This window comes from Ceratotherium simum, chromosome 33 (assembly GCF_057802395.1).
Source record: "Ceratotherium simum simum isolate JZ-2026a chromosome 33, ASM5780239v1, whole genome shotgun sequence".
In the NCBI taxonomy this organism is placed as follows: Eukaryota; Metazoa; Chordata; class Mammalia; order Perissodactyla; family Rhinocerotidae; genus Ceratotherium; species Ceratotherium simum.
Window position 1 is genome coordinate 31,836,568 of NC_141932.1, and position 69,040 is coordinate 31,905,607.

Sequence of the window (69,040 nt, forward strand, 5' to 3'; positions counted from 1 at the left end):
CCTGCCGCCTGGAGGACCCGTGTGGGTCAGCAGCACAGGTGCCGTCAGCAGGGCAGCCCTTCTCTCCACTGTAGACTGCAGGGGCTGCTCTCCAGGTCTGGGTGGGGCTCACTCCCCCCTACCTCCCTCTCCCACTCCCCCCACCCTCTTGCTCAGCATCCAGATGGGGTGGAGTTCGCCCTGCCATGGCTTCCCTCCTCTCCCTTCTGCCTCCTCACTCTCATTTGGGTGTTAGTTGCAATGCTGACCCACAGTTCCACAGTCCCTACAAGCCCACCAAGTGTTCCTCACAGCCTGGGACCAGAGCTCCCGAACCACCCACAGTGTGCTTTTCTCAAATTGAAATATTCGTCTTTGTCCTTGGACCCCAGGCCCTGTCTGTCCTGGGCTGGAACCAAAATCCAAAAAAAGGTTGGTTTTTGGGTGGTAAGTCCAATCCCACGGTTTCCATTTTTGGTAGGTGCTTTGGTAGGTGCTCCTGGTTTGTATGCATCCCATGCCATTCAGTGCAGGCCGCCCATTCTTTGTCCTCATGCTGGACCCCAGAGAGCACGCGCCCAGATCCCCATCGGTCTACTTCGTGGATCCACGGGTGCACACTTCACTCCACCTTCGAATCCGGGGCATGGAACCAGCAGGGATGCTGGCCCATGGGCGTCCCAGGGTCTCACTCCTCCTGTGAGTCCGGGGCACGGAACCTGCAGGGATGCTGGCCCGCAGGCATCCCAGGGTCAGAGGGATCTGCTTTTGCTCCTGTGGACCCCAATTCCTTCTTAGCCTCAGTCTGATTTCCATTTGCTTCTGTTGGGGGGTGGCCATTTAGCCCAGCCTCATCCACGACTTCCTTCCCTGAAGTCCTTGGTCCCTGAGGGGAGGCCTAAGGGCTTGATTCTCTGTGGGTGAGGTGCTGCCTCTCTGTGCAGAACAAGGGCAGCACCGGAGAGCAGCTCCCCAAGCACACCTGCCCTCTCTCCCCGGTGCGCATCACACAGGGGCCAGCTGCTTCCGGCAGGAAGCCGCCTGGTCGCACGGAGACAGAGGGTGTCTGGTTTCGGTGATGGGAAACGGCACCCAGCTCCCGGTCCCTGGAGTGATCTGGCACCGTGTCAGCCCATCCCTGACACATCGTTTCCATTCAGCCTGGCGTCTGGGAAGTGCCTTTCTCTTTTCAAGCCAGAGGGCCCGTATTTAACATGACATTAGCCCGATGCAGTATTGAGTTACCTATAAAAAGAGATGATCCTTCTGGATAGAATCACTATTCACCGGACAAAATGATCAAATTTACAGCTCACTTGTTGCTGATCAATATAAATGAAATGTGAAACAACTTAATGTATCCACTGGAAACAGCAGGCCGAGACTGTATTCTCACAGTCACCCAGGACTCAGCTCCACACATGGGGTTGTCCAAATGCACTCTTCTCTTTCCCCTCAAATAAATATGGCAGTATCTTGCTGAATCAGTCGGATAGGCTAGATTACGCTGCAGTAACAGACAACCCCAGAGCTCAGTGGCTTGAAACAGCAAAAGTAGTCCTCATCGGTGCCGCACTTCCAGTGCTGGCCAGCGGGGAGGCTCTGCCCATCGTAGAAACTCCAGGACCTAGGCTGTCAGAGTATTTATGGTCTTGAACGTTGCCAGTTATCATACCAGAGGAAAAGAGGGCTTTTAAGGGTCTTGCACGAGCAACTAGACGCCTGGGACGGGAAGTCATGCACGCCCCTTCCGTTCACAACACGCTGGCCAGAGCTGGTCACATGGCCCCACCTGCCGCAGGAGGCCAGGAGGCGCAGTCCTCACCACATGCCAGCCAGCGGAGGGATGGAGGTATTTGATGAGCAACATCAATGACAAGTACACTTGTGTAAAAATTGGCTGGACTTGAACTGAATCCATGGGATCTGGCCATCTAATGCAATCCTGTCACAGAAGGAAGAAGAACCTGCAAGACACGTCTATTTCTTTAAGACTTGTGGAACCTGCCCATTTCAGAGGCTCAGAGCAATCTCTAGATGCACAAAGAAAGAGTGTGGAGTGCCCCGTCTTCTCCCCAAATTCCCTCCTCAGATTAGCGGTTAATTCCAAGAACAGTAAATACACTTCAAGGTCTGATCTCCAGTGGGCAAACGCATTGCACGATTAGTTTAAACCAAAAGGGGAAAGAGTGGTTCTTGACTTATATCACATCTCTTCCCAGTGGCCTCCTTTTCTTCAGGACCCAGGTTGGGGGCTCGCCTCACTCCTGGCTCCAGGAAGTCCCCCGTCCCTAGAGGAGGCTGGGCAAGTGTCCGTGTGCTCAGGGTGGCCTCCGCCAGTGCCCTGGGGTGTCCACTCTGCTGGGCTGCCCCAGCCAAAGGTGGAGGTGGCCTCAGAGAATAGGACGCCATGGCATTCGGGCTACACTGGGCACAAGGCTTAACATTCACACATGCCTGTAGAAAGATTATGTCAAAGTTGTCTTTTATTCAACTGTTATTCAGCAATATACAATCCAGTTTATAAACAAGTGTCTGACTTTGTTTTCAATCTTTATTTAAAAATAAATATTATTGACAGTGAATTTTAATTATGATAAGATGTATCTTTTTTTAATCAAAATGTCTCAAAAGAAATAATTTACTTGAATTAAAAAAAAAAAGCCCCCAAAGAAAAAAGTAAATAAAAAAAATTCCTAAACACAATAATCTACTAAAAATATTTCGCTTTGTCAGAAAGGCTTTGACCAGACATTTTTACAGAGTCTCCTAAAGACAATTGCTCAACAGTTCGTGCAAAATGAAGACCTGGAGGAAAAGTTTAGAAAAGAAAAAGACATTGAAGTAGAGAGATCACTGATCCCATGCACACTGCAGGGTCCAGACTCCAGCTTATTTGGAAACTAGATGCATTATTTTAGGTGTTCTACGTTTGTGTAACTTCCCCAAAAATAGGATTTATTTATTTTTCACGTGGACTTTCTCATGCTTCTCTCAGTCTGTCTGTGTCCATCTGGCGACGCAGTCCTCAGCGGGGTCGGGGCAGGCCGGCGCTGCTGAGTCCGTCAGTGCCCCACCAGCAGGCCGAGGAACTTATGCAGGGCTAGCAGGAGCAGCGACAGGAGGGGGTCTGTGGCGGAGCTGGGGCCGGTGCCTGCAGGGGACAAGAAACCGGCACGGTCAACGCCTCATTCACGAGAACCCCGCAGCCCTCCAGCAGCCAGGAGGGGAGCCTTCCCATGGCCCGGGCCTCTCGACCCCAGCACCCAGCTGGTGCATCCCTGTAATGATAAAGAATTTTGCTGCTGCTCTTTGTCATTTACAGCACGTTTTATTGTTTTCTTCGCTATTTGTTATTTGTAATTTGTTATTTACACACGCTGTAGGAGCTTACCGTGATCAAACACAAGGTGCCCCTGGCCCAGAGAGGACTGTGCTAGATTGTAGATCTAAAGTCCAAATGATTATTTTATTTGAATAAAAAGAGAGTATGCTCCCTCTCCACACCTCCCTGCCCCCAATACCATGCTGCAAAGCGCCCACAGCATTTAAGGCCCAGCTTCTCCCCTCCTCCAGGAAGACTCCATGATTGCACATGACTCCAACCCCTCCAACTCCGGCCTGCACCGCACAGCTTAGCATTCACAAACGCCCGTCTTAGGCATCCCGATGTTTCTTGCGAGTCTTCTTTCCACCCACTGTCAGTCCAGCCCGCGGGGAAAGTGGGGAGCTCAGAAATCCCTGGTTGGTGGAGGTGGGTGGGCTAGGATCCCTGAGGAGTGACCCGAGCACTGTTCTGGTGGGAGGTCACTACCACCTGCTTCTCCAGTGTGGCCCTAACTCGGGCCCCTGGCCTGCCACTAGGACGGTCACACTCGTGCCTCCATCCTGCCTCACCTGGGCTGCCCGCCCAGAGCCCCATCTGTCTGTCATCAGGGTCTCCATCTGTTGGAAGGCCTCCTGTGCAGCTGGGGGGAAAGCGCACCCATGAACCCCAGGCTTCTCCCTGGGAAGGTGGCATGCTCCCTCCAGGGTTATTGAGAGGAGGCAGTGCAGAAGGGCTGCACACGCCCCATGGTGCTGTTCAAATCCTGGGGTCAGGGTCACTGCTAACTTGCTCAGAATCCGGCTGCGTTCATGGAAAGTTTCCAGCCCCTCCCTGCTCACCTGCGCCACCTGGAGGCCCCTCTCGTTCTTCACCCCACCCAGCTGGCTAGGCCGGAGCTCCGCCCTGGGAGGAGAGACGCAGGGGCCCTCCCTGTGCCAAGCAGATGGTTCAGAGACAGCGGCCGCCTCCACTTAGCTGCCCTCGGGAGCCGCTGCCAGGCCAGCCGGATCTGTGGCTTTCCTTACAGGGCCAGGACCGAACCCATGACCCCCTCCTCTCTCCAGGTGGGAGAGCCATCAGTCTCTTCTATGCAGTCATTTCCCCCAATCTCGAATCATTTTCCCTCTGGCGATAACTGTCTGTGTCACGGAGTTCACCTCCCGGGCCCCAGGCTCTCCTCTGTGAAAGGAGTTGGGGGACAAATGATCCAGGGGCCATTCCGGCCTGAGACGCCAGGATTCCATCTGTCCGTTTTGGGAAACACGGGCTGTGTTCAAACACCCGAATGGAAAGGGGAGGGAGGCCGTCCGCTGTGCACTCGGTTCTGAGCCCCGTGGTGAAGCGGGAGGACAGGGCCAATCCCGACAGGCTAACCCTCCCCTCTGGATATTAACTTCTCACACAGCCGTCACTCCTGGCCTCCTGCAGCCTGGCCCAGCTGACAGCTCGCCTCTTGCCATCCGTCGGCGGGAAGGACCAGGGTGTGGTGGTCACTCCAAAGACCCGGGTCCTCCCTTGCTGCTCCTCGCTGTCACGCATCCCTGGGAAGGACGAGGGTGGACGCGCTGACAGACGAGCTGGTGGATGGCCAGGTGCCTGGGCGGAATTCACCAAGGCTCTGGGGCACGGAAAACAGGGATGCGCTGCCTCCGGGCGCACAGGGCTCATGTGGCCAGACCCGGCCCATTGGTCTTCCCGGCTCCCGGCTCGGATCTTGATGCTCCTGCAAACCCCGACACTCAGGCAGGTTTGGGCGAGACAGAAACAGCGGCCCAAGCGTTTAGAAGTGGAGGTAAGTGTGCAAGAGAACTGCCGACCTTGAAGGTACGCAGGGCAGGAGGGACGGCAGATGGGCCGGTGAGCCAGCCACGGTGGACACAGTGGCACCGTGGGCGGAGGAGACTGAGGAGAAAGTTTAATTTGCCTCCAAATGCTGCTGACTGGTCTTTTCCACGGTTACAGTCTTACCTACTCACATTTAAAAGTTTTAAAATTGCACAAGACTTTCAAAAGTCCTTGGATTGAAACAACCAGACTGCCACTCTGTGCTGGGCCGGAGTGGGGGTAGCAGGGGCTGGAGGGCTGGAGCGGTGGCTCCCGGAGGCCAATGCCTGGGGGGTGGGCACCAGGACCTGTGGTGTCTTTGCTGGTGGAAGTCTACAGGGGGTAGCCAGGGTTTGGCTGCTGGGTGGCACCTCATCCTGTCCCTGGCTGAGCATTGCCATAGAGGGGACCCAGGGAGGCAGTGTGGGGCAGCAGGCTGGCACCCAGAAGATGGGTTAAGGCCCAGCCCTGCTGCCAGCTTGCTGTATGACTCCGGGCAACACTCTTCCCCTCGCTGGGTCTTGAGTCACCATGCTCCATAAAATGGGGATGTGCATATGCTCGGCTTCATAAAATTAATTTTTTTTTTTCACTTAAGGAAGATTAGCCCTGAGCTAACACCTGTGCCAATCTTCATCTTTTTTTTCTTTGTGAGGAAGATCAGCCCTGAGCTAACACGCGTGCCAATCCTCCTCTGTTTTTTTGCTGGGGAAGACCGGCCCTGGGCTAACATCTGTGCCCATTTTCCTCCACTTTATATGGGACGCTGCCACAGCATGGCCTGACAAGCTGTGTCGGTGCGCGCCCGGGATCTGAACCCCGGGGCTGCCAGTAGCAGAGCGCACACACTTAACTGCTACACCACAGGGCTGGGCCCTCCATAAAATTAATGTGCATGGCATGTCTCATAGGGTTGGGGTCCAGATTAAGCAAGATCATAGTGGCAGATTGTAAAAATGGCCACACATCCCCCTCCCCCATCTCCTGCCCCAGCCTCCACACCCCGTGACAGTGCCCTCCTACACTGACTCAGGGCTTGGCCACGTGACTTGCTTCGGCCAATGAAGATCATCGAATGGGAAGCAAGCAGAGGCTTGGAAGGTGCTTGTGCGTTGAGGTTTGCCCTTTCTCCATGGCTCTTGGAACCCACTGCCGTGTGACCAAGACTGGACAGCCCGCCACAGGACCAGCCATGCAACGCCCTTGAGGTCTCTCTCAAGCAACCAGCCCCCACTGAGCGGGCAGCTGACACAGATGGAGGCCTGAGCCTACCCAGAGACCAGCAGAAGAGCTGCCCGGCTGACCCAGAGAATCACGAGCTACATGAAAGGCCATGGTGTCACCAGGGCCACTGAGTTTTGGGCCCCTTGTCACACAGCAAGGCCAGTTGATACAATCAGGTACACAAAAGTGCCTCGGAGGCCAGTGCCACGCACACAGACATTACAGGAAAGGGCAACACAGAGACTTTCCTGAAGACGATGGAGAAGAACGACTTTTGGGGATTGTCCTTCTCTCCAGAGGAACATTCTCCACCTAGAACAGGCAAGGCAAACTCTCTCCAACCATTTGTCTCAAGGCAGACAGACATCCCCGGATCTTCGGGGAAAGAGAACCAGGTTTTGGAACTTCCTGGGGCATCACTCATCGGATATCCAAACATTCTTGCGGTTTCCCAAATGAACTGGCAGAGCAAGGAAGACGGGCTTCCAGGCTGGCCTGGAGAAAGGGGGTCCTCACACCAGCATGGCGTAGAACTCAGGAGTCTGGCAGCCTGGTCCCCCTCCCCACGTGCTGTCTCCTTGTGGGGAGACTGTGCCTGTGCCTATCTAGCACGGGCTGCTGGGCCCCCCAGCATCTGCCACCCCCTCCCTGTCCTCACTGTTTACTGGCTCGAGCAGGACTGCCCACTGCTGTCTGGGATCACCCTGACCCTCCAGGGCAGGGCCGAGAGGGGGCCTTTGGCTCAGCTGGGGTAGGACCTCCTATCTGGCCTCTGACCTCCTTTATTGCAGGCCGTGGAGACGCCTGTGTCCCTGGGACATGGAGGCTGCCGTGTCAACAACGCTGAGACCCCCACTCTTTATGGACTTCCTCCTTTCCTAAGGAGGCCCAGGAAATGCACTGGAACACGCAGAAGCTCATTTGTCACGGTGAAAATCAGGCTGCTGGCAAGGTGAGGGAAGCCCTCCGACAGAACAGTAGCTAACTCACTCTTTATATTAAAGTCTCACCACTTTGCTCATGACTCCTAAAGAAATCAAAGCTGCCTTGGCCCTGAGAGTACTAACGTGTGTCATTTAGAGGGTGAGACATGCCACAGCCACGTAACAGGCTCCCACAGACCCAGTGGGCACCCACCCGTGGGCACCGCAGAGGTGTCCGCCCATGTGGCTTCTGCCTGGGGAATCCCGCTTCTCCATTTCCCAGCAGTAGCAGAATCCCGAAGGCCCCGTCAGAAAGCAACACAGAACCTCTGAGGCCACTCAACGCTCGTGGTGAAAGTGAGGGAGGGGGCGTCGCTCGGGCCATCCTCTGGGACGCTCGCTCTGTCCACTCTGTGAGCCAGGCTCCTGGGGGAGGCGGGGTGTCGGCTGGTCACCCCGCTCCGGCCTGGACTCCGGCCTGGACTCCCACAGGCGTGGGAGTACGGAGAGCACTGCTCCCACTCTGCGGGCATTAGCATCACGGTGAGCCACTCCTCAGCTGACCGGCGGGGACAGCTAGCCAGGGCAGCCACTGCCCTCCCATCCCCTGTCTGCCCGCCCTCTAGGATCACGGATGGTTCCCTGGGCCTCGGGGGTCCCTGCTGGGGTCTGCAGCATGTGTCCTGTCAGCCGTGGACAAGAGAGAGCCGCAGCCCCGCCCTGTTGAGGGCTGAGGGGCTGCAGACCTGGCCAGCCCCATCGCCACGGCAGGCCTGCTGAGGGCCTGGGAGCTGCAGCTGAGGGGCGGCCTGGGCCAGGGGTTTGCAAACAGTGCCCCTCAGGGTCCGGGGCGATCTGTGGGGTTGCTCAGAGGCTGCTTTTTTGTTTTTCTATAGCTTAAAAATTAAAATTTATTTCCGGTTTGAGAAGAGTGAGTAAAATTCAGATACATTTGAGGCCTGGCTCTATCCGTAAAAACAGATCACAGGCCAGTTGTGGCTCGTGTGGCTGGGTGAAGTTGAAGGGTCACTGTGCCAGTGACGCCGCGATGCTTGGCCTCACCCCCCCAGCTGCACCGGAACATTCACATGTCGAGCACAGGTAGCCAGAGAAGTAGCCCCATCTCAGTGGACAGAGCCATGGCACCAGCAGGCGAGGATGTCCCAACGTAAGGACTCTGAGGAGGGTCTGGAGGATGGGCCCCTCCTCCGTGTCAAGCACAGCAAGGCCACTTGCATGTGTTCTGGATTTTGTGCTGTTCTAACACGTCTTTTAAATAAAGGCTTCTTGGCTAGAAAAGTTAGAAAACCGAGGGAGAGCCCTGGCGGAGGCCCTTTCAGCACTGATGTCAGTGCTATTCCTTCTCCCTGTGGCTGAGTCTGAGAACGAGAGAAGAGGGCCAGCCCCAAGTGACGGCCACCTGTGCTTGGCTGGCCTTTATGGGCTGGACCTGGAGATCCATTTAGCTGTGGGGATGGAGGCCTGTCCGCCTGGGGTAGCTGGGAATGGCCTGACTCTCACCCCTGGTCCCCATCGCTGGCCGGGCCCCTGCCGTGTCCAGCTCCATCCTGGGCCCACGCTGTGAGTACAGCAGATGACCAAGCCCTGGCTGAAGGGGAAGGCTGCCTGTTGAGCATCCTGGGGCTGTGTGCAAGGAGTTTCTCTCTGGGTTGGCAGGGGCTTGTGGAGTTGAGCAGAGCGGACACTTAGGAGTCCTCCTGGCCACAGTCAAGCACCATGCCTCTGTCCGTGGGGGAGACGCGCACTATCCAGGCCTCTGTCCGCGGGGGAGACGCGCACTATCCAGGCCTCTGTCCGCGGGGGAGACGCGCACTATCCAGGCCTCTGTCCGCGGGGGAGACGCGCACTATCCAGGCCTCTCTCTGCGGGGGAGACGCGCACTATCCAGGCCTCTCTCCGCGGGGGAGACACGCACGATCCAGAAGCACCAGGCCAGAGCCAAGGGCTGCGCCAGGGGCACTCCTGGAGGCTGGCTCTCACTCTTCTGCACCATTTCCCCACCTTCTCCATCCCTGCCTCATGGACACAAAACACCATCCCCTACAGTGCCCAGAGGCAAGGTAAAGGCACGAAGGGGCCACTCGAGGACTCAGTCTACTCTGCGAAAGGGTCTGGCTTGGTGCACGCAGAGTCTTAAAAATTGTAAACTCCAATCTCACACGTAAAACTTAGGAGACTCGTACATAAAAGCACAGAGTTGAGTGTCTACCTTGTGCCTGCTCTTCCACCAAGCTACACGACCAGCAGCTGCTCTTCTCAGCAGGAATCTCCCGCCCTCAGCTCCCACCAGACCCCCAACCCAGGCCCGGGGTGGCTCTAGTTACCTCCCGGGCCCCTGGCGCAGTCGGGTCTCCCTTCGTCCAGCCCGCCTCGTTCATCTCCACCACCCAACCTGGCCCTTCGTGGCTGAGTCTGCAACCTCTGAGCCTGCCCTGGTGTAGGATCCAGGAGGCCAGGCTTTCGTCCCACTGTTGACCCTGTGCTGCCATGTGACGACGGGTGACTGCCCGTCACTCTGACATTCCTGGTTTCCTGATGGCCACCGTGCCTGCCCCACCCTGGTCTCTGCCCTCCCCTGGACGCTGCACCAGCCACAGCTGAGTGGAAAGATGTAACCTTGCAAGGAGGCTGCTTCCCTTGTTGACATGTTAATTAAAGCCTCTTCACGGATATTTATTCAAAGGGAGTTGGCGAGGAATAACTGAGCACTAACAGAATTGGGTAGAATTAATTTCTGCCATAAAATTAATGTGTGTTGGTAACTAGGGCAAAAGCTAGGAGCACTCATTGCGGTTGGGTTTGAAAGGAAATAGAGATATTTGAAAGAAAAGTTGAGAGGGGACGCGGAGGTGCGGTGGGGCAGATGAGATGTGGGTCCCTCAGTCCTGTGTTGATCCCGCTGGCCCGTCCTGCCTGGCCCTGGGCAGCTGGCCCCTGGGTCTGAAAACAAGCTGTCCCCCTGGCAGGGACAGCACATCCACCGGGGGCGAGGCCCACACGGCAGCCTCAGTGTCAGGCAGTGGAGAAGTCCGAGCGCTCCCCCGGGGCGAATGGGGTCAGAGGCAGGTGTCGCACGGCCATTGTAGCCATTCCTTGCAGCGCCCTCTCTCCCCCGCCATGCCCGGGTTCAGGCTCTGCTCTGTCCGGTCACAGCAGTGACCTCCTGGAGCGTTCTCCTGCCTCCCTCTGCGCTCACCTCCCTCCACACTCACCCGGAGAGCTCTCCCCAAGGTGCGGATCCTCTGATGGGCCCTCTGCGCACAGGAGGAAGAGGCACCATCTCAGAGCCACAAGGCAGCCTTCTCCATTATCCTCCCCACAATCTCCCCCTTGCTGCTCCCCTGCCAGAAGCTCTGCGCCCCAGTCCCCATCCACCGTGCCCTGCGAGCACCTCAAGCTCACCCGACAGAACACTAACCCCTCCTTTTCCTTTGTCTGGGTCTGACCTGTGCCTTGAGCCTGGAACAACTGCTGCCTCCCCCAGGAAGCCCTCCCTGAGCACACAGGCTCAGAGCGCTTGGCACAAATGTCTATGCTGTTCCTGTGGCCCTTTGCCTCTGCCCCTTCTCCCTCCGTCCCATGAACACCTTTCTCACCACATGTCCTACCTCTCCAGCCACCACGGTGGAAGCCCAGGCGCCAGAGGGCTGGCCGCAGGCCTCCTCTCCACTGACCCCAGTAAGCGGCGCCCCCCCCACAGCCAGGAATGGTGGTCTGGTGTTGGAGCTGATGACCCCAGCCCGGCTCAGACAGACAGAGCCAAACACCGTTAGGATAACAACAGCAAAGCTCGCTGGCTCTCGTAGGATGAGGCACTGTCACAAGTAGGTTACAGGAAATCCAGTCCTTGTAACTGTAGGAGTTACTATTTTCATCCCTATTTCACAGATGGGGAGACAGATCCAGAGAGGTGAAGTGACCTGCCCAAGGCCTAGGGTTGCCAGGTAACATACAGGACACTGGTGAAATCTGAACTTCAGAGAAACAGTGGATAATTTAAGTACACGTAGATCCCAAATATCGCACAGGACACACTTACACTAAAATGTTGTTGGTGGTCTACCTGAAATTCAAATTTAACCAGGTGTCCTCTATATTTATTTGCTAAATCTGACAGACCCACCAAGGCCACACTAAGATAAACGGCAGATCGAGCCTTGAACCCAGACAGTCTGGCTTCTGTCCTCACCCCTGCCCACCATGCATACCACCTCTCAGGGCCGAAGAACAGGAGCTCTCCTTCCCCAAGGGCCTCGGCCTGACCCTGGCCCCAGGCTGCTTCCAAGGGAGAGGGCACGGGGTGAGAGTTTTTTCTGTATCTGAACATTCATAATGGCTTGCTTTGTTGCTAGCTTCTTTCCAGCTTCCCATTTCTTTTGAAATGAGATCCTGCCCCAAGCGATCCGTTAATGGTGTCACTTAATGAAAATGGTAAACGGGCCTTTCCCTGTGGTCAGGCGGCTGGTGCTGGCAGGGCCGGGGCAGCCCCGACCACACTGAGCATTCAGGTGCCCCTAGGTGGGGGTGGTGGGGGGCCTCCTCAGAGCCAGGCCCAGTCCTCATGGGGGGGTCCAGCACTGCCTGTCCAGACTCTAAGCTTTGAGGCTGCTGGGTGCTAAAGGCATGTGGTTCTCAGTTCTTAGAACCAAGAGAATTCTCTCCTTAACTGTCTCAGTGGCTTCAGGAGGTAGGAGCTGTTTTCCCCTGTCACACGTGAGACCCAGCGAGGTTAAGCGACTTGCCTAAGGCTGCACAGCGGGCAGGCAGTAGAGAAGTCATCTCCAGTGACTCCTTGGTACCTGTGACTTGAGTCCAGGCTCCTTAGCCTCCTGGAAGCTCTTTCTGACCCCAGCCCGTGGACAGTTCTGCCTCGCCTGCCGCCACACTGCTTCAAGTTCCCCCAGCTCCAGGCGAGCTGGGCTGCGCAGGGAGGCAGCGCGTGCCCACGCTGTCCCGCCACCAGGCCTTTGCTCATGCTGTCCCCTTTGATAGACAGCACTTCGCTGTGCTCTCTGGCTGCCCAGAGCCCACCTCTCCAGCCCAGCCCAGAGACCCCCGGAAGGTGCCCTCCAAGACAGCTCCAGTCTGTCTGCTTCTGCCACACCCCCCCGGCCAGCAATTGCCCCAGCTCCCCCGTCTGGTCCTTTAACCTCCTTCCCACACGTCAGCTCTCACCTGACGGGCTCCCATGGCCACCGACCCCAAACAGCCAGAGGCCAGAGTGCCCTTTGCAGAGGCAGAGCACACATCACCCCCTCCCCGTACCACTTCATCTCTGGTGAAGACGTGCCTCCTCACCTGCCCCCGCCCCACCTTGTACCCCCAACCCTTCCTCCATCCACACTGCTCACCCCGTGCCCTCCCACTCCCCGCGGGGTCCCAGGGCTCCCTTCGCCCTACAGGCTCCAGGGCGAGTTCCATCTCCTCTGGGCTGTGTTAGGCCGTGGGGAGTTACCTCCTGATCCTGTCTCCTCTGCCAGGGCGGGGTGGGGGGAGGCCCCGTCACCCAGCACCCTGCCCGCACCCCGTGACGCTCACCCAGTATTTGCGGAAGGACTGAACGGACGTCTTTCTTAGGTGTCCCCAGCTGTCTAAGCATCCACAGTGCACCAGACAGGGGCCGGATGCTTCACACTGGAATCTCATCTTTAATCTCAAATACAAGCCGGAGGCCGGTCCTTCCACAGGGACCTGGCCTCTCACCTGCCCAGGACCCTGTGCACACGTCTCTTTTTCTCAATTTCACCATTTTACCTTCACTTTCTCTTTACTCCAATTGCTTCATTAAAACTTTTTGTTCTATTATGTCATGTGCAGCTTTATAAGTCACTTCAAATTCTTCTCTTAGAAAGAGGCATATATGTATATATTTTATATAAAATATATATTCGTATACTTTATATAATTTGCATATCTATATATCTGTATATTATATAAATATTTGGACTATATCAGTTGCTTTTAAATCTTTTAAAGCAGTAGAACCCCTTTATCAAGCTAAATGCTGCACGGAACCCCGATATTCCAAACCATTAGAAGCAGAACTGCTCGAGTTGAAACTGGGGGTAGGGCCGGAGGCCCACAGTTCCAAGGAACCCAGTTTGGGAACCACTCACTGGAGGGTCTGTAGGGCCCTTCCAGATCTAACACTCATGGACTGATGCTGAGTGCTGGTGTGCCCATTACACAGGTAGGGGCTTCAAATGAGTGGACCCTGCCCCTCCTTGGGGCATCCTAGCCCCCTTTAAATACCACTTGTCCCCTCCATAGCTTTTGTATCCCATGAGGCAGTGTGTGTCCCAGACCCCCTGGGTCAGGCGCGCAGTGGGCACTCAACGCCCACTCAATGAAGGCTGTTCAGTGTGCGGGTCCAGGCCCCAGTCTCCTCGTCCTGCTCAGCGGAATGTGGCCTGGCCAGGAAGAAGCAGGCAGGACAGACCTGAGGCCCGAGGGCCTGGGGGAAGGCTGCAGGTCCCTGGGGCCAGCGCAGCCGAGACACAACAGCAGTTCTCTCCTCTTGATTCCTCCTCGACAGTGCCGGGATATTTCTGTCTGTTTCACACCAAGGACTTTTCCTTAGAAATACAATTTTACTGAAAAGGTTAACACATTTTAATTGCCCAGGGATAGTGCTCTGAAAATTCTATAACACGTGCTCATTAAATAAAATTAGCACAGAGGAGCTGCCCAGGATATGTCACACATTAAAATATGACTCTGTGGACTAGAATAGTCATAAATTACTGCCTTGTGTATTTTTTGATACATTAGTCTTTAATGAGAACACAGTTATTCATTTCTCTACCGGGAGATTTGATTTTTTAAATGTTTAAAAAAATATATCTACATTAACTTTTATATGGACAATAGTTATCAAGTCTTGGCCTGGCTGCACCCACTAGACTTCCCAGCGTCCAGCAGATGGAGAGGTCTCCTACTCTCGCCCCTCACCAGAGAGTGTGGGAGGTGCCATCTGAAGGCTGAGTTAGGGAGCTGGGCAGGCTGGGGAATGGCTGTGTCCACTCGCCTGCCTGTTCCCTCCTGTTGTCTGGGGAGTGAAGGCAGAAGTGTGCCCCAGCATGGAATGCTGGGCCTAGCCAGTCTGTACCAAGCCACTGCCCGGGACCTTTCTCCTGTGGCCTCTTTCCTGGAAGATGTGGACTGAGTGTGCCGTGTTCAGGTGTGGGGAATGCCAACCCTAGGCACGCCTGCAGCCCCAAACCCACTCATCCTGCAAGGCCCAACTTGCATCCCGCATGCACCCATTTTCCCATCCACGTTTCATCCACATATCCACTCATCCTTCCTTCTGTCCCCCATTCATTCATCCATCCACCCATTCACATCCTGCCTTCCACCCACACACCAGCTACTTGTTTTTCCACAGATTCCCAACTCACTCATCCTTCCATCCATCCACTCATCTGCATGTCCACTCAACCTTCCATCCATCCACAATTCACACGTCCATACTCATCCTTCCATCCATCCACCCATCCATCCATCCATCCATCCACCCACCCACATATCCACTCACCCTTCCATCCATCCACCATCCACACATCCATATTCATCCTTTCATCCATCCACCCACCGATATGTGCACTCATCCTTCCATCCACCCACCCATCTACTCATCCTTCCATCCATCCACCCACCCATCCATCCACTCATCTTTCCATCCATCCATCCACCCACCCATCCACTCATCCTTCCATCCATCCATCCACCCACCCATCCACTCATCCTTCCATCCATCCATCCACCCACCCATCATCCCCTTATCCTTCCATCCATCCACCCACCCACACATCCACTCATCCTTCCATCCACCCACCCACACATCCACTCATCCTTCCATCCATCCATCTACCCTACCCACACATCCACTCATCCTTCCATCCATCCATCTACCCACACATCCACTCATCCTTCCATCCACCATCCACATGTCCACACCTCCTTCCATCCATCCACCCACCCAATTACATGTCCACTCATCCTTCCTTCCACCCATTCCCTATATCCTCATTCATCCAGTCACATGTCCTTCCCTTCACTCACCCGTTAGATACTTGTTTTTCCACCCATCTGTCCATCACACCACCCATCCATCCAAACAGTCCAAGCTCCACCATCTCTTGGCTGGATTACTGCTTCTAAAGTGGTCTCTCCATGTCCACTCTGCCCCGACCTCTCCAATCTCCACAAGGCAACCAGAGTGTCATTTCCAAAAGCATCATGCCCCACCACCCACTCGCTCCCTATCCCATTGCCCTTAGGACAGAGCAAAGCTCCCATCCTTGTCATAGGGCCTTACAAGGTTTGACCCCTGAACTCCTCTTGACTTAATTTCCCCTGGTCCCTTGCTTGCTTTCTCTGCCCCAGCCATAGTAACTCTTTGTCACGCCTTCACACTCCCCTGCTCCTTCCTGCCACAGGATCTTTGCACATACTGTCCCCTCTTCCTGGAAGGCCCTACCCTCTCTCTTTACAGAGCCAACTCTTAACTATCTTCCAGATTATGGCTCAAGTGTCACTCCCTCAGGAACCCTTCCTTGACCAGGTCAAATCCCCTATTTTTAACTCCCATAGCCCATGGGTCTCTCCTTTACAGCACCAGCCACGGCTGCAGATTTCCATTCACCACGTGATATTTGATCAATGTTTGTCTCTCCCTCTGTCAGACTCTTGGGATCTCATCGGTCTCATTTACATTGCGTCCTCAGTGCCTAGCACAGTTCCCGCACGTAACAGATGTTCCACAGACATTTGTGAATGAATGAACGAACGAACTAGTGCCAGGCCCAGTGAATGTGGGGTAGTGGGGATACGGACAAGAATCGGGCCTGCCTTCCTGGGTGCCCAGCCAGACACCCACTCCAGGACAAGGAGGGAAATACTGGGGACCCCGAGACAGCAGTGGGGCACTTTTGGGGGCTCAGGATGGATGAGACCCCTTTGGCTGCAGGGTCAGAGAAGCCTTCCTCACTCTGTGAAGCGATCCCCCACTACCAGCGCACCCCGGCCCCACCTTTCTGAGCCCTGAGTTCATTCTCAGAGCACCCCTGCTTGGTCTGGCCACAGAGCCAGACCGGCAGCTCCTCCCTGTGGCTGGGTCTACCTGACGCTCCGGGCAGCCCTGTCCCTTGGCCCTGGCCCGACCAGAGAAAGTTGGCCAGGAACCCCCTCCAGCTCAGGATGAGCCGTGACGTCAGCTCCCTCTCCCCTGGGTTTATTCAAGATCCTTCCTCTGCACCTGGAGGCATTTGTGTGACAATCGACTGTAATAAAAGTCGTATAAGGAGACTGACATGGCAGCGGTCTTTCCTGGCTTAAAGAAAACTGTGACTTCCTCCCCAGAAGAGCTGATGGGCAGGGCGCCGGGGTCAGCACAGGGAGAGGCTCTCTGTCTTTGGAGATATGCATTAAAGGTGGGTGGACCTCCTTCTCAGAAAGCCTGAAGTGGGCTCTCTGTGCTGGGTGGGTAGCAGGCTCACGTGGGGTGTGGAGATGTGTGGTTGGGCGGAGGGGTCCTGGCTCTAGGCCCTGCATGCAGCCGCTCATGCTCCCAGCCCCTCCCCACGGCGGTCTTAGTCCCACCTTCTCCCCACTGGTTTCTGGGGGCCAAGCAGCACTTTTACTGGCAGTCATCAGGCACAGTGAGCCACAGCGAGGGCATCTGGGCAGGGTGTGAACACAAAAAGCAAGGCACAGGAGCATACGTGCAAGGGCCAGTGCATGCCCCAGCTCCACACTGCCTGTGCCCATCCCTGCGGGGCACCAGGCTTCCCCACACAAGCGGCTCCATCTCGTGGGCTAAGAGTCCCCGTGAGCGGACACCAGACACCTCCTCTCCAGTCCAGGCCTGTCCTGGAGGCTCTTTGGCTACTTGACCATCACCGAGGGGCTTGTTCTTTCTGCTCCCTTCTCGCATGGAGACGCCCTTGTCTAGTGCTGCGAACTCCAGCCTCTCCTCAGAACCCGGCTTCCTTGCCAGCTGAAGGGCCCACCTCCTCCCAACACAACGACCTCCCCGCTGAGGGCGGCCTGTACAACCGGGAAGTGAGGCCAGGCACGACCCAGGGGCACAGCCGGGCCCACGGGCAGGTGCACAGGTGTGGTGGTGTATCCTGTGGGTGGAGCACGAGAACCACAATCAGCTTGTCCTTGCTCACCAGGGAGCTCCTGACGCATGAACATAGCCACAACCAGGCAAGGACGAGGACGCGGCACCATCCCCATTTCCTACCCCCTCGAAATGGCACGGAGAGAGAGCACGACAGCAGCAAGTGGCCGAGCCATTGCAGTCCAACAGCACTTTCTGTGCTGAGGCTCCCCCAGCTTCCTTCCGCCCCCTTGAGCTCCATGACGCTCACATCATATGCAGAGGGAGACTGCCTCAGCATGAAGCCTCAGATAGGAGCACACTGTCCAGCCACTGGGCCTCATGGAACGATCCTGGACAGTCAGCCAACACCCACGATAGGGAGCAGGGAGCGACGGAGCAGGATTCGAGTCCCAGCAGTCGGACTCACGTGGAGAATGAGAAGTGCAGTAATGACAGAGGGTAAGAAGAAGAAGGCACGCACGGTGAGTCCCGAGCGGCCTAGAAATAGGGAGGATTTGTTGGCATTCCAACCCTGGCTTGCCTACAAGCCAGCCGCCCGAACAGAGAGGAAGACTGAAAAAGTCAGGAGGAAGAACGAGATGGCTGGAAGAGGCAGTGAGCATTGTAACCTCCTCCTGAACTATTCTCAGCCTCTCTCCGGTTTCTGCTTCCAGATCGGGCAGCTCCAACGAGGACCGGCCTTGCCTAGGTCACTTCCTGGCCTCGCCCCTTAACGGGCACCAGGTGTCCCGCTGGGTGACTCAGGAGGTGCTCTCTTTACAGAGTGGTCTGTCCCCCATGGCAGCCGTTCTGGTCTGGCAAGGTGGTCACTTCTGAGCTGGACGGAGCAGAGCCCAGGGGCATGGGTGAGTAGGTGGGTGGTGGCTGGGGACAAAGCTTCTGAAGTGTGCACGTTGGCTCTTTTTGTGCAGACACAGGTGCCCCAAACACTCGCCTTGAACCACAGAAGCTAGTCTGAAGTGGTTTTGGTATTTCAGCCCACAGAGCAGTAGTGATGGAACAGAACAACCAATAACTCCCAGAAATGGCTCACCTGGGAAAGCGAGCTCAGGGATCAGGCTCCACGCGGCCCGCTGCTCAACAGTCCTCTCACGGGGGCCACGGGCCGGAGAGCAGGCTGCTAGGGGCCGGCTGCTGAGCACCTACTGCAGCTGCTCTGTGGCTCGCTCCTTGAGAACAGCTAAACCCTGAGCAGAGGCGGCCAACCCAGCTGATCCATCTTGGTGTCTATAGCACACCTTCCCCAGGAGCACCGAAGCCACCAACAAGCGGGTTCATTGCCCCAGAAGCCCCACCCCAGGAAGGAGGTTTGTCATCCTTCACGGGAACAGGTAGGGACCGGGGAACAGGGGCTGGGCCTGTTAGCTTGCAGCCTTACGCTTCCCTACAGCCCTGACATGGCGGAGTGGACCTTCCCTCTGCTCTGGATACGTGTTTCCAAGAGATGCCTGGAAATAGTCAGCAAAGCACTGGGGAATAACAAAGATACTTTTTTCTCTGTGCCGCAAAGGTGTCTTAACACTATGCTGGCATCTCCCATAAAGCTCAGGGGCTTAGACCACAGCTGAGCCCTCGCCACTGTCCACATGGGACAGAAATAATCAATACCGTATTACAAAAGCACTTGACCTCGTTCATCCCCACGACGCTTGGGGAATTCTTAATATTCAGAGCTTTAAAAATGTGCGCGTAGTGATTTAATGAGAAGCTCCTTGGTGGTTTGGCTTCCGGTGACATTTAGAAAGGCTGGCTCTCTGCTCTTCTCGTGCGGCTGCCCCCCTAGCTGGGCAAAGGGTCTGGGCGCCAGGGAGGGACTCTGACGAAGTGAGGCAGGAGGAGTTACAGAGAACTGCAGAGAGGAGGGAGACCCGTGAGATGTGCCCGTGACACACAGTGAGTACTCAGGAAAAGGCAAGTGTTATTATTGGTCATATTACAACCCATAGTGCAGCTGTTTTATCCTTAATTTGGGGTCTCCCTGAAGCTGAGAGAATGGCTGTGCAGTAAGCAGACTGACCACTCAGTGACGGACAAAGGCCATTCCACTTGGTGTGACTTGCTCAATCCACAGGGCACGGGGTGGGGAGGGAAGACAAGGCCTCCAGAAGCTTTCCCAGGATTGATCTAAGCAGGAGGACAAAGCCCCAGGTGCCTCTTTCAAGCCTGAAATCACACACCGCCTACAGGAAGCCTCCTCTGACTGCCTCAGCTGGATTAGGGCTACCCTCCCTTGGGACACGTGCTCACACAAACAGCTTTGTCCTGGAGTCACATGGGTGCCCTTGACGCCCCTGAGCTGGGACCCTGGCTGCCATTGCTGGTCCTGCTCATGGCAGGCATGTGACTGGCTGATGAGGGAGAGGATGCCTTGTAGCTGACAATCACACACGGGTGTGCTGCTGTTGGTGATGACGAGGGCGTCTCCTGCCAGGTGTGAGGCTCAGCCACTTCCTTCATGAGATCCTTTCATTTTCTCTTCAGCATGCTGAGAGCCTCGCCCTCTCTTCTCTGGGGCAACTTTTGCCAGATTTGTTTCCTCCTTAATTATGATCCTCAGGTCACATCAGAGCTAGAGGGAAGAGTGGATTACTTAACGCGATTGGTGTTTGCGTCCTTGTGGATCTAGGGACATGGGGAGACCAGGTGACGTCTGCCTGGCCCTGCTGGCCTGGGTGGAGACTCTCCCCGCTGCACGGAGATTCTCTCGGGTCACGCTGGCACCATCTCCACCAGCTTCGTCATCCACCGGGGGCATGGGTCAAGAGCGAGTGCCTTCACCCTGCCCACAGCCCCCTTCCATCACCATTTACGGTTGCCATGGTGACACCCAAGGTTGCTCCCCTTGATGGCTTCCAGCAGTAAGAGCCTCTCTAAAGCCGCCACACCCACGGCCTTGGCTGTGGTTCTTTCATTATTAATTGAAATATTGAGAGTCAGGGCTCCGTGTGGGCACAGGCAGCAGTTTGCCACATACAGCGGCTCTCTGTAGGGGCCAGGGAGCCTCTCCTGGGAGCCGGAGCCTGAGGCTAATTAGAGGCTCACCTGCCATGGATCTCATCCCCAGGGCCCTGCAGAGGGGACTGTCTTGCCAACATACAAGGCACTCAGTTGCAAACTGTATTCTTTTGAGGCTGCACTCATCTTTACCATGGCGCGTTTCTTGCTTAGAAGTGTTTGTCTGGAAGATATTCTGTTTTGTTTTCTCTCTTTTTTTTTCTAGAAATGGCAACCAGCAACAAAGTGTTCATGAAAAATAGGTCAGTGTTCAGATTAATTAGGAGCCAGATTTACGAACGTGGCTAAGAAGGGGCCAGTCTCCTGTGTCTGCTCTGCTGGGCTAATCTGGCCCATGTTATTTTTAAGCACAAATACCAAAATGTCTCAGGACAAATGAGATATGAAATGAATGAGTTTTTGCACATAGACTTTTAGTGCCAATATGCGTTTGGCAAATGTGCATTGAGCAAGTACGGGGCACAGGAAGGGCCTTCTGGCCTGGCTGCGCAGTAGCTAGAGGATGATGATTCGAGTAAGCCCCCCTCTTTCCTGGCATTACCAACGTAGCTCCCTTAAAAACCAGAGCACCGCGGCGTTGTCCGGACTTCTCTGACTTTCTTCCAGGAGCAAGCGCTTCAGGTTGACAGTCTGGGGAGGTGGGCTGGGCCATCTCTGAAGTTGCCAGCCTGAAATAGTCAGTGTCCTCTCGACCCAGGCCTGGGATGACCCTCTTTAATTAGAAGCTCAGCTCTGGGTTTTTCCTGGACTTGGGGTGGAATCCAGCTTCCTCCTTCTGGGAGCTGGGCTATTCCCTCGTCCCCCAGACCCCCATCTACCTTTCTCCACTCTGCTCTGAGCCCCTGGAGGCTGGCCTCTATAGGCCACATCACCTGGGTGCCCTTGCCCTCGGCTCCCAGGAGGGTTTGGCTAATGGGAGGCCCTAATAGGAGACTGGAGGGCAGGGGGAGAGTGAGGCCCTTGCTGGGCCACTGTGGGTCGGCTGTGTCCCTCTACCAAGGCCACAGCTCCTGTCAGGCAGGCCTCTCCACCCAGCTCGCCTCCCTGGGTTCTGTAACTGCCCCTCCTCTTGTCCCTCCAGGCCAGGGGTGCCGATGGCTCCCACTGCAGCTAGCCCTGGGGGCTGGCACTCATCTTTGCTGGCTGCCCTAACCTTGTCCACGCCTTTAAAAGTACTCCCCATCGCCTCCCCTCCATGACCCTGTTTGACTGTCCCATCCGCTTTGCCACCATCCTGATGGATACACTCTGCAAACACGCTTGACTGTTAACCAAGTGGCAGCAGTCCTTCCTGGTCCCCTCCCCCTCAGCTGCCAAGAACAGTGAGCCGGAGAGGCCAAGTCTGAGGCTGCCACCTCCAGCCCCTTCTTGGGCTCACGCTGTTGGCAGCTCTGAGCCATCAGCTGGCCGGATGCATTACAGGGAGGCTCTGCAGGACGGAGTACTGCTCAGCGACACAGCCCTACAGAAAGGTTATTAATGCCTGCCACCCAAAGCACATTCTGCAGGCTCCACCCCACCGACAGCCCACAGCCTGGGTGGCCTTGGGTGGTGGGGCGAGATGGGACTCTTAAGACGGCATGGGGCCCTCCTTGGGATCAAGGCCATTTGGGTACGTTTGTGGATTGGTGGTCATCCAACCCACTTCATGCCCAGAGTGGGACACAGAGGCGTCCAGAGCACAGTGACACTCCCAAGAGCTTCACCTGGAGAGCGAAGGACAGGCTATCTGGTCTTCCAGCTGAAGGCCCATCTTCCCGGCCTCCCAAAGGGGAACTGGAGAGAAACTTGGGGTTCTTTCTGAGATGTGTCTGCATGCTTCCTGGCCTGTTCTGTAGCTAGCAAGGGTTTTGGGGTGACAGAGACCTTAGGGGCCACCATACCCCTTAGTGGCACTGCCCTGGCAGCCCTGGTGGGAGCCCAGTTGGCTGTGCCTTCTGGAGGGAAATGAACACCACCTCCCACCCCAGGCAGGGCAGAGGAGCCCCCTGCCTGGGCTGCTGCCCTGATCTGTGTGGGCATTAATCTGCTGCCCTGTGGCTGGCAGGTGCCTAAGGCCCCACCCACTGGGAGGTCCCGGGCACTGTGCCATCAGAACTGAACTGACCTGAGGACCTCCAGATCTTCCAGAAAGAAGGGCACTGCCCATGCCACCTTCTGCAGATGGGTCCCCTTCTGGGGGGACGAGCAGCCCTGGAGCCCCTTGTGGCCAGCCCAGAGACTGGACCCGACCAGTCACGCCAGCCTCAGTTGGGCTCAGGGGCCAGGCTCTGGCCAGGTGGAGAGGGAAATTCAAGCAGGAATGAGCTCGTGATCTTGGCCTCATCAACATTTTTGTGAGCACTACCATGTTCACGCTCAAAGATCTCTTTCACTCGGCACTTCCTTGACCAAAGCCTTTAACAGTCCCTCTGGGTTTCACTAGGCATTCAAGTCCCTCCTCAGCTTGGCCTCCAACTGCCAACCACTCAGCTTTATCTCTCCCACCCCTCCTCTCTGGCCACAGCACGTAATGGCCATGGTGATAATAAGGAACATTTACACAGCAATTTCCATCCTGAGGTCCCTCTGAGGTCAGAGATTACCATGTCTATTTTACAGATGAAGAAATACGTTCAGAGACGTTAAGCCACTTGCCTAAAGTCACACAGCCAGTAAGTGGTGGAGGCATAGCTCACATCTGGGCTTCTGCCTTCCAAGTCCTCTGCTTTACTGCTTTCCTCACGGTCTGTGGAACACCCCAGAGGGCTGTTCCAGCCTGAGACACAAATGCGGACTTGCTGGGGTCCAAAGGGTTGGGGCAGAGGGTCTTCTCTTCATCAGCCAGCATCACCTAAGCCACTCACCACAAGTCAACCAGCACTTTTGCAGCACACCCACTGTGAGCTACACAGAGATGGCCAGCTCCCCCCTGGATTCACACTCCCCTCCACCGTGAAGTGACAGGCTGGAGCACAGCTGCTAGGCCGAGGACCACAGTTTTCAGCCTGCCTTGCTTCTATGTTGGACCATGTGAGTGAGTCCTGGCCCATGGATGAGGGTGGAAGTAATATTTACCACTTGTAGGCCTGGCCCTTAAAAACTTCCCTGGCCATTCTCTACACGGGTTTTTCTCTGAGGGAATTAAACCCTACCAACATGATTTGAGTGGCTACTTTCTCAATCTTCCAAGAGTGATACATACTCAGAAGCATTCTAAACGTGTTAGAAAGAAGCTGCTTCATTACATACACCATATGCCTCAGAGCACTAGGGCTCGGCTCTCTCAAGGAACCGAGGTGAGGGGAGCTTCTGTCCTCTCTCCCCTTGTCTGCTGGCTGTGTCGATGCCCAGAGCGACCTGGGGAGCCACTTGTTGAAGATGGTGGAGTCTCTGTCAGCCCGGACCCTGAATGACTACATGGAACAGAGACCCCCCCACTGCTTCAGAGCAGGACCTGATGTGAACCAGAAACAACACATTTGAATAGCGTAAGCCACTGGCATTTGGGGGTGTGTGAGCGCAGCTCGTGGGACCCTAAACTAACGCGGGGACAGAGGGCTCCAAGTCAGGTGGGGAGCTAGGAGCTGTGTGGGGAGAGACCCAGCTGACCCACCTTCCCCCACAGCCTTCGGGAAGTCTCGTGGGTCACTGCATGGAGCCCAAGAGGGACGAGGCCTCCAGACGCAGCCAGCAGCCGGGGCCACATGGAGGCGGCCCCACAGAGGGCGTAACTGCGTGAGAAACAACGGCCCTGACGTGGAAGACAGGGAATCTGGATGCCTGTCACCTCGGATTCCGCAGGGGAGCCCAGGAGCCTGCTTCCTTGACCAGCTGCTGGTGGCAGGTGGACTGCACTTCGAGAACCATGAGAACAGGACAGGACAGTGTGCCCTGTCCCACCGGGGAGGTGTATATGTCACCGTCCCAGAACCTACCTCCCATGCTGCAAGGCCAACATGCTCTCTGTGGGACTGCACCTCAAACAAGACAGGGCGAGGTTCAGAGAAGGAGTGACTTGCCTAAAACCAGACACAGGGAGTGAGCACTAGAGCTGAGCCCATCTCTAAGGCCCATTTTTGAGCAGGCAGGAGAAGGCGGGTACCTTGGGAGGAGGCACACACCTTCCACCCTCCAGAAACCCCAACTACTGCTAAGCAGCCCCTCCTGCCCCTGAGCTGCCTGCCCTGGCGGTCAGTCATTTTCACGACCTTCTGCTCTCTGACTCCCCTCTGTCCCTACCCCTCCAAGCCCTCCTGGACTCAGCCAAAGAGAACCAAGGCTACACAGTCAGCCCCCCACTCCAGCTTAGACAGAGGCTGTCTGGTCCACTAAGTCAGGCGATATCCAGACTTACACGGCCTGAGTTGGAACCACCTCCTCCCACTCTTGGCTGGTGCTAATGCCCACCCTCCAGGCGCTAAGGGCTCCAGGAGAAAAGCAAGCCAGCCACTGTTGGAGCACAGCTCCCAGTATCCAGTTTTCCAAGCTCAAGAGAGGGCTCCCCACACTCCAGCCTCATGTATACCCGGAGGTCGCCGGCAGGGCAGCCTCTCCTTCCTAAATACATGTCGTGAACGCTTCAAAAGGCCAACAATAAAAACAGGAAGACAGCAGGAAGAGAGCCCAAGTGAGGCTGCGGTAACGCGCCCTGGGCGCACCCGATTTAACCATGAGCGACTATGCGTACGCAGTGACCTGAGCGGGGCCGCCCCCCAGCGAAAGCCAGCAGGGCGTCCTCCCGCGGCCCCGCTAGCGCGCCCCTTCCGGCGCCCGCACTTACCCGAGCCGTGCCTCTGGCGCAGGAGGACCGCCTGGCTGGGTGGCCGCGAGGCTGACGAAGCTGCGGCTGCGGCCGCGACGGTGGTGGCGGCTGCGTGCGCCGCGGAGGCGGCATTGGCCTCGGGGACTCCGGGACCCGGGGCGGCGGGAGGGCTCCCAGGAGGCGGGCTCTTGTCGCCACGGCCGGGCTCGGAGGTGGCGCGGCCCGCGGCGTCGGTGGCGCCCACATTGTTGGCGCTGGCGGCGCTGGCGGGGCCGTGGCGACGCGGACCGCTGCTCTGAATGTGGGACACGGCCTCGGCGGCCTGCATGTTGGGCGGCGCGAAGCGCGAGAGCACGCGCAGCAGCGCCTGGGCCCTGTGCTCCTGCGTGTCGTCGTCGCTGTAGTCCGACACGCGGCACTCGTACACGCCCTCGTCCTGCCGCCGCACGGCCGACAGCCGCAGCCGGTGCGAGATGTCATTGCCCTGGACACGCACGGTCTGCAAGAGAGCGGGGGCTGGGGTCAGAGGCCGGATGGGCAGGCACGCAACCCGCTGTCCGGGCCAGCGCGATGCAGCCGCGCCCACCCCTGCCATTGCGCCCCCATGCCACAGCACCCCAAAACTTCTCGGACCCGGGTTTGACCATTATCAAGATCCAATTTTCCTTTCACCCCGTGTTTCCCCAGTGGCACGGGGATCCCAACTCTGACTGGACCCTGAGTCACCCTGCCCATTGCATTGTGCACCCAGTTCCCCATCATCTTAACCGAATGTCTCATGTTGCATCCCCCTGCCCACACAAACATACGCTTGGCATCTTCCCATAGCTTTCCCTTCGGAGCCGCAGAACCCGCCACACCGTCCTCCTGCCTGCTCCTTGGAGAAACCTCAGGCTCGGCTGGCCTCCTGTCACTAACGCTCTCGCCTCTTTCCCGAAGCACCGAGCTACAACTGACCGCACTGGCTCTGAGGCATGGCCTTAGGTCCGGCCCTCCACCTCTACTCGCACCAGCGTTCCTTTATTCTAGAAGCCGGAGGGCCTGGGTGGTGTCTGAAAGAAAGCCGTCCTGCCTTCAGAGTTCACATGCATACCTGCTCCCGGGGCCCCGCCCTTCGCAGCTAACCCCTCAGCCTCCCAAGGAGGCAGGCGGCGCTGCAGCCGCTGCCAGAGCCCCTGGCTCCTTGCTACATATGAACCGGCCTGAAGCTGCCGACGAAGCGCTCCTCCCCCGAGGCCTAGCGGAGACGCGGGGTAGCAACAGGCTTGTGGCCCTCAACAAGCACCCAGGGAACCCTCACCTCTCAACCGAAGCACGAGGAGGCCCTGGTCGTCTCTGGACCCTGATACCTCCACGCTCCAGCTGGGAAAGCCTGAGCGCATCTCCTCCCTGAGTTACCAACCTCACCACCCTGGCCCTGCAGGACTGCCCCCCTTCCGTCTCAGCGAGCCCACAACCCAGGCCGAGGAGAGGCGCCAGCGGAGGGCGCCGCCTGGTCCCCAGGAGTGTGTGGGGCGGGGGTGGGGCCCACACTCCGGAGCCCCGGTGGCGGCCAGGGCGAGAAGCCGCGCGCTCGGGCTGCTGGGAGACATGCCAGCAGAGCAGAGGCGAGCCGGCGCGCAGCGGCCTGAACGCGCCGTCCGGACGAAGGAGAGCTTTACAGGTGAGCGCAGAGCAGAGAAAGGAAATTCAGGGCTGCGACCCATGATTTACACAAAAGAGAACCCGATCCTGCTACCGGCGGCAGATGGCGCCCCGACACGCCAAGCAGCCACAATGCAAGGCTGCGAGCAGGGCCCTACACCGCAGGGCCGATGAGCCTTTCTAAAAGGGAGGAAGCTGCCGGGCGCGAAGCGGCCAGAAGGGGTCTCCCGCGGCCCGCGCTGGGCTCCACACTTACGCTGATTTTAGTTGCATCCTTATTTGTTACCTAAAATGCAAAGAGGGAGAGAGAGACAGAGACATTAGGATCTCGGCCTTCAAGCTCTTCAAGCTTGGGGAACTCAGATGCGCCTCCGGCAAGGGGACCCTCCGCGGGCGGGCTGGGACTCGAAACCGCTCAAGATGTGGCTGGGGCTGAGGGCACGAAGGACATCAGGATTTCCAGGAGTTTTACCCGGAAAGAAGCAGGGCTTGGAGCTAGCAAGGTGCCTGGCCAAGACGGGGCTGCCTTAGAACACGTGCCGGCCAAAGAGGGGAGGCTGGATTGCCACCGGGGTGGGAAGGAAGGCCCATCTCCCTCCCGCAGAGCATCCTCATTCCCTGCTGTGTTTCGCTAAACCCTGTGAAACGCTGGATGGAGAGACCGGTGGACAGAACACAGTGGGAGTCGTGAGCAGTAACTCCGGGTGGGACCCTGGGTTGAGGGGAGGTAGGTGTGTGTGCCTGTGTTATTGTGTATGTAAGAGACTGTGCCTTAAGGGGCAGAGGGGCAGTGGGGGCCCTCCCTCTGTGGGGGCTGGAGGTGACCTGCTGGCTTCTCTGTACACGGTGCTCTGCCAGCCTCTGGAACCCAGCCCAGAGGAGCTTAATTCCTTGGCCCTGTGCCCTGGGGATCTCAGAGTTGCAGAGGGCAGGGAAAGCCCGGCCTGACCAAGTGGTCTTCCTGCACCACCCAGCACCCGTCAGACTCTGGGCCTGCAGCCAGCAAGAGCAGGGGAACTGGATGAGGTGTGGCTTTTTGGGGGCTAGGCGTGGAGTTCGGGAAGGTTTCAGGAGAAGGGAATGAATTAACAGGATTTGAGAGTAGCAACTGCTGTTGGAGATGCTGTGGGGATGCGGAGCGTGGGAGATGGGGTGCTCCCCAGGGCAGCGCCCTGCCTCCTCGCAGGGGCTACCCCAGCCGCCCCGGCCTGAGCCAGCTGAGCGGCGGCGCGGCGTGGGCGGCAGGTTACCTTGCTCCGGGCGCCGGGCAAGCTGAGCGCCAGCTCGTGCAGCAGCTCCCGGGGCGGCTCCTTGAGGTACCACCACTGAATCTCCAGCGAATACGAGGTGGCTCCGCTAGCCCGGAAAGCGCAGGGCATTTCGATGTCGTCTCCCTCCCGTACTGTCACATCTTTGGGGACTTCGGTAAATGTAGCTGGGGGCGGGGGAAGAGAGAGGCGTGACTAGCTGTGGGGCGGGGGCCTGGGGTAACCCAAGGCGAGACGGTCTGTCCCTGGCTCGCTGGCCTTGTGCTTCCCACCCGCCAGCTACACGCGTCGCCCAGGCGCCAGCAAAGTTCGGTCGAGCAGCTGCCGGGCCGCAGCAGAGACTGGCCGCCGCTGCAAGCTGCTTCCCTCTGGATCGGGCGGGGCAGCAGGGACGGCTTACGCTTCTCCCCCGCGCCGGGCCGCACTACCAGAGCCAGGCTGCAGCGCGCCAGCTCCCGGGCCCCGCAAGCCGCCTCTCCGGAGCCGGACCGGGCTCCAGCTCCGAATGAGCCGGGCGCGGGCGCCGCTGCTGCGGCGACGCTTCGCTGCTTTCCTCCCCCTACCCCTCTGACCCGGGCTGCACACCGGGATTGCTGGAGACCGTGAAGCCTTCCCCTTCTCTTCCTGCTCCTTCTCCGCGGCAACCGGGCAGGCTCGTTCTGGCGGCCTTGACAAGGACCCCCCCGAGACCCCCGCAGCAGCAAAGTTCCCGCGCTCACCGTCGGCCACGAAGAGCAGCAGGGCGTGCAGCAGCAGCGGCGGCAGGTATCCGAGGGCACCGAGCCGGTTCCGCTGTTCCATCTCCCGCGGGGGGCGCGGCGGCGGCGGGGGCCTGGGCGCGGAGAGGCGGCGGTGGCGGCAGCGTGGGCTCAGATCCGGCTCGGGCTCGGGCTAGGACGCCTCCGAGCCTGCCATGGCCCCGCGCGGCGCCCCCTCCCCCGGCTGCCGGCGGCCGCCAATCAGCCCCGCTCCCTCGCCGGCTCGCCCAGCGCGGCTCCGGCGGGGGGCGCTGCGCCGGGTGCGCAGAACGCGAGGTCCCGCCGGGAGGCTACTGGCGATCGGTCCGTGCCTCTCTCTATCCGGCCGTCCACGGGACGATGGGGAACAGCAGATCAGTCTCTGCCAGGCGGGCCAAGCAGGGGCTGGGCCGCGCCGGGACCCATCCCTGGCCTAGGGAGTGCGCGTCCCGGAGCCACGAGCTTCTGCCTCCCGGTCTCTTTCTGGTTTGGTTCCCGATTGCCACCTCCTCCAGCACCCGCCGAGCTCTCCTGCCGCCGCCCCCGCGGGTGCCTCCGCGGTTCTTTTCCGCAAGGCGAGTGGGAGCTCAGCCGCGGCGCACAGACCTGGCGTCCGACCCAGCGCAGCGCGGGGAGAGTAGGTCCGGCGCGGCGGACCCAGAGCCAGAGAGAGGCGGGGAGAGGGGGAGGGGAAGGGGAAAGGGAGGGAGCGGTCAGTGGCTGGGCGCCGAGCCGCCTCCACCGCTGCATCACCCCCGCCCTCTCCTCCTCTCCTCTCCTCTCCCCTCCCCTCCCCTCCCCTCCCCACCCCTCCCCTCCACTCCCCTTCCACAGCCGGCACCATCCCCGCCCGGGAGCGCGCCCCCCCGCGGGGGGTCGCTGGAGAGACCATCGTCTCTCTGGCTGGAGCGCAGCCCCGCCCCGTACCCGCTTTGGCTGAGGGTCCTCCCACCCAAACTCTCTCTGGCTTCTTCCCAATCCATCGCCTAAGACGGCCGCTCGTCCCTGCACCCGGAGTGTCCCGCAGCCCTCTCCGCAGACCCTCACCCTCAACTCCTTACCCCGGTTTGGGCAAAGAGCTGCACCGCTCTTTGTCCCAGGCCCAGGCCATGGCGGGTGGATGGGCACCGGGGGCCCGAGAGAAGGGCAGAGCGCTGTGCCGGGCTGGGGACGAGGCCCGGTGACGGCGGCGACGCCGGGAGTCTGCAGTGTGCGAGCGAGAAGTGAGCGCAGAGCGCCCGGCGAGCAGGTGCCTGTGGCGGGGAGAGCGCACGAGCGAGCGAGCCAGCGAGCAGCAGCCGTGAGTGACGGCAGAGGCGGCGAGGGTGGGGTGGGGAGCGCCCGGCACGACTCAGGGCCCCGGAGGTTTCCGGGCGGGGGTGGGGTTCCTGCACCTCGATCGCTGGCCTCTGAGTCCCCACTCATTCTTCACCGGTCGCGTCCCTCGCTTTACCGGGTGCAAGGGGTATCCTGAGGCCGCGGGAGGCAAAGGTCGGGTACACAGCTGCGATCTGGAGCCCATCCCCCACCCGCACATTCCCTGCGTCCTCCACCCAGTATCTCCCCCAGCCTTCGCCCGGAGTCTGCCCGCTCCCCAGCCCTCCCCAAGAGTGAGGTCTGGTCCACAAAGGGAAACGTGGGGCCGGCCTGTGGTTCATACAGGCACACAGTTGTAGGAGCGAGGCCCACGGCTTGGCTTGGGTCTCGCTTGCTTCCCTTACCCATGGGAGTTCCCAGTCGGTGGATTTAGTATCTCTGTCCCTATCCACCTGCCCTTAACTTCTCAGCTCCGACCTGAGATTAGGGTGAGGGCACCCCCGTGTCTGCTTTCCCTGCTCACCAGCCTCCTGGAGGCGCCACCGGAGGGTTCCAGGAGAGCCAAGGAGAAGGAAACAGAGAGGGCGAATACTTCCCAGCAATGGGACAGCCTCAGAGGGGAAGAAGCTGCAGGCCCGTTCTAAGCTCTGCTCTTACCAGCCGGGGGAGGGGGGTTGGGGGGGGGGTAGGGCCTGGACAGCACCCTCTGCCCTTCCTGGACCTGGGCTCCAGTATCCTCCTCTGGGGTCCAGGAGTCGTTCCCACCCCCTCAGTACTGAGCCGGCGTTTGCCGAGGTCTCTGGCCAGGCAGGAAGGAATGTCTTGGGCCTTCTTCCTCTGCCTGCAGTTTCTCTCCAGGGGCCCCAAGGGGCAGCTGCCAGTTGTCTTCCATCATTTCAACCCCTAGACCAGGAGCTTTCCCTTAGAAACGCCACCTTCCTTTAGAAACGGCCTTGGATAGCTGACTGGAGGACCCTGCAGAGCCCCACTGCTGTCCTCAGCTCGGAAGGGAGGGGGCAGACCTGCGCTATGCTACAGATGCAGGTGGGTTCTAGGAGAGCAGATTCATTTGGGGACTGATTCCAGGCGGGGTTCTGATGGCAGGAGCTAGCCCGCTCTGCGGTGGCCTGCCCGAGAGACAGCTGTCCCCTGTCCTGATGTGGGATGCAAGCAGTGATGGGGGCCCGTGATCAGGGCTGCGCAGGGAGAAGAGAGTTACGCCTCAGTTACCTCTAAGGTTTGTGAGTCTTCTAACCCTGTGCCGCCTTGTGGGGTAGGGTGTGTCTTGCCTAGTGCAGGTGCTGGTGTTATTATTAGTAAGAACAATAGCTGTACTTTTCCACGTGCTTTTCCTGTACCGGGCCCTGACTACACACTTTCCATGCATTAGTTCTCAGCTCAACAGCCAAGCGAACCTTCTCACACTCTTCCTCTGCTCACAACCGTGCAGCGGCTCCCTTTCACTCCACATAAACGCCAGTGGCCTTGCAGTGGCTGGCAAGGTCAAACTGCCCACCTTACCCCTCTCCCCACTCTGTCCTCATCTCGTGTTTCTGTCCTTGTGCTGAGCACACTCCTCTAGCCACACTGGCCTCCTTCCTACAATGCCTCACACCAGGTGTGCTCTCACCCAAGGGCCTTTGCACCAGCTCTGTCACCTGGCTGGGGTGCTCCTCCCCCAGGTACCTGGCTCACTAACTCGCTCACGTTATTCTGATTTTTGCTGAGAAAATCCCAGGGGGATCACTGTGTTAACACTGCACTCTGCACTCCCCCAGCACGCCCAGGCCCTTACCGTGCTCCCCCTCTTCTCCTTTCCCTCCAACATATGGTACGGTGTCCCTGTCTATGTGTGCCTTGTTTGTGGCCTGTAGACTCTACTCGGGTGGGGCTTCCTGACTGCTTTGTTTGCTGGTGTGTCTCTGGAACCTGGAGCAGGGTCTGGCATACAGTAGGAGCTCAGTAAATATTTGTGGAGGGGCTGGATGAGCTCATCTAACCCCTGTAACAGAGCTGTGGGGTGGACGCTGTCATTGCCCCCATTTTAGAGATGAGGAGGCTCAAGCTCAGAGAGCTTGAGGAACTGGCCCGAGGTCACAAAGCTAGGAAGTGGCTGAGTATGGCTTCAACCCAGGTCCGTCTCCCTCTGGGGTCCTAATTCCTAACCCAGACACCCAGATTTCCCTACTCCAGGTGAGAGTCTGCTCCCTGTGCCTGGAGTTGGTGTCAAGAGCGGGGCCCCTCTGCCCGTGGCTGACGGTGGCCTGGTGCAGGCTGAGCTGACCTGGCAGCTTCTACCTGCTGGGTCCATGGTGCATGGCCCCTCTGTATTGAAAGGGTCTGTCTGCTCTCCTGTCCCCTTTCGTGGACCGTGAGGACAGTGGCTGCACCTCTCTTTTCTGTGGCTTTGACCCCCAGCCGGGTCTGACCGTGCTTAGGGCTGCGTGAACGCTGGGGCTGGCACCGTTAGGAGGTCGGGAAGGAGCATTGCGTTTCTCCTTTGCGGGAGCTTCCCCGGTGCACGGCGCAGGGGCTACTGCCTCTGCGACCTGGCCCTTTGGCCAGTGGGAGGATGGGTGAGCCGAAAGCAGGCTGCAGCCCCCGGTCCTTGCCAGTGCCTGGCTGGCCCCTCCTGCAGGGAAGCCGGTTCCTTCCTGCTGGGTTGTGGTGGGACGTAGTCTCGCTCGGAGGCTCTAAAGAAGGCGTCTGTGATGGAGCATGTGTGTTGCTTCTCCAAAGGGAAACTTCTCTCTGGGGACATGGCCACTCAGCCCTACCATCTGCCAGTGTCCCCTGGGCTCCTGTAAAGATGCCTGTCTGGAGGGAATGTTGGTCGTGTGGAGTGAGCCGGTTTCCCGCTGATGGCCTTGTGAGAGCATCTCAGATGTGCTGCCTCTCGGTCCTGAGTGCTCAGCAGTAGTGGTGATGGACAAGACACCTTTTGGGTTTTTCCCTCCGTCTCTCCATCCGCGGGCTCTGAAATGCCTGTGAGATGGCCGTGTACAGAGCCCTGGAGGTGACCCCTCTTGTGACGTGACCCTAGGCCGCAGTCTACTTGGCCCGCCCACCGGGCTGTGGTTGGGGCTTGCTCGGGCACCCTCTGCTCTCACTCACCTGCAGTTGTTATGCGCTGTTACCATGGGACTGTGAGTTGGGGTATGCGGCGCTTGTCAATACCATTTTGTGGATGGATTCCCTGGACTCTCAAAGGCACTCAGAAAGTGCTATTTAAAAAGACTGCCCAGCCTCTCGAGAAAGTACCCTTAAATTACAGCTCTAAGTGAATGTGTTTTCTGGAACTCACTTTCAGAATTTTATCTTACTGCTCAGGCCCTTTCGGGGTTTTGGTTTTGCCATTCTCGTCCCGGCTGACCTTTCCTGTCCTCCCTGCACCACGCACAGCTACATCGATTTTGGGTAATGTATTTTGATTTTAAGATGCAGCCCATCCATAAACTTTTCTATCAATAATCCCAGAACACTCAGTGTACCTGACAGCTTAAAGGAAAATATCAGATTTATGGGGCCTTTTATTTTTGGCCAATTTAGTCATTCACTTGCCATCAATGTCAGGGGATAAAGGACTGAAGTCTGGCACATGTCAGGCCAGCGGCTCCAGGTCAGGGAGGGGGTGGCAGAGGCAGAGGCAGGGCCCTGTCCGTGCCCTGGATGATGGGGAGAGGACCGGTGATTGAGGGCCCCTCAGGCGTGGGGGAGGGCCTGGGAAAGCTCACGGTTTGGGTTCCTGTTGCCCTCTTCTGCCCCATCTTCAAGGGGGCCAGTGGGGCTGCAGCTTCTGCATCACACGGAGACAGGCGAGGGCCCACTGCTCTCCCCAGGTCTCAGGCCACCAGGGAGGCGGCCCGTCCCTACCATGTGCACTCGGCAAGGCAGGCCTGGCTTGCGGTCAGCCTCGGCTAGGCCGCAGCTCCTGGGGACCCATAGCTGTCAGGCCTCAGAGTCTGGCCCGTCATAGCTGTGTTGGTGTCACCAGGCTGGGTCCCCTGAGCCCGGGGCTGTTTGCTTGCTTGTCAGACACAAGATTGATTGGACTTGGGGATTGTCTGGAGAGATGGAACAAGAGGGAGAAACCCCAGGCAGAGCCTGTTTCACCTCAAGCATGTATGTAGCCAACACGTCTTCAGAACTGGGTCCCTCATTCCTACAGTTCACATACCTGTGGGCACCAACTTTACGGTGTGCCCAGTGTCTGGGAACCCACAGCGTCCAGCCCACAGAGAATCTGCATTTCAGCCCAGGAGGGGGCAGAGACACGCCCGCACAGAGGAAACAAATACCAAGCCCGATCATCCTTGCCAGTGCTGTGAAACGGCAGCTGGCAGCCAGCACCCGCATACAGACACGCTTAGCAGGGGTCCTGGTGGTCAGAGGAAGGTCTGAAGTGGTCAGCCGGGGGAAGATCCTACAGAGGACGAGTGCTTCAGGCAGAAGGTGGGGCACGTACAAAGGCCAAGGGTAGGGAAGGTGGGGGGTGGAGGGTAGAAGGTGGCGGAGCGTCATGAGTGAGGGGGCACGGTGGGGATGGGAGGCCAGGCAGGCAGGCAGGGCACCGGGGGCCTTGGAGCCACGGTAAGGGTTTCTGTGCCTAGAAGAGTGGGGCTCGCAGCTGACCAAGACCTGGCCCTGGTCATGGGGCTCAGAGGCTAATGGAGAAGCAAATCAAGCAGGGGGCGACCCCAGCCCTGGCACGGGACCCTCAGGGAGGGGAGAGGTGGGTCCCACCTGGGAAGACTTCCTGAACATGAGTCTTTTAGCTGAGCCCTGAGCACAGAGCAGAACTTTGACTGACTTTCGTGGGACGGGGTCAGGGGGCATCAGCGTCCCAAATGTCCCAGATCGGCCTGTGCAAGGGTGTGGAGATGGGAGATGGGGGACTGGGCTGGGCCAAAGAGAAGAGCCAATGTGACAGGGTCACTGGGTGGAGTCGAGGGATGGTGACAGGGAGAAGGTCTGACTCTGCAGGCAGCGTGAGGTAGGGGTGGGAGCAGAGAAACTGGTGGTCCCCTAGAGGGACAAGGGCCAGGAGCTGGGAGGAGGACCGAGGTGCTTGCCGCTGACTCCTCCTCATTTGGACCGAGCTCCGAGGAGAGGCCTTTGGATGAGTCCGCCTCTCACCTCTCTCTTCTCTTCGCCCTCTTTGCACTTGAGAGCTGGTGCTGACGACAGCTGCACACGGGACATGAGAAGGCGTGAGGGTTTCCGGTGAGCCCCACGGTACCCGAGTTCCAGGGGCAGAGGGCATCGCCCCACCCTTCCTGGTTCCTTGGCCTGCCTGAGGTGCCTTGGACCTCTGGGTTTGGTTGGGAAAGCCCCTGAGCCTCAGTTTCCCCAACTGCAATTTGGGATTTTAATTCCTGCCCTGCTCCCTCTCTCCCCCGCCTTCCATGGAGCTGCCCGGAGGCACTGGGCGGGGTGGGCAGGAGGAGCAGGTGGCAGGCTCCGGGGGCTCCTGGCACTGTCTCTGAGGGGCATCACCAGAGCGAGATCCCATCTCCTGGCCTGGGCTCTCCGTGGCTCAATGGACAATTAAGTCAAAGCAAAACAGAACAAAACAAAGCAGAGCAGGGTGGTGCCCAGGGCTGTGCAGTCAGATGGGCTTTGGTTCCCATCCTGGTCTTGCCTTGGCCTCTTGGAGCCTCAGTTCTCCCATCTGTAAAAAGGGTATACCGGCTGTGCTGACGGCAGAGGGGGCCTGGGAGGACTGACCTGGAGATGAAGTGTTTGCAGCAGGTGGCTCAGCACCTGGGGTGGAGCACTAGCAGCAGTCTGTGTTTTAAAGCACGTGCCTTGTGGCTTTAGGGTCGTGAGGATGAAGGGTGGGGGTTTCAGGGTATTGCCTGGTCGTCCTTGAGCCCGAATGCTCAGGAGGGCCGGTTCACTGGGGGAGGTGACAGTGGACCTGAGTGTCCCTAATGGATTTTATTACAGCCTGTGTGTATGTTATTTATTTAATCATTTACCAAAGTAAATCTTACAGACCCGTGGAGAGTTTATTTTTTTATTTTTAATAATGTCAATACACTGGGGGTTTTATTTCCCACTAGATCTATTAGTTTAATTTAGTCGAGGACAGACTGTATATTTAACCAAAGATTGCTTTGACATTATGGAGAATTAAGAGGCTGGGCCAGACGGATCTGAGCAGATCGATCTGTTTGAGATAAAACTCTATTTCCCCGTGTGCTTTCTTCACCGTAATGGTGAGGACGGCGACCAGAAAACACGGAGGTGGCTCATAACCCCCGGGGGTTGGCCTGAGGGTCAGGCTCCCCATGCTTTCTCCACTCCCGCGGAGAGGTCTCCCCTTTGCGAGATGTTGTTTGATGGTTCCAGTGATGATGCTTTTGGGGACCAGGGGCGTCTGTGGTGGTCTCCCGTGTCTGTGACTGACCAGCCTTCTGAAGAGGCTGCCCCGTGCGGTCAGGGCGAGCACAGAGCTCCCAGGGCTGCTGTGGGGTCCGGTGAGCTGGTGTGTGAATTGTCTTGGGGTGGACGTGTGCCGATGCTTGTGATCCTGTGTCCCTTACGTTTCTGGGGCCCAGTAGCCACTCAGGAAATGCCAGTCGGGCTGACAGATAGCTCCATTTCTAGGACCCCGAGGTCTGGGCGTCCTTTCACATCTTTCTGGGCCTAGAAGTTTCTGGAGGCACTGTGGACCACAGGAGGCTCCCGGGCACTTGGCAGCTCCCCCATGCCCAAGGGTGCCAGGCTTGGTTCCGCTTCTCGTGCTTGGCTCTGAAGGGCGAGGGGAAGAGCGGGGGCTCTCCATCCACCGCCACTGTCCTGGGCTGAAGTGGCCCCTGCAGCTCTGAGGGAGCTCACCTGTGGCCCCACGCAGGAGCCCCGAGGCTGGGCCCAGGATGCTGCCTGGAGTCCCATGTCACCCCCCCGGGGTCCTGCCTGCCAGCCCTGCTCCAGCCCCGGGTTTGCTCACCAGCCTGTTCACCTCACTCTTCTGGCTGATTCCAGCCAGCTGGACTCTCTTCCTCCAGGAAGCCTTCCTCGTGATCTCTTCCTCCCCCTGCATTTTGCTGCCCTTGTGTTTTGTCCCCACACCCAGAGCCGCCTCATGCCTGGTTAGGCTCTCATTTCAGGAAGGCCCATTCCTGCTTTCCTCTCCCAAGCCAGCTCCCACGAGGTGCTGGTGACCACTCGGCTCTGTGTTGAGAAGTACTGAGGGGCTCGGCAGGAAAGTGTGCTGTTGTGGATTAGGGACATCTGCCATTGGCACGGGGGGCCGGGAGGGAAGCGGCAGGATTTGCTCCCTCTGGAGTGGCTTCCTGGGCTCCCTGAGCTCTGACAGAGCTTATTCCTCTTGCTTTCTCCCTGAGGCCAACACACGTGGGCCTGTGCCTGCAGTTGGCAGTGTCCAGGAGTGAATGGGAAGGCTCCCTGGTTCCCCCCTCACTGCCCACATATAGTGGCAGGGACAGGTGCCTGGGGAGGTGGCTTGGGGCCTGGCAGCACCTTATTTCAGCCTGCCTGCTCCTACCCAGGTGGGTTACCTGTAGGAAGAGAACGCTGGTCTGCACCTGCCTGGACACCTTGCCTGACGTGTGGTGGGTGATCGGTGGGTGCTGGGTGGCAGGAAGCCAAGGCAATTGCTTGGCTCCTGGTGAGTTTCAGGCCCAGGCCATTTTCATAGGACCCGTCGTTGCCGGTTTCATCCTGGGTGGTGGCCCCTCTCCTCTGTGGGGCTGCAATAGGTACAGCATCCGGGGAGGGGACAGGCACAGCTCTGGGTTTACCATCATCTTTGGCTTCAGAGCCACAGAGCGTCTGGTCTGGGAGGCCCCGGAGGTCAGCTCGTCTTCTCACCTGGGCAAGCACATGGACAGGGTCTGGAAGGGACCATCTAGGCCCCTGCCCCTCGTGCTGCCGCCCAAACCCAGCAGAGGCTCCTCGGCACTGCCGTGACCTTCACGCCTGACTTGCCCCTGAGTCCCTCCTGCCGGGAGAGTGGCAGCTGCCATGCTGCTCGGATTGTGAAATGTCAGTGGTTTCATATCAACTCTGGAGGTTTTATTGCCTTCCCCCCGTTTTCCAATGGGATTTTGATCCAATCAAGACCGATCCACAGTGACGGTAGATTTGTGTTCCCATCCGAAGTTGACAAAGGTCACCCTGCCCGGGCAGCTGGGGGCTGCCGCGGCTTTGCACGTGTGTGATTGCTCCACTGGCCGCTCCCCACCCCCTGAGTCCGGAGTCAGGCCGCGCTTTGCCCCAGGAGAGTGGGTTCAGGTGAATGCATGCTCCCCGTGGGCCTGTGGGCTGGGCCGAGGGCCCTGGGGGTTTAGGCTTGGGCGGTTGCCAGCCACAGAATGCCCTGGTTTTGTTTGCAAAATGTCTTTGATGCTTCGGGCCTAAATTAAATTTTCATAGTAATGTTTCAAAATGTCATTTTTCCCTTTCCAAAAAACCCAGCTGTTGAATGAGATTCTCTGTTTGGGAAGAGGCCTGAGGATGGGGAGAGCCACACTGGGCCACACTGCCTGTGCCCTCTCCTCCTCTCTCTGGCTCGGCTCCCTGCCCTCCCCAGAGGGCGGAACACCCTGTTCTGCTCGTCCCACGCCGGGGGCTGGCAAGGGTGGAGAATGGATGTGAGAATTTTGGTCAAGTTTTGATCTCGCCCCATGGCACTTCAGAGACGTGACATTCAGAGACCCTACCCAGCCTGGCAAGCCTTTAGAGAGTGCCTGCTGTGTTCGTGGCCCAGTGGTGGCTCTGTGGGGTGGAAGGGATAGGCAAGCCTGGACAGAGAGGATGGGTGCTGGTGGGCTGGGCTGGAGGAGCTCCCCGGGGGGGACCTTGGGAGGACGGGCCCCACAGGATTGGAGCAGCGCCCACTGTTGGCCTGTGCCCAGGTAGGAGGGGTCTGGCACACAGCTCTCCCCACACCTGCGTCCCCGTCTCTGGGCCTGGGGTGGGACTGGGAGGTGGCCACCCCGGGCCCGGCCCTCAAGCACTGCCAGCCCCATCACTTGTGTGTGTCCCCTCACACCTCCTGTAGCCTCTCTCCTCAAGTACAGTCTGGGACAGGCACGCTCTCCAAATGGGCCCCAACCTTCTACCCAGCCCTTCCTCCCAGGGACTGGGGTCCCGGCGGTGTGCCCTCAGGACACAGGTAGCGGACAGGTGCGGAGTGTGTTTATGTGTGCAGACAGTGCATATGCAGGGGAGATTGTGTGTGTGTGCATGCACGTGTGTGTGCAGATGGTATAGTCGTGTACAGATGGCGTGCCTACTGTATACATGCGGATGGGGTGCCTGTGCACAGACAGCGTTTGTTTGCATGGACGAGGAGTGACAGCTGGTGTGAGCAGACAGTATGGGTGTGTGTAAATGGTGTGCATACGCCCAGTGAGTGTGTGCACAGACGGTGTGTATGCATGAGGAGTGTGTGTGCAGGCTGCTGTGTACACACAAAGGCAGGGAGGCAAGTTGCAGCCAGGTTGCTGGCTCTCCCGTGAGCCTCCAATGGACGGGCGAACAGGCTCCCCTTCCTCCTCTCCCTTCTCCCGCCACCTGTCCTCTTTCCGCCCCCTCCCTCCTCTACCCCCTCCTTTCTTTCCTCTCTGTCTCTAAGGGCGCACAGTCCATCCTGGGGCTGCAAATGTGAGGAGCCCACTTACCTCCTGCCTCCTCCCTCTGAGCCAGTCCTACTACTGCCTGGCTGCTCTAGGGGGAGAGTGGACGGGGACTCCGGGCAGGCTCAGGGTGGCCAAAGGGACCTGTTCTCCAGGTCCTGCCCGAGCTGCAGAAGAGGCCCGCCTGCCCACACAGCGTGAGCACCTCCACCCCCACCCCACAGGGGAGAGGCCCGGGGCCCAGCACAGGGATTCGCGGGCCTGGGGGACCAAGCAGACATGCAAAGGGGCCAAGGGGCTGGTCCCAGGGATGCTGGAGAGTGGTGGGGACTGCGGCAGCCCTCACTGTCACGCCCTGCCTAGGGGTGAGCTCTGCTCCGTGAAGGCCTTGTGTGGCCTGATGTTCCAGTGTTCCAGATGAAGCTGGAAATCCCAGTTTTTATGAAAAATCTAATGTTTAAAGGTTGGTTCCAGTACAAAAATAAACCCTAGGGGCTCTGTAGGCTAGATTTGCCCCTTGGGGTCTTGTTTGCCACATAACTAACTCCAGCCTTGGCCAGGCAGGAACTTCTGGGTGTGGCCCTCATCCCCTCTCCTCCCAGCCTATCTGAAACCCAGAGGAACACTGACACAGGATTGGGGAGCCCCCTGTGCCAGCTGTGGGGACCCCGTGAGACCTGAGATGCCTATGAGGTATGGCCCTGTGGAGTTTTCAGACTCACCTAAGTTTTTGGTCCATTTCAGGTTCAGGTGAGGATGTTCTTCTCGAGTCTGGGATTTTTCAGTCCCAGGTCTGTCACCTGTGCTGGCGTTGGGTCGTTTGAGCCCAGAAGCATCCGGGTGGCACGGACCGCGGGGAATTCTCTACGCCTTGCCTGGAGGGAGTGGGACGTGCAGCTGGGGCCGGTCGGGCCCCATGCCCTCATTTCACCACACAGCAGCCCGTGGCGAGAACTCCTCTCCCCGCTACAGGTGAGGAGCCGGGCCCGCCCACAGGAAGGAGGAGCTCGGCCATGGGTCCTGTGCTCCCACTTTGTCCTGGGTGTGAGGGTCAGGCTGGGGGACGGATGGCTGGCCTCATCCCCCGCCATCCTGCAGGGACCCACGGAGGCCACCACCTGCCTCTCTCGTCCCTTCCTCTGGGGCAGGTCTGTGTCTGCCTGCTGGCTGCCCTGTGCTCCTCAGCGGGGCTCCCGCCCTGTTCCTTCACTGCAGGAGCTCCCAGGAGCTACCCCATGCCTGGATGTTCTCAAGGGTTAGGGACACTTGTTGGTCGTCATCTTGACCTTCCAGCCTGTTCAGCACGGTGGGGCAGGCTTTTCCTCCTGAAGCACTGTCTCCCTTGGCTTTTGTGATCTTGGCTTCCCTCTTGCTGAGCCGGCCCTGCCTCCTCCGTCCTTGTAGGCCGCCGTCTTTGCCACGTGCTGAGTGTCGGGGTCCTCGCAGCTTGGTCCCAGGCCCCTTCTCTGGCTCCAGATGGAGGTGGTCCTCTGTCTTTGTGGGCTTCCATGTAGATGTCACAAAGGAGCCTCAGCGTCCACCCGAGGCTCGTGACTTTTCCTCACAAGCCTGGCCCTCTGCCAGCCTGCTCCGCCGTGAATCTACTGTTCTCTCTGTCTCGGTACCCGGCCTGACCACCCCGAGGCCCCACGGGAGGGATCCGGGATGCCCTTCTCTCCCTCGCCCCTGTGGCCTGTTTCTGCCACCTGTGATTTGACCTGTGGGGTGTCCTCAGATCTGTCCACTTCTCTTCACCCCCTCAGCCGCCACCCCTCCCTGGCCCCCATCACCTCTTCACGGCCAGTGCCGAGATCTCCTGTAGCCCTGGCACCCGCCTCCCACATGACAGAAGCTCTGCGCACAGTGGTGGGTCTTTGTGCTGAAGGGCGGTCCTTCCGGCTCTTTCCCTCAGGGCTCCGAGGCTGCTGGCCTCCGCCAGTCCTGAGATGTGTTGTCACCCAGGGCCATGAGCACCTACCAGCTGGGCTGTCAGGATGTCCAGTGTGCTTTCTCCCCGCCTCATTATCCTCATCACCATTTATTGAGTGCCTACTGTGTGCCCAACAGAGAGTGGATCTGCGATCAACATTTCCTGAATGAATGAGGACACAGGTGCGCTAACTGACCCTGTGACAGAGTTGCTGTTCTCACTCCCACCCTGCAGATGAAGTCTGCGTTCTGGAGCGATTCGGTCACATAATCAAAGGACACAACACTGGAACCAGTGGAGCTGATACTCCGCCAGCGCAGGCCGCCAGCTGGAGCTCCCAGGCCCCCTGCTCAGCCCAGCATGCCCTCGATCTCCTCCATCTTCCTTCCCCGTAGGGGGATTTCCCGTTGTAGTGAGTCAAGTCGGGGACTGTGTAGACACGGCTCCTGGGTCAGTCACTGCAGACTCTGGTGAGCAACTGGGTAATTATTTCCAAAAATATTGACTTGGAATGTGAATAAAGCTCTTCTCCATGCCACCCGTCAGCAGAAAATTGCCTTTGGTATTAACATTTCATCAACCGCATAATGTGAATTGATGTAAATGCGTAATTAGAAATAATAGCCTGGGAAAATTCACTCTTATTTATAAAATTGGGCTTGTGAAATTAAAACGGGAGCTAATGACTGCCATCTCACTCTTAAAACATGTCGGAGGCTTTGGCAGCCCGGCTTTGCAGAGGCCCTGCATCAGTGGGGTCTGGGTGCATCAGCATCTCAGGGAGGAGACCTTTGAGGGGGACACCCTCTAGGAGGCAAGGACACACCTGTCCAAAAGGTGGCTCTCTAGTAACACACACGGGCCTCTCAAAGACGTCTTAACGTGCGACAAATGGCAGTCCCTCAGAGCAGAAGGCTGGGGACAGTTTCCTCGGCCCTCCTTCTTCTTGTAGAATGGGGACCAGCCCCAGGGACGTGGTGGGGGCCGGGGAGATGCCGTGTGTGCCAGTGCATTGCGGTACATGGGCGTGCTCTACGAACGCTGAGAGTTTGCAGAGGGCAGTGAGAAGAGAAACTTCATCATCATCATCATCATCATCATCATCATCATCATCAATATTCATTCATTCATTCAACAAGCACTCATTCAGCATCCACTACTCATGCCAGACCCTGTGCCGGGGGTGGGTGTATAGAGATGGAGAAGATATGGTTTCTGATCTCTTGGAGTGCATCATCTAGGTGGGAGGGACAGGCATTTAAACATGTCTTCATTATCCATGGCATCTGCATTAGTTTGGGATTTTGGTTGCAAGTGACAGAAAAATAGTTCACACTACCTAAAACAAATAAACAAAAAAATCTATTGACTCATATAACTGGAGTTGGATTTCAGGCAAAGCTTGATCCAGCGATTCAAATGAATTAATCATGACTCTTGTCCTGTCTGTTTCTCTCCCTAGGTTTTCACTACACATTGGCCTCATTCTTTCTCCTCTTGCAGGCACCCCCACCCCCCATCGTGGGGAAGGGTAACACTGGCATTCTGTTCACATTTATGGTGAATGGCTTATTTTTTGAAGTTTGCCCTGCAGCTCTTTCCATGTGGACATAACCCTCCCCAGATACCCCATCCTTATTAGGTGAGTGGGGCTGATCTCATGCCCCAGCTTTGGAGATGAAAATATGACCCAGACCTTGCCAATCAGAACCCTGTCGCCCCTGACCACAGTAACAGGTCCAGGGCTGCACAGGGCTCTGGCTGGACATAAGTCCATGTCATAAAGAGGAATTTGGCCAGAGTCGCCAGGAAGACAGCACTCCTGGGTCCCCAGAATGGTGGGCTGAGAGGATGGCCAGAGCCATCTTTGCACCACCTGGAGACGCCAGAGCTGAGACACCAAGAGATGACCCTGTGATGTTGTTCGTGTCCCTGCACAGCCACGCCTGGAGGCAGGTGCACCCCATACTCCTCGGTTCCATGGCTAGTACCCTCCTTTTTTGTTTGCACCCTGTGGTTGGAGCAGTTTGCTGCCAGTTACTCCTGGAAGAGTCCCGGCTGTGTCTGTCCCACTCTTTTTTTTTTTTTTTTTTTTAAAGATTTTATTTATTTATTTTTCCCCCCAAAGCCCCAGCAGATAGTTGTATGTCATAGCTGCACAACCTTCTAGTTGCTATATGTGGGACGCGGCCTCAGCATGGCCGGAGAAGCGGTGCGTCGGTGCGCGCCCGGGATCCGAACCCGGGCCGCCAGCAGCGGAGCGCGCGCACTTAACCACCAAGCCACGGGGCCGGCCCTCTGTCCCACTCTTTATCCTCGATGAAAAATTGCTCAGCAGAGAGCAGCCCTCGCTGTTTCTAATGAGGCTCAGCTCAAATGAGCCCCCTTCTAGAAGCGCCCGCTGATGTGCTTGTGGTTCCGTCTTCCATCTGTTGGCCTGTTGTCCGTCCCTCTTCCATGGCTCGGCCTGCTCCCTCCTGGGACAGAGGATCTTGGTGCTCTGCAGCTGAGCCCTGAGGGGCCTGGCACTCTGGGAGACATCCTGTCTTCTCCAGCCTGGAAGCTGTGGTGAAGTCCAAGGGGAGGGGGCGAGGGAGAGACTGTGCAGAAATGTGTGGATTTCTTATTTCCAAAGAACAAGGTGTATGATTAACGATGAGGCCCAGGGAGGAGGAGATGTAAAAGGGACCCACCTTGGATGTTTTTAGTTGTTGGAGGAGGGCTCTGAGGACCCTCAGACTCTGCAGTGATGCTTTTGGGCTCCAGGGGGCAGAGTCTCTTAACCTTACTGTCAGCGCCTCCCCTTGGGCGCCTTCCCGGGGCCTTGGGAACCCCACGCACGGGTGGCTGCCTGCATTGTCTACCTGCCCGGCAGGTGCAGGGTCCCGCAGCAGCCTGCCCAGCCCCTCATGCTGTGTCTTGTATCCTGCTTCCCCTTCCTGTCGGGAGCCCGGCTTTCCTGGGAAATAGCCCACTCCCGTCCTGGAAGCTGCTCCTCTGCAAGGATCATAGGAAACATTCTCAACTCCCTCCTTTTCAGCGGAGAAACCTAAGGCCAGAGGGGGGCAGAGGCTGGCCCAGGTCGCACAGGGGTCAGTGGCAGAGGCCAGGCCTCAGGCTCCATCAGGGTGTCCACCGGCTGGGAAGCTTGCTCAGACCCGTGCTGCCTTCCCTTCCTGCCCCACCTGGCCCACTGCAGGGCACCCAGGGGACCCTGCAGAGGGACGGGTGTGTACAGCCCCGGCGGGGCCTCCCCTGGCACCTCCCCTCCTGCTCCTCTCCCTTCCCCGGGGACACAGGTTCCCTTTTCATGTGGGAAGAAAGCTGCCCGCTTGTCTCCAGGGACAGCTGGGCCTTGTCCCTTCAGCTGGGGCTCTGCGCCTGCCGCGGGCTGGACAATCCCGGCTGTGTCCCGGGGAGCCAGGGGCAACGGAAGCGCCTTGGCTCTGGCCCAGCAGCTGCGGGGGGCGTTGGGCCTGGGGGCTGGAGGCGGGGCCCTCGGGGGCTCCTTTCCCCAGGCCTCTGTTTTCTGTCACAGCCCCTGGCAGCGAGGCGGTCCCCTGAGCCCTCTGAAGGGGTGCTGAAGGCCGCATCTGAGGCGCTGCGCCGCCTCCTTTCCCACTGGCCTCCGTGCTCCCAGGGGAGGCGAGCAGCAGATGGAAACAGCTCTGGGTTTGCTCCCCATGAGCTGCTTCCCTGGAGCTCCAGGCCCCCGGTGGGTTTGAGCTCTTCCGTGGGGTGGGCAGGAGGAGAAGGGTGGGAAACATCTGGGTCCGGGGCGGGTTCCCAATCCGGCCTCTGCGGCAGCAGCCTTTATTTCTGGCTCTCCCACCCCCAGCTCCGCGGGGCTGGGCAACTCCTCCTGCTGTGCTGTCACTGGGGCAGACGCCTCCACGTGCCGCTGTTCGAGGCCCCCTTGTCCCCACGCCCCGCCCAGCCCCGTCTCCCTACAGGGCAGGGCTCCTTGGGCGGGCCCAGGCTCTGTCCTCCGTGTCCCCACTGCTAACCATAGCCCCAGGGATGGAGGGTTTGCTCCACACCCACAGTTATGACAAGCGCGCTGCAGACACCACCTACTCACGCCGAGGGCGGGCACGTGCTGTGATTGTCCTCGTTCTGCAGGTGCGCAAGCCGGGCCTCAGGACGCTCAAGTGAGCTGCCCGTGTCCGACCCAATGCCGCTCGCTCCAAGCCCGCTCGGAAGCAGCAGGCTCTACGGCTTCTCCGGCGCCTGCTCCAGCTGCTGTGTCTTCTGCCTGGAAAGGTGTTTTTCTTTATTCAAAGGACAACCAACAACCATTTATTGAGTTTGTTTCGTTGTTGGTGCCATCAAGTCGATTCCGACTCCTAGGGACCCAGTGTACAGCAGAGCAGAACCCCGCTCAGTCTTTTCATGCCATCCTCTCGCCTTCCTGCACTGCATCAGACAATGCTCCACTGCTATTCACAGGGTTTTTATGGCCAATCTTTCAGAAGTGGGTGGCCAGGTCCTTCTTCCTCGTCTGTCTTAGTCTGGAAGCTCTGCTGAAACCTGTCCACCATGGGGGACCCTGCTGGTATTTGAAATACCAGTGGCATAGCTTTCAGCATCACAGCAGCATGCAGCCGCCACAGTGTGACAACCGACAGACCGGCAGTGTGGTTCCCTGACTGGAAACGAACCCGGGCTGCAGTGGTGAGAGCGCCCGGTTTTAACCACTGGACCCCCAGGGCTGGCCATTGAGTACTTAGCCTGTGCTTATTCACGGTCTTATATTCTGGAGGGGAGACAGATAAACATGCGAGTACAAAGGCAGAGAAATAAAGCAGATAGTGCTCACTGCTGTGTAGAGAATTAGAAAGAGAGTGTGCCCGGGCATGATGGGGGTGCACTTGAGCAGGGAGGTCGGGGAAGGCTGCTCTGAGGACCTGGGGTCTGGATGACAAGATGGGGAGCAGCTATGTAGAAACCAGAGAAAATCAGGCTGGGCAAAGAGAAGAGCCGAGCAAAGGCCCTGGGGTGGGAGTGAGTAGGGCACACCAGAGAAATGGCGAGTTGTGGGTCTGGGACTTTAGGAGTGGGCGTGGAAGTGAAATACGTGAACACTCAGGGATACTTCCCAGGAATGAGGGAGGGCCACCATGTGGCTTATATCACTAGACTCAGTTTTCCTGTCTGGGCCTTGGATCCATCACAGCCCCGGTTACCCAGGTATCCAAGCTGGAGAGGAGGCACAGTCACAGGCAGCCATCTCTCTACTCTAGTAGCTGAGGACTGTCGTAGGAAGAGAGCCGACCTCTGAGACGAGGCCCCCGAGAGCAGAATTGGATCTATCGTGGGAGATGGGTTTTAGGTGTGTTCAACAGTCACAGATATTTGGGGATGAGAAGAGTCACCCTGAGAGGTGGTGAGCTGCCCGTCACGGGCAGAGTCCAAGGGGAGCTATGCTTGGAGTCAGAGTCTGGTGGAACAGCTGAGCCTGGGTGATGGAGCAGAGGGCTCTTGGGTACTGAAGGGGGTGCGGCACTGGGGGGTGGGACCCCATGCTGACACTGGGGTCTCCCTCAGTGCTCTCTGTGCTGCTGGAGTGTGGAAGGACATTGGCGCTGGAGAAAGGGGGCAGACCTGGCCTTTGGGTGGGTGGGTCAGATTGCAGAGTTGGCCCCGAGCTCTGGGCTGGAATGTGCCCGGCACTTGGTAAATTTTGTTGCTTGATTGATTTCCTCCCAGCCCTGGAGGGAAGTGAAGGGAAGATTTCTTGATGTGAGAAGCCCAAATTAGGAGCAGATGTCTTTTCAAGCTATTAATAGGCAGCTGGGGAACAATGGGCCTTATTTCTAAAGGAGCCTGCAGCGTGCCTGTCGCTGCTGGCCACTTGAGTGGTTTGCGCTGGAGTAGTTCTTAGTCTTGGAGGGGGAGAGTCACTGCAGGGAACGGCTGAGCCCCCTCATGCTCCCTTAGGTCATGAGCCAGAGGCTCTAAATTTAACCTCATCCCAAACTGTTCCACTTCCCAGGAAGGGCCCCAGAGCACCCATGATTCTGATAAATGGGTACAGCACAGAATGATTTTTCCAGAGAAGGGGCAGTGGGACACGTAAGATGTGCACTAATTGGCCCAAGTCATCTTTTTATTCTTCAGTATAGAAGTCTGGGGTTTGGTTTTTATGCAAATGAATATAAACCACTGTGGAAGCTATTAGTAGCATTATTCACAATCACAATTTTTGAAAATTAAAATTGTCGATTGCTTTGTGTGTGTGCTTTCTTCTCTCAATTGCAATTTAAAAACTAACACCATTTAGCTCATTAAAAATAACACTGGTGAAGAAAATGGCTTTTCTTTTAAAAAATCCCCAACATTTTGCCATAATGTGTTCCTTGGAAGAAACTCAAGTTAATCGTGATGCAGACAAGAGAATTATCTGACTTGATTTAACACGGTGGATTGAGTCCGTGTCCCCCTCTGGCCACGTGCACAGCCCGGGAGGGGATTCTATTCTGGGGCAACTGTTCCTTCTGAGCAGCCAGCTGGGGCATGCAGCTTCCCACGCTCACAGTGGGTGCCCGGCTCCCCTTGATGGCTTTTGGTCAGTTTTGCACGTGGCCTGGGCTTGTCCGTGGTGGGCTGAGGCCTGCTGGGTGTCTGCCCCCTCCCGGTCACGTGGGGATTATCTCGGCCCACGGAAGAGCCTGTGTGGAGAGGGTAGCAGTGGCTGCGGGTGTGTGGCCCACATCCCTGTCACTCACCGTTGCCCTAAACCCCAGCAGCGTCTGACTGTGGGTGTCTGTGACTGCCATATGGCCCTCTAGCTGTGGAGCAGGCGCCTGGAGACACGTGGAGCTGAGGCCCCAGGAGCAGCCCTCAGCAGTGATGGATGGGAGTTGATGGAGGAGCGCCCGGTGTCCTCACCTTTGGATGGCACACCTCTGAGGAGTGGTCACACAGTCTCCCAGGGGTGCCCGCGGGTTGCCCACACCAGAACCTGCTCCCGGCCACATCCTGCGTGATTCTTTCCCACTCCCCTACCAGAACTACTGGAGCTTACCCCTGTCTCAGGGTGGTCAGGGTGCCAGAGAGGACGGAGGACAACTCGGAGGGCAGGGTCCAGGGGCCTGACGGGGGCCCGATTTCGTGACCATGTGTCAGGGGTGCACCGCCCTCAGCCCAGTGCCAGAGCTGGGCCATGCCTGGTGATGTGAAGGCATGGAGGACACATTGCCGGCAGCCTTCCTCTGCCCCCCGCACTCCTCGCGGTGCTGGCACGCTGCGTGGACTGAGCCACGTCTCCCACGTTCACCTGTTGAAGCTCTAACTCCCGACGCCTGCTGTGACTGCAGTGGGAGACAGGTCTTTAGGGAGTAATAAGGTTAAATCAGGTGATGAGGATGGGGTCCTAATCCAGCAGAACTGGTATCCTTACGAGGAGAGGAAGAGAGCACTTTCCCAGCCCATGCACGGAATAAAGGCCTCCTGGGCACACAGAGAGAAGGCGGCCACCTGCGAGCCAAGGGAAGAGGCCTCAGCATGAAACCTATCTTGCCGGCTCCTGATCTTGGACATCTGGCCTCCAGAACTGTGAGAAAATAAAGGTCTATGGTCTAAGGCACCCTGACTGTGGTGTTTTGTCACGGCAGCTGTAGCTGACCCATACACGTGCTCAGTGGGGTGATGATGTTCTTCTCTGAGGCCAGAGCTTTGAGGGCCCTGTGCAGACCACAGCTCTCTGGGGAGGGGATCCCATGCCCCACCACCCCCTCTCCCTGCCCCCCAGCCAGGAAAAGCTCATTCAGATGGTAAAATGTGTGTAACCCACCCCTGGTCCCCCGCCACACACACGGTCAGCTTTTGCCAGTGTAGGACCCCCCACTGGAGATGGCTCCTAAATGTGCTGCTGAGGTCCAGGCCCCGATGTGGGCATCCTCCACTCTGCTCAAATGGTACCTTTGCCTCTTCGGTTACAGCAGCATCCTTCCTCCTTGGGGACCTTCTCCCCTTAGTCAACCATGCAGTTCCTGGAGCGAGGGTGGGGCTGCTGCCGGTGGCAGGGCATGAGACCAAGCCAGCAAATCAGCAGGAATTTTCAGTTTAGAGCCAAGGGAAGACCCCCACCCCCACCCCCCAGCTCTAGGGAAGCTGCACCTTGTGAGCCCGGGAGCTGCGGCTGCCACGGTCCAGCTGTATGGAGGAAGCCTGTCGGACAGATGCTGCTCATGTGGGGAAAGCCAGGGCTGAGAGATGGAGAGAGAGTCCGACGATCCCAGTGGTCCCCGAGGGCTTGCTGGACTCCCACCGCTCCTGGAGTTTGGCTACTGAGCCCACAAATCCTCCCTCTGTGCCTGATCTGGCTTGGATTGTCCCTGTCACTTGTCACCAAGGGTCCTGACTGTCATACCCACATTAAGACATATTTGTCCAGCCGCTGCAGCCCCTTGCTCACTGTTTTTTTTTTTTTTTTTTTTTGTGAGATCAGCCCTGTGCTAACATCCGCCAATCCTCCTCTTTTTTTTTTTTTGCCGAGGAAGACGGCCCTGGGCTAACATCCGTGCCCATCCTCCTCCACTTTATATGGGACGCCGCCACAGCATGGCTTGCCAAAGCAGTGCGTCGGTGCGCGCCTGGGGTCTGAACCAGCGAACCCCGGGCCGCCACAGCGGAGCGCGCGCACCCAACCGCTTGCGCCACCGGGCCGGCCCCCCCTTGCTCATTGTAACCCAATGACTGATGCAGCTGTGTTGCAGACCGTCCTTTGGCAGATCTGCTCCGATTCAGCCATTCAGTGAATGTCACTTATCCCCAAACCTCTCTGACTGGGGCGATTCCCAATCCCATCAGGAGACCGAGGTCCTCAGGAAGCCAGGCTGAAGAGGGAGTGAGACGGACAAGAGGTGTGGCCGCTCCGACTGCCGTGGGACAGAATAGAGAGAAGGGTGTGGTGGTGAGCTGGGGGCTAGCCCTCCATGCACCCACTCAGCGCCCTCTGGGAGGAGACCCTGATCAGGGCCCAGGGGGGAGGCAGGACGCGGGGCGGGGATGCTCCGTGTGGTGGTCAGCAAACACCACCCTGCCCAGGGCAGTCTGAGAGCACAGAGCTGCTGGGGGCATGGCCTGTGATGACGGCCCTGGTGAGGATAAGGACAACCGTGGGCCGGAATTCTCCGGATTTCAAATCCGCCCCTTGCTCCCCTTCACACATGCCTTCTTGTTGTTGGACCTCATGTCCTGATTAGTGTTTGGGCCATGGGGTCACCATGGAGACAACAGGTACACAAGTAGCCACGATGCCAGGTAGGAAGGGAGGCTATTCGAGAGGCTCCAAAGTAGTCAGGGACTCAGAGCTGGAGTGGCCACACCCACGGGGAATCAAGAACGCCCGCCTGCAGACCACCCCAGAGCTCTGCTACGTGCTCCCCAGGGCCCTGCTGATGGCTGGCTCGGTGGCCACAGTGCGTCCTGCAGCCTGGACTTCCAGAGCCACCTTGGCCCATTTCCCAAGCCCAGTGGTTCTCTGGTGAGTCCATGGAGCCTCAGGGTCCTTCCCAACCATCCCCTCTGCCCCAGTTCCCAGAGCTGGCTTCTGACTGGACATCCACTGAGCCAGCCTTCTGAGAAGATTGGCCTCTGAGTGCCTTTGGAGGCCATCTTATGCAGTCCCCTGCCTCTGGAGAGGCAGATGCTTCTGGGATAATGGGCATTCACACTGATCAGCCTCACTGGTTGACTTGTTCCCAAGCTCCACAGCTCTTACTGAGGAAGTCCCTCCTACTATCTGACCGCATGCCACCCTGCTGCAGTGTGATGATAATGTTATAAACTTCTGTTTGGGCTGAGGATGCTAAAGAAGGAAGAATCCTTCAGAAATGGCCCAATCTCACTAATTTTGTTTTTTAACAATCAAAGGAGGATTTCTCTTGACCAGAAACAGATCTTGTCACTTCCCGTCTTCCTCTGCCTCTGTGGGGGCTCCCGCTCCCAAGTCTGCTTGCGTCAGGCCTCTCTGATGTCTGGGATCTCGAGCAGTTTCCTGGAGACAGATGGCATTGATTTTGCATTTGTTCCATCGTGCCTGTCTCTCACAAAATATTAACATCAGCTTTTGACATGGAGCTCCTGAAAACATCAGACACAATTTGATCCACGACTTTGAAAAATATTTGGTGACATGTTAGGCATGGGGCAAGTTTTAGAGAAGGGATTGTTTTTCAAGCCACTGGAGAATTTTGGAGAATTACCAAATGTTTGCTCTATTTTGCATGTCGTCTTCTTGCCTCCTTTTGCACGTGATATTTTTGACAACTTGGTTGTGTTTTAGTAACTTCAGTATGAGAGGAAAGATGGACGTGCTCCCATGTGGCTGCACAGGAAGGAAATCAGCCAGGAGTCCACAGGGGAGGCTCTCGTGACCTCGGGCACTCACATCCCCTCTGTGGGCCCCATGTCCCCATGGTGAGAGGGGAGCCGGAGCGCTTCCCTCCCTGCACCTCAGGTCCCACCCGGATGACTTACTCTTCTTTAAGGAGGGACTTCCTCAGTAAGAGCCCCCTGTCTTTCTCTCTGGGTGGACATAGAAAGTGTCTGGACTTCTCTGACCTTGAGCACCTGAGCAGCCCTCCTTATCACGCAAGTGGAGGACAAGGGGGATGCCATGGCCCTGGGAAGAGGTACCCCGGGCCTCCTGTTGGGGCCTCACAGAGCCCCAGGGCTGGCTGCTGGGGAGGAGGGTACTTATCTGCATGGCCCCCCAGGCCCAGCCCCCTGGAGTGTCACACCCAGCTCTCGACTGTAGCAATGGGTTCTAGAATCCAGTAAAATGAATCATGACACTCCTCCACAGGAAGACTCTACGGGAAAGCCTCTTCCAGAAATGCACAGTTAGGAGCTCAGGAGAAGAGAGGGCGGCCTCCTCCCCTGGGCTCTTGTCCCCAAGGCTCCCCACTGTGCTTCCCTGTGTTAGTTCTGCTCAGGGAAACCTGACAGTGCCACGCCTGGCACAGACAATTGGAGAAATTGGCTTGGACAGGAGACGGTTAGTGCTGGTTAGAAGGGCAGCAGTGCTAACTGGCAGAGGTGCCCATGGCCATCTGATGTCCCGGACACCTGGCCCTGCCCAGATGGCCTCTTCTTGCCCTCATTAAGAGGTGTCCTCTGAAAGAATGTGAGCACCATGGAGCAGGACCCCACCTGCCTTAAGTTCCTGGACCCTCCAGAGCCAAGAATAGTGCCAGGTACACAGACGGTGCTTCATTCGTTCACTCATTCATTTGTTCTTCCGGTTCTGAGCGCTGGGCCGGGCCAGGGTCTGGGCTGAGGCTGTTCAGAGATCGGCTCTTCACTCGAACTCACGGTGGTGGATGAGAGGCAGCCCCCACGACAAGCCAAGGGAGGCTGGCATGAGCCAGGACTCCAGCGTGGGCTCAGGTGGCTCCCGGGGGGCGCAGGCTAGTGCCTCTCGCTCGCACCCCCACCCCATTTTCTGGGCCCCTCGGAGGGCTTGGGCTCCTCTGTCCTCTCCTCGGCAGGCTTTGGGGCTGACCACATGCAGCTCTCCCGCAGGACTCCCTTCCTTGCGGAGTCAGCCTGGATCTTTATCCAAGTTCCTTTAAACGGATGCTTGGCCTGAACCACCCCCTGCTTTCCACCCCAGAGTTTCCCTTCCAGGAAACTAGTGGGAGAGCTCAGCTGAAGCCCTCCATCGTAGGTCTCCTGAAGCAGATGTAGGTGCAGGGTGATGAGGGCAGCCGGGCTGGAGTCTCTGCAGGATGGGGCTGGTGAACGGATGGGCGTGTGCCTTGGTCACGTGGGAATGTTGCCTGCAGCATTCGGTTCCACCCTGGTGTTGGCTTAGTGGGCCTCCACTATCCGCTAACTGCTTTACTTGGCAATTAGCCTTGGTAATTGGATGCGCGGCAGAGACTCAGTCAGGGGTGTTGGCAGGAGCTCAGCAGGGAAACATTTATAGGATAAAGGAATTCCCAGATCCCAACTAGAGGGCCCTTGGAGGCTGCTTTGTTGGGATGCTGGCAGTTCCAGGTGATAGAAAACCATTGCATACCTGGATTAAGCAAGGAGGGCAATTTATTGATTCAATAACCAAAAGGCTCAGGCTTCAGGCATGGCTTGATCTGGGGGCTCAACCTTTCTCTATTTCCGTGTGTCTGACTGCTTTCCTCTGTCTGAGCTTAATACCCTTGCAGGTTCCCCCATGGGGATGCCCCCTTTGTCTATGTGCTGTCATCTGACCATGTTAGCTGCCAAGGCAGACACACCTCCTTCCCCCGTGATTCTAGGAGTGAGTGCCATCAACCAATCTGGGTCGTTTCTGTACCTGAACCCTGCCTTCCTCCCTCCTTCCCTCCTGCTCTTTCTCTCTCTCTCTGTCTCTTTCTTTCCATTAAGAATAATGACTTTATTGATTTTATAAAAATACTGAATGATCATAAACAATTCAAGCAAAAGAGAGAAGTAAACAAAAAGAAAAGGAAAGGACAAGAGAAGATCTACTTGTAATCCAGCATCTCACTGTCCAGATATAATTGTTAAAACTAGGTGGCGGTCATTCCAGATATCTCTCTAGGAATATATACAGATACATAAATAGAAACGGTTTGATAAAATGGGATTATTTCACACACGGTATTAAAAATAAAATTGACAAATTTTGCTTGGATTTAATAGCGGAAATGAAGAAACTGTGGTGAAATTGAAACAGTGGTTGACCTTCAGAGCAATGTTTCTTCATCTCAAAAAACCATCATTCTTAAAAGAGTCCCTAAGATTAAAAAAAAAAAGACTGTGCAAAACAGCATGAGCTGGGAGTCATTTTATTTTAAGGATGTTTCAATTCTAGACAGTTTCAACCAGCTCTGAACTCTGAAGATGAGGAAATTAGCAGGTTATTTTTTCCTGAAGATTCTCTGCCAATTTTTTTCACTAGATTATTCTTTTACCTTGTCTAAGTTTATAACATTTAGATTCTCTTCCACAGGGTTTCTTTCTTCTATATTTTGTTGTAGTCAATGCTTGCCATTTTTTTCGTGACTTTTCCATTTCAAAGGTTTTTTGTTTGTTTTTTTTTCTATTTTGATGCTCTGTTGTATTGTGAAACAGCTCTTTTTCCTTTCAAGGATTATGGGTGCTCTGTTGCTTGAGTTCTTCGTGCTGGAGAATGCCTGTCTCTTGATTTTTATATTCAAGGGCAACTTGAAACACGTACAGTTTTGCTTTTGAAACTTCCTGTCCTCAGGCTTTGCTCTAGAGAATTCTGGCGGTGAGTATTCCACCCCACCCCACCTCCCCATATTTTTCCTTGATACCATGAATTCTCCAGTTTCCTGTTCATTTTGATATACTTTGCTTGGATTCAACAATCAATTAGACTTTTAAAGACAAGTTCCTGCGTGCTACAGTCCCGGAGTTCTTTTGTGTTCTTCGATGATGTTTGCCTGTTGCTTTTTCTCTCGAATGACAAATTGAATGGTCACAACATTTTAGGTTCATCTTTTCACTGCAGTTTGTGGACACTTCTCTCTTATCTACTGGATTGAAAATTGCTGAGGATAAGTCTGAACCCAGAATGATTTCACGAACTTCCCTCCCCCTGACAATGCCTTTTGTCTTCCTCTGTGAAGGCATGAAGAATTATTTTTTTTATTAACCATTATATTTCTTGATACCTATTGTTTTAAACAGTTTCTTTCCTGAACATGTTGTGCCTTTTGGATGTAAAAATGAGGTTCTTCATCTTGAGGAACACTTCATGTATTATATCTTTGAATATCTTTCTTCCTTGATTTTTTTGCTTGTGTACTGAGGCCATTCAGACAGGAAATTGAGTGCGAAAAAAGTGGAAAATTTCTCTAGCTCATTTTACAGGGCGAGTTGATTGCAGGCACCAACATCAGACAAAAGCAGCAAAAGAAAACTGTGGATGTGCCTCATTTAGAAACAAAAGTTACTATAAAATATCAAATGTGTATCAAAACGGGCAGGAGGTCAGAAGAAACATATTTACCGATGGCTGTTCCAGCACGAAGGACTCTTCAGCGTCTGAAGGTGTACCGATGTGATTCCTCCGGTGCAGATTAAACCGTGGGGTCTCTCACAGAGGCTGGGACAGCTGTGATGTCATTGAACACGCAGTCCTGACTAAGAAGAGAAGACCGTTAGCTGTCTTAGCAAACACCCTACTTACCGTCCATTTGGGCGGGAGCCTCGCTAAGTCACAGTGGCTGAAAGAGCAATTCGGAGCATGACCGACTGTTCTGGTTCGCCCGGGATGGAGGGGTTTCCAGGATGTGGGACTTTCAGTGCTGAAACCGGCAAACGGGGATGGTGGTCACCATATACAGAGGGTGTTGGCAGCGGCTCAGGCAACGGAAGAGAAGAACGATTAAGCTGTTCTGCAGGAGAAAATGAGACTTTTTTTTTAGAGAGGGAGGGGAGATAAAAGAGGAGCAGAGAACAGGCAGCGAGAGGCAGGAGGGAGTGAAGGTGGGGTCGTGTGGGTGACGGCACCCTGAGGTGTGGGCCTGGGACATTTGGGAGTGGGGTGCCTGATGCTGAGTGCGAAGCTGTGTTTTCACGACGGAAGCCTCAGCGCCATTCCCGCCTCCTCCCTGTGGTGGGTGCTGGTGGGGCCCCTGCCAGATCCGGATATGGGGCTGCTGCCCACCCCCGGCTGCTGTGAGTGTGGCTGCTGCCCCTTTCTGGGGAACTGCCCCAACCTGGCTGATTACATCCCCCTGCTCCCCACAGCCAGTGGCTGGCTGAGTGACAAGGGGGATGCAACAGGCCAGACCCCTCCTGGGCTGCTAGGGAGGATAATCTAAGACGACTCCCTTCAGCAAAGAACAGCGCGTTCGCAGTTCGCAGGTGGGCGTGTGCGAGTTGAGGACAGGCCAGGGGTCCCCTTGGAGTCAATGCAGGAGGAACAGAGACTGTGCAGGGAGCAGCGTCATGGGCAGAGGTGACCGCAGGGTTTGCAGAGGTCTTGGGGAGGGCACTTCACAGAGTGTGGAGCTGGAGCGTAGGCCAGTCTTATCCAGCCCTCAGGGGGTGGGGAGGCTCCGCCTTCATGTGTATGACATAGACGAGCACATGCAGACACAACAGGGCCAAGTGACGTGTCCCAACTTCATGGTGAGAGGCAGAGCTGAGATGAGAACCCGGCCATGGGAGGCAATGCGGGAGGCTCTAACCATTGGGCAGAACTGCTGGGTGTGTGACTTTGGCTAGTTGCTTCCCCTCTCTGAGCCTCAGTTTCCCCAAGGAGGCTGTGGGACCAGTGGATCTCCAGGGACACTTCCACTTCATAACTCAGTATTGGAGGAAGCATCGTGCTTGCTGGGATGCGGGAGGGACCTGGAGTTCCACGCCCCGCAGTAGGTGGGCTGGTTGATGTCTAAAGTGAAGGGTGAGCTGGGAGCTTGGGACTAACGAGCAGGCACAGCCTAATGTGCACCTTTTCCTTTAAGAACAACATCTGCTTTTAAGTAGGTTACACCTATTGGGCTTGTTTGCATCCTTCTTTGCTTAGAAAGCAAACTCTTTCTTCAAAGCTAAGCCTCCTCCTAGGCCTATGGGATTAGCACATACTCCAGATTAATGGGGTCCAAATTAATGCGATTTATTGTCATGGCTTTCAAAGGCTGAGCTCTACCGATATAGCTACTTTTTTTTCCCCCCAGACTGAAATTTAGGACACTTGGACCAACAGATACCTTTGTTGCATTTAAACATATGGAATATCTTACAAAGTTATGGAAGGCAGAGCACATTGACTAAATCACTCGGATGCGATGAGATGACACAAGGTCAGGACTTCTCTGGAAACTCAGGGTGTGTGGTCGCCATGCTGATGTCGCTTATGAAATAGGAGTGATCCAGTATCTTCAGCTGGGTGACGCTTGAGAAACTCCAAAAGGCTGAGTGCTCCCCAGGCTCCAGGAGAGCAAGACAGCAGATTCCATGCACTTCCCGATGTGGCCGGGCGCCCTACGCTTGCAACCGTGTGTGCCACGGGCAGCGTGTCTGCGAGCCAAAGAAGCAGCAGCTGATGGCTCGCAGACCCGCCGACTCGCTCCCGGCATGTTTAATGGGAGCCAGCTGAGGATTCCAGCTTGGGTCATATGGGCTCAGCCGGCATCAGAAAGGGGGCTCAGAACCTCCTGCTCCACAAGAGGCCGCGTACCTCCCCTTGCTGCATTCCTCAGGAAACTCTGCTTTTTTATGGCCTCGTTTAGCTCTGAACGATTATGTAATTACATTGGTGAATGTAATCCTTTAGGGCATTATTCTAATTATAGCCCACATTCCAGCAGCTTTCCGAGAAATAATTTGTGCAATGAAATGGGGCTCTTCAGGCTGCAGGAATGTCCGGAATTCCTGGGCTCACTCAGTGGCATCTGCCTCCTGGAACCCACACGCCCTTGCTCTTGCTGAGGAAGGGGAGTGAAGGGTCCAGTCGGCGGAAGCCACTCCTCAGGGAGGGTCCAGATCAGTGCACGTCTAAACTGTGGGTCCCCCAACAACTTCGCTGAGCCCCTTTCCTCCCTATAGCTTTGCTCAGCTCCTAATTGCTCATTATGCATTCTTTAAAAGTAGTTTCAGGTGAATTTTATGGCATGTAAATTACCCTTCAATAAAGCTGCTAAAAAATAGTTACTAAGTTAATTATAATCAAATACAGAAATTGTGTGTCATCCAAGTAATCATTGCTGTGGGCCCAGGGGAGGTCACGTGAGAGGAGAATGACCTGGAGAGGGTGAAGGTGGACACTGGGTGATTCTAAGATTTGATTAGCAGAAGGGCCCAGAGTGAACGCGGGGAGCCATTTGTCCGTAGTGAGCTAAATTGTTTCTTCCCTCCTTCCTCATCACCTCTTACTTTTTTGGCCTTGTTTATCGATGGGGGTGGGATCTTTCCAATCGAGCTAAAGTTTTGTAGAGTTTCTTCTTTGACGTGTACCTACTTTAGGCTCAACACAGTAGTAGGCGTCTTCGAGGGTCCCCTGAGCCCCAATTTCTGGCCTCTGCACCCTGGGAGTTCACAGGCTGCTGGAAGAGCGGCCACCATCACAGAACCCGAGGCCCCCAGAGGAGGCTCTTGGTCTTCAATCAAGCGACCAAGGTCACAGGTGTGGGGCGTCGGCTTGTTCTGCGTTCCCGAGGGCAGGGCTAGCGCTGTGGGGCCTCCTGCACCGGGTGAGGTCCTTTGCCAAACTCATGCGTAACGCATGTTGTGTTCTTCCAAAGTCACTCATTTTGAACTTTTCATAGAATCTGAGTCAGAACTTCTGCCATCATCATGGTCTTTTCCGCTCATAGGCATTTTTGTGAAAAATATAACTTTAATATTTAATCATTATTAATTACTGGTGTGAATGCACCTTAACATTATCATCATCATCGTCATCATCAATTCACTTTTTCAGTCATTCTGTGTTGGTTATAAAGAGCCATATATGTGTGGCATTTTGGTTTTTGAATCTGATAGGTGGATGCCCCCTTCAGAGCATCCATGTGGGTGATAAACGATGGCGTGCAGGGAGCGCTGCGCATGGCACTGGGTCCGGGGAGAGGCTCTGCTGGAAAATCATGTCAGTTGCCTCCCTGGTGGGGGGCCGGCCCTGCACACTGCTCTGAGGGGCCAGGGAGGGCGGGCCTCTGGACGCGCTCTTCCCAGGGTCGTGAGGACAGGGGTTCCTGGGGAGCGCAGGGGAAGGGAATTGTTTTAGTCTACGTTTAACTAGAGCTTGTTTTCCATTTTCGAGCCATTTCCACAAATCTCTCCTGGTGCCAAGCTCTCTCCGCACAGCTCTCCTGGTCACCTCCGGCCCCACAGTTTATCACGGCCTTTGTTCCAGGCCTTCCTGGAACAGTAAATCTGCGTGCTGTGGCCCAGTCGATGAAGCACCCTGACATGAAATCGTTTCCCTGAGCTCCTCCCAAGGGCCCTGCAGCACCTCCCGGATCCTGCCTGCCCGGAGATAAATCAGGGCCTCCCTGTCTGCGTGGAGAAGCTGATTTTCTCAGGGGTCTGTCTGCACACTGGCGGCAGGTGAGAGAACTCCTGGGGCTGTTCTGAGCTGCAGCCGGGCAGGGAGACAGGGCCCGCAGGCAGAGGTGCCCAGGCGTCCGTACGGCTCTGCCCACTTCCCGGCCGCCCGCCTGCCAGTCGGCTCCCAGCACACACAAGGGCAAGGCCAGGGACGTGGGCTCACTCAGCTCCCTGCAAGCTTTTGGGAACACTTTTCATTTTAGGATAATTATAGATTGACGAGAAGTTGCAACGGAGGTAGCGGTCTGGTGTATCCTTGCCCCAGTTTCCTCCATAGCTACGGTAACCCCAGCACAGTATCAACCAGGAAATCCACACAGGACATTGTGTGTGTATGGTTCCATGTCATTTTATCACATGTCCTACAAGTGCTTTTAAATACGCCTCCCGAGTCTGTGGCCTGGCCTTCTCCCTGGCGCGGTGGGGGAGAATTCCAGACCAGAGGCCACCAGGCCTGTGTTTCTGGGCACTGAGAGGGGGATCCAGGAAGTGCAGGCCTCCCTGCCGGGAGCAGTTGGCCCAGAGCCCCAGCTAGAACCCACGGTCACCGTGCTGTGCCAGCCGGGGTCTGGCCTGGGTGCTCGGCAGGTGTTTGTCGAAGGGATGTGTGTGCGCAGGATGGAGAGATGAAGGGGGCGGGTGTCAGGAACCTGGGCTCCGGGCCCAGCTTTGCTGAGAACACTGCCTGAGCCAGGTTCCTCACCAAGACCAGGAGCCAGCACAGCTGCCCTGACCAGTCAGGAGCCTCACCAGTGCGGATGGGATTTGTTTGTGCGAGTGGACGGTGTTCCCCTGCTCCTGCCCTTTTCTGGACTCTGGATGCCATCCTTCCCCTGCTGGGGCTAAGGCAATAGGTAACGGCAGGGGCCAGGGCAACTGATGACAGAGCTCCAAGCCCAGAGGCAGAGAAGAGTGGTTTTAGTCCATGTGGTCGTGGAGGAGTGTGAGGGCCTGGCCCCTTCCCCTCCCCGCTAAGGATCTACACCCCACCTCTGTTGGGGAGGGCCAGACTCAGCTGAGATGGACTGAGTCTTCAGGGGCCGGACCCCAGAGGAAGTGGGGGTATGTTGCAAAGGGGCTAAAAAGCCGGGGGATCGTGGTAGGAGGAGGTGGGGGGCAGGGAGTAGGTGGGCCAGCTTCTTTCCTGACTGAGGCCAATGGCTGCGCTTTGGGTCCTGAGGGGCAGAGGACCCTGGCTGGTGTGGCTGCAGGGGTGGGACTGTAGAAGATGAAGCCCCGCTGGGGTCTCCACCCCCATGGGGAATGGTACAGGTCACTCACGACCTTGAGGTGGCTGTGTGATGGACAGAAGCGCACTCTGCTGCGACCACGTAAGGGGCCAGGAACGGGTCCTGGGGCTGTGCCCTCCTGCTGCTCCCAGGGATGCCGAGTTGGGGATCTCTGTTCTTTCTCCCAGGACTTTATTGAAGCCTCAAAGCTGGGGATGGGTGGGAAAGAAGAGGCGGCCCTGGGTGGCTGGGCAGGTGTGGCATCTCCGTCCAGGTGCACGGCCTCATGTTCCTCAGCAGATGCCAAGCCTTTTCGGCTTTCACGTGGCCCGAGTCTTCACAGCTCTCGCTCAGGCCCTTAGGCCCTTAGGTGGGCTTTTCCGGGTCAGGCCTCAGGGAGTGGCTTGGGGAGGGTTCTGCAGCAAACCCCGGGCTCACATGCAGGGTGCCAGCTCTGATGCCCCCAGTTCCCTAGCAGCGACGTCTCCACGCCGTGAATGCTGGTGCCTGGCCGGGGCTGCCCCTCACTGCCCCTCTGTGAAGGCTCGGCCTGCACACCCTGCTCCTTTTGCTCAGGGGTGGCCGTTTTGTCTGCACAGGCTCTCCAATAGGTCTCTTAGGGTTTTTCTTCTTCCCCATCCAGCAGATTAAGGATCCTGGAAGTGCCGGGCTTGAGGCTCCCTCTAAAATGATCTTGTCTAAAAATAACGGGGGTGTAGAGGAAGGGTGGCACGAGGGGCTCCACAGCGTTTGGGGTCAGAAAGCCCAACACGGTTGTGTCTAGGCTGTGTGACTTTGGGCGAGTTACTCGACTCTCTGCACCTGAGTCTCCTGAGTTCTGCAATAGGGATTACCAGCCAGCACCCGAGCTATAGGGCTGCTGTGATGCAGGAACAGCCTGGCATCGAGGGAGGGCTGAATCGATATTGTGCTTACTCTTGAGTACATGGGAGAGACTCGGGGGCGGAGCCTGTGGGCCTAGGGCCCACAGAGGGTGACGGACCAATGCTGCAGCAAGGGCTGGGGTCCAGCCTGGGCCCGTTCTGCAAGAAGGGGTGATGAGGAGGTGCATTCTGCAGACTGACTGTCTGCCTGGTCAGCCTCACACGCCCGGCTTCCTCGTTCCTGGGACCCTGGCTCTGCAGCTTTGCCTGGCTTGTGTCCCTGAAGAGATCAAGTATGGCTGGGCCCGGCCTCCTCCCCCTGTCTTGGGAGGGTGGGCAGTCCTGGGAGGCAGGAGGCCTGCCTCTCCTCAGTGGAGAGGGGCAAAGCCCTTGGAACTCATTCCTCTTCTTTATGTGCTTTCTCTCCATCACAGACCCAGGGGGCTCTCAAGACCCCTCCAGTTCTGTGGGCCCTTTCTAAGGAGGAGCACGGCAAGTAAGCTCCTGGGGTGTCTGGGACAGTGTCCTGAGCCCACATGGGGTCAGGTCTCCCACTGGACTCTTCCTGGGACCCGCTGGGGTGTGCATTGGACCAGTTCTGCCTTGTTCCAGGGTAGACACTCCTGCTTTGTGGTGGGTGTGCTACATTCTTGGTGCTTTCCCCTGGGAGTACTGAAGTGTTCAGATTCAGAGGGCAAGAACTGGCCACGGGCTTGGAAGGAGAGAGGGACCAAAACGATCCGCTGCTTTTCTCTGAGGAGGAGGCGGGCAGGGGTTAAGAGCAGGTCGTGAAAGCCAGCCCGTCCTTGTTCAATCCCAGTTCTGTCCTTTATCAGCTGAGTGGCCCTTGGCAGGTCACTTAACCTCTCTGAGCTTCAGTGTCCTTATCTGCAAGCTATCTGTCTTAATTTAGTTTCCTCTGAAAGAGAGGCTGAGTGAAGAGCTCAGGGGCAGGCAGTTTATTTGGGAGGTGATGCCAGGAGGCAGGGGTGAGGGAGTGGAGAAGATGGAGGAAGAGGAGAAGGAAGTGAGCAGTGTGTCGTCGAGCTGGCTACTCTGTGGGCAGCAGGGGCTCGCTCCTGCTGGGGACTCGCTGAGGTGACAAGCAGGATGCCCCTCAGAAGTGTCCCTCCAAAGGCGGCAGATTGCGGTGTTTATCCAGATTCCTGTCCCCGTTGGCTGAGGGTTGCCTCCAGGGGCCCCCAGCCTCGGCCCAGGTCCCACACTGGAGACTTCATCCTCTATCCCCGGAGGAAAGCCTTGTGGCAGGAGAATGGAGCTGCTGGGCAGGCCCTTGGGTGTCCACATGCATGGACACAGCGCTGCCGACACCGGGGGATGGGTCAGCGTGCAAGGTACCAGGAGCTCCTGCGGCCCCACGGCGTCAGGTAGATTTGGCGTCAGCCTGTGTCAGGGGTAGTAAGTGCTAATAAACCAACGTTGCCTTCTGTTACCGCGACTCTGGCGACGGTTGTGTTATAGTACTCAGACCTGCCACTAGCCAGCCACAGACCGCATGGTAGCCCAGGGCCCAAATCCAACCTGCGGACTTGTTTAATTTGGTCTGGAGAGATTCAGAGCTTTTTAAAATTAGTTGTCAATATTAAAAATTTGATTACTTTCAAATAAAAATTGGGAGTGGCAGTTTTTTGAAAACTTGGAAGCTCTGGTGTGACCGGGCCCTGATTCTCATGTGTCACAGCTCAGCACCCCTCCCCCAGCTGTTTCCCTCCTTGGCCCGTCGCTGGTGCCTGAATCCCACCACTAGGGTAACAGGCGGTTGTCTGCGGTGTTGCCTCCACCGCACTGACACCCCGAGGAGGGGCGATCCTTCAGAGGAGGAGGTGCTCTCCAGGCTGCTGCCCCCATTACCCTGGGACCGTCCCCCGTCTGTCACCGCCTGGCCCCTGCAGGGCTGAGTGAGGAGTGAGGGAGACGCAGCCTGGATTTGGGTCAGGATGACATGATAGCCCTTGGGGTATCGGCCTCTGCTGAGAACAGGGAGCTTGTCCCACCAGTGGACCCCAGAGCATCAGGAAGGCAGCCTTCGCCGCCCTCAGCAGGGGTGCAGCCCCCAGTGGCTCCCACTCCCACGCAGACGAGTAGCGGCTCCTGCTGGTTTTAGATGATCTCCTGTCTGGCGGGCAGACTTGTTTCAGGCACGTTCTCCGACCCAGGATGGTCTGGCAGGCAGAGGGAGCTTGTCCCATGGGGAGAGGGGATGAAGACACCTAGTGTGGGAGCTGTGCTAAGGCTTGGGGTTGGCAGGTCCAGGGGCCCGGGTAGGAAGTCAGGAGACTGTCCACAGGGCTCCAGCCCTCCTCCCCTCCCTGTCAGGAGCTCTGTGGTTAGGCGGAGAACCATGCAGGGCTTCCTGGAGCCATCTCCAATTTGGGGAATAGCCACCCTGTGGGTTGTCTCCTGCCTGTGTCTTACAAGGACCCCCGCTGGCCTCTAAGTACTATGTGTTCTTCCTGGTAGTGGTTAAAAATGGCTAGTTTGGAGCTTGGCTACAACAACTCCTGTCCAGAAAATAGTTAGGAGCAATCAGCAAGACTGATGGGAGAAGACACTGGGAAGTTCCCATTCCCATTCATCTAGCACTTCCACAGGTCAACACCTCTCATGTCAGCATCCAGTGCCTGATAATTAAGCAGGGAGCAGGGAGGCAGGGCGGGCTCTTACTTATGAGGAGCCTCTTAGGATCAAAGGACTGGTGTCAGGCTGCAAAGGTGGAGTCTGGTCTCCAAATAGGCCCCACCCTGCCCCTACTCCTGGGGCTGCTCTCTTGGTGGGTTTAGGATTTGGGGGAATGTTCCACCCCTACTCTAAATATTTCTCTCCTCAGCGTGTTGCTGGTGCCTAATATTCCACCATTAGCGTACTGGGGGACCTCCTGGGGCGTTGACTCTACCCCGTATTAGCTGGCAGCCCTGTCCAAGTTCATTAACTTTTCTGAGTCCTGGTTTTCCCACTGTGAAATGGAGACAACTCTGATGAGACAGAGTTGTTTGGAGGGATCAATGTAAAAGCCACTGTGGACAAACTTGGTAGGTTGCTGAGCACAAGGCCAGTGCGACGCACGTGGGGTCATGCCCACGTGCTGGGAGCTTCAGGGGATCACAGACACGTCTTCAAGTGCATCAAGACGACCTTCCCTATGATAACTTGGCTCTGGGGACGATGACCTCGATTTTCAAGAATGATTTTCAAAGATTTTCAGAGAGAACAACAAAGCTGGCTTTTATCTCTTGCTGCAGCCCCTGCCCCCTGGGAGGCCAGCAGCCCTCACCCCCGAGCCCCAGGCTGGTACTGATAGTGAAATTTGAATTCAGTCGTGCCCTTATCAGCTTCCCAGAAACCTGTCTTGGACAAGTTGCTCTGGGAGCTGGGCTCCACGTCCCAAATGCCGGGGTCTCTTCCACAGTCCACCCTGTGAAATTACGACAGCTTAGCAAGGAGCTTTTCAAAGAGCACTTATTGATTTTCTTTAGATTGTAAACATCATGCATGCTTACTAGGGATAGTTTAGAAAATAGGAAAAGTGTCAAGAAAAGAACAAAATCCTCTGTATGCTTACAGAGATAGTTGCTCTAAACATTCTATTTGGTCTTCTCCTTCCTCTCTCCCTCATCTCTTCCTTCTTTTTCTTGTTTTTGTTATAAAATAATTCAAACAGTAATAAAGTAAATATGGGGGAAATACAGCAATAACTCATGTTCTCATCACCGTTCATCCTTCTCTCTCCTCCTTTCCTCTGTGCCTTCTTTCTTTCTCAAGGAAAATGGTTACAGATGGAGTCGAAGCCCTTTTGCATGCATCCGAGACACTGAAGTGAGTGTCTCGTTCCTCACCAGGTTTTACACATGCACGATTGTTGTGTGTGACCTCACAGTTTATGGAAACTGTTGAACAGTACATGTGTATCTGCCACTTTGTTTTTTCTTACTCAACATTGTGTTTCTGAGATTTATCCCTGTTGACGTGAATGCATTCAGCTCATCCACTTGAATGATGGGTTATATTGTCTTGTCTGAATGTGCCACAATGGTTTATCCATCCCCTATTGGTGGACTTCACCTTGCAGCAGCCAACATCCGTGAGCGCATCTTCTTGAGAGCGTGTGCCGACTGTCTCTTCAGTATTCACCCGGAAGTGGAATTCCTGAGCCATTGGGTACGTGCACTTTCAACTTCATTCACTTTTGCCAAATTGTTTTTGAAAATAGTTATGTCAGTTTTAATTCCCGCCAACAACTTGTGAATGTTTTCACTTCCCTCATCCTCGAGCACCACTTGAGATTGCCCGATTCTAAAATTTCAGCCAGTCTGGTGGTATACTCTGATGTGGAATAATTGCATCTTATTGTTTTGATTTGAATTCTTTTTGAATATTAGTGAAATTAGGCAGCATTTCATATGCTTATGGGCCATTAGGATTTCATTTCTTATGAATTTGACCATTAAACTACTTGTTTCTAATTGCCTTGTAGGAGTACTTTATATATTCTTGAGACTAACATGGTGTTGATTATATGTGTTGGGATGTATACTCTGAGATTATGACTTATTTAAAAAATTTGTTAATGGTGTCTGACGCACAAATGTTTTAAATTTTAATGCAATCACACATTTTCTTTTTGATGGTGTATGCTCTTGGTATTGTGTTTAAGAAATCCATGTCTAAACCTTGTTACATTTTCACATTTATAATTTTATAATTCCTGGATTGCATTTTTGTAAATAGTGAAATGAAGGTATACACACGTATGTGTGTATATATATATATGTGCATATATATGTATATATTTGTTTTTGTATTGTCTTTATTTGGTTTGTGCATTGAAGTTAGAGTAGTCCTATAAAATGAGTTGGATAGTTTTACTTTTTCTGTTCACTGAAATAGGTTTTTGTTTTTTGTTTTTAATAAGGTGGGGTGGTATGTTTAGGCTCTAGGAAAGATTTACCTATAAAACTATTTGAGCTTTCTGTCTTTTTAGGAAGGAGATTTTTTCCAGGCAATACATTCAATTTATTTAAGGTTCTTTGTCCATTCCATTTGCCATTTGTTTTTGAGTCTGTATTAGAAAGTTATATTTTTTCAAAAACTGTCTCTATCAATTATATATTCAAATTTACTGGTATAAAGTTATTCACATTGTTATCTTATGATTGAAAAAATCTTTACTTCATCCGTAATTTTATCACTCCTTCATTCCCAATATAATTTTTTAAATTGTTCTGATTTATTTTTAATTTATATGCAGTAAAATTCACCCTTTTTGGTGTGCAGTTCTGTGAGTTTTGGCACATGTAACCACCACCACAGTCAAGCTATAGAGCAGGTCCATCACTCTCCCAATTCCCTCGTACTGTCCCTTTGTAGTCAGTTACTTTCCCTACCCCCAGTCTCCGACAACCATCCTTACAGTTTGCTGTTTTCAAAATGCCGTATAGAGGGAATCACACACTATGAACTTTTGGAGTCTGGCTTCTTCTACTCCATGTAATGTATCTGAGATTCAACCCTGTTGTATATAGAAATAGTTTGTTCCTTTCTGTTGTTGAATAACATTCCATATGACCTACCACAGCATACCACAGTGTGCTTATCCATTCACCAGTGAAGACATTTTTGTTGTTTCTAGGTTTTTGGTGATTATGAATAGAGTCACTATAAACATTTATATACAAGATTTTATGTGAACATTGTTTTTTTTTTTTTAAATTTACTTTTTTTATTGATGTTTTAATAGTTTTTAACATTGTGAAATTTTGGGTTGTACATTTTTTTTGTCCATCACCATATATATGTCTCCCTTCACCCCTTGTGCCCACCCTCCACCCCCATTGCCCCTGGTAACCACAATACAGCTTTCTCTGTCCATGTGTTGGTTTATATTCCACACATGAGTGAGATCATACACTGTTTGTCTTTCTCCTTCTGGCTTACTTCACTTAACATAATACCCTCCAGGCCCATCCATGTTGTTGCAAATGGGACGATTTTGTCTTTTTTTATGGCTGAGTAGTATTCCATTGTATATATATACCACATTTTCTTGATCCAGTCGTCAGTCGAGGGACACTTAGGCTGCTTCCACTTCTTGACTATAGTGAATAATGCTGCAGTGAACATAGGGGCGCATAAGCCTCTTTGGATTGTTGATTTCAGGTTCGTTGTATAGATTCCCAGTAGTGGGATGGCTGGATCATAGGGCATCTCTATTTTTAATTCTTTGAGGAATCTCCAGACCGTTTTCCATAGAGGCTGCACCAGTTTGCATTCCCACCAGCTGTGTATGAGGGTTCCTGTTTCTCCACATCCTCTCCAATATTTGTTGTTTTTTGTCTTGGTGATTATAGCCATTCTAATGGGCGTGAGGTGATATCTTAGTGTTGTTTTGATTTGCATTTCCCTGATGATTAGTGATGTTGAACATCTTTTCATGTGCCCATTGGCCATCTGTATATCTTCCTTGGAGAAGTGTCTGTTCATTTCCTCTGCCCATTTTTTGATTGGGTTGTTTGTTTTTTTGTTGTTCAGTTGTGTGAGTTCTTTATATATTATGGAGATCAACCCCTTGTCAGATGTATGTTTTGCAAGTATTCTCTCCCAGCTGGTGGGTTGTCTGTACCTCTTGATTCTGGTTTCGTTTGTCTTGTAGAAGCTCTTTAATCTGATAAAGTCCCACTTGTTTATTTTTTCTTTAGTTTCCCTAGTCTGGATAGGCATGTCATCCAAAAAGATTCCTTTATGACCATTGTCAAATAGTGTGTTGCCTATATTTTCTTCTATAAGTTTTATAGTTTCAGGTCTCACCTTCAGGTCTTTGATCCATTTGAGTTAATTTTTGTGAACGGCGATAGCAGATGGTCCACTTTCATTCTTTTGCATGTGGCTGTCCAGTTTTCCCAACACCATTTATTGAAGAGACTTTCCTTTCTCCATTGTGTGTTCTTGGCTCCTTTGTCGAAAATTAGTTGTCCGTATATGTGTGGTTTTATTTCTGGGCTTTCAATTCTGTTATGTGAACATAGTTTTTATTATTCTTGGTTAAATACCCAAAACAGAAATTGATGTATCAAATGGTAAGTACATGTTTAATTTCATAAGAAACTGCCGAATGTTTTCCATAGTGTCTATGCCGATTTACATTTCTTTGTGTGTGTGTATTTTGTGTTGGATTTTTACTTT

General features: G+C 55.8%; 2 protein-coding genes across 7 annotated transcripts; one reads left to right on the plus strand and one right to left on the minus strand.

Annotated features, from left to right (window-relative positions):
- Window positions 1–2,513: 2,513 nt before the first annotated feature.
- Window positions 2,514–29,500, minus strand: VSTM2B (V-set and transmembrane domain containing 2B). Of its 2 annotated transcripts, XM_087421894.1 has the most exons (5): window positions 28,822–29,499; window positions 28,080–28,269; window positions 27,091–27,115; window positions 25,209–25,689; window positions 2,514–3,133 (listed from the first exon to the last, which is right to left on the minus strand). In XM_087421894.1, the coding sequence occupies exons 1-5, from the start codon at window positions 28,901–28,903 to the stop codon at window positions 3,045–3,047; spliced, it is 867 nt and encodes a 288-aa protein (XP_087278020.1). In that variant the 5' UTR covers window positions 28,904–29,499; the 3' UTR covers window positions 2,514–3,044. The 2 variants fall into 2 exon arrangements, with proteins under 2 accessions (XP_087278020.1, XP_087278021.1); XM_087421895.1 differs by lacking the exon at window positions 27,091–27,115 and having other exon boundaries at window positions 28,085–28,269; window positions 28,822–29,500.
- LOC147912926 (uncharacterized) lies at window positions 26,385–42,597 on the plus strand. 5 transcript variants are annotated; one of them, XR_015549527.1, is made up of 3 exons: window positions 26,385–27,561; window positions 40,509–40,736; window positions 41,832–42,597. XR_015549527.1 is itself a non-coding variant. In XM_087421897.1 (3 exons), the coding sequence occupies exons 1-3, from the start codon at window positions 29,960–29,962 to the stop codon at window positions 41,707–41,709; spliced, it is 441 nt and encodes a 146-aa protein (XP_087278023.1). In that variant the 5' UTR covers window positions 29,733–29,959; the 3' UTR covers window positions 41,710–41,821. The 5 variants fall into 5 exon arrangements, 1 of the variants encoding a protein (XP_087278023.1); XR_015549526.1 differs by lacking the exon at window positions 26,385–27,561 and adding an exon at window positions 28,347–28,867; XR_015549525.1 differs by lacking the exon at window positions 26,385–27,561 and adding an exon at window positions 29,733–30,139.
- The last annotated feature ends 26,443 nt before the right edge of the window (window positions 42,598–69,040 follow it).

What these genes read in the sequence shown, in the direction of transcription:
- VSTM2B (XM_087421894.1), bottom strand. Translation starts at nt 28,903, where the DNA reads ATGGAACAGCGGAACCGGCTCGGTGCCCTCGGATACCTGCCGCCGCTG. An exon ending in AGGATGCAACTAAAATCAGC is followed by an intron (nt 25,690 to 27,090) that starts GTAAGTGTGGAG and finishes GCTCTCTTGCAG; the next exon opens with ACCGTGCGTGTCCAGGGCAA. An exon ending in GCGCCAGAGGCACGGCTCGG is followed by an intron (nt 3,134 to 25,208) that starts GTAAGTGCGGGC and finishes TGTCCCCTGCAG; the next exon opens with GCACCGGCCCCAGCTCCGCC.
- LOC147912926 (XM_087421897.1), top strand. Translation starts at nt 29,960, where the DNA reads ATGGGCACCGGGGGCCCGAGAGAAGGGCAGAGCGCTGTGCCGGGCTGG. An exon ending in CGAGCCAGCGAGCAGCAGCC is followed by an intron (nt 30,140 to 40,508) that starts GTGAGTGACGGC and finishes GGTCCATTTCAG; the next exon opens with GTTCAGGTGAGGATGTTCTT. An exon ending in AACTCCTCTCCCCGCTACAG is followed by an intron (nt 40,737 to 41,676) that starts GTGAGGAGCCGG and finishes TCTTTCCCTCAG; the next exon opens with GGCTCCGAGGCTGCTGGCCT.